Source organism: Conger conger, chromosome 17 (assembly GCF_963514075.1).
Source record: "Conger conger chromosome 17, fConCon1.1, whole genome shotgun sequence".
Lineage (NCBI taxonomy): Eukaryota > Metazoa > Chordata > Actinopteri > Anguilliformes > Congridae > Conger > Conger conger.
In genome coordinates, this window is record NC_083776.1 from 32,894,893 (window position 1) to 32,960,102 (window position 65,210).

A 65,210-nucleotide genomic window follows, 5' to 3' on the forward strand; every position below is an offset into this window, starting at 1 on the left:
TGAACTGCCAATTTGCTTTTATTTTAATATGGACGTGAAAGTTGAAGTCATGGTTGGCGTTGTGTTGTTAAAATACCATTCGTATGATCCGTACGTGTGATTGTGTAACTTCAGCTAAATGAGCAAGCAATGTAGTAAAGTTGTGAAGTCCACTGGTGAAATTTGCATGCCACTTGTATTCTTGTTTAAGACGAAGCATGTTCTTATCTAGCTAGTTAATTTTACTTCTAAATATCTACGTGTAGTGTAGACCTACGAGTTAGATCATTGGTAAAAGTACTGCAACCAACTAGGGTACCAAAATGTGGCCAATGCAGCAAAAATATAGATATGGAATAATAATAAGAATCATAATCTCCTAACTGTGTTGCCGGACACATTCTCTTTGATAGTCAGCTACGTTAACGATCTATGTCGAATCTAACATTTTCTGCTCGGTGTAGATAACTATCCTAGCTGACAACTGACTGGGATTATGCTTTTTCATCTCACAGGTGTTGGGAAGTCATCTCTTGTGCATCTGTTGTGTCAAAATCAAGTTCTGGGTAACCCGTCGTGGACAGTTGGCTGCTCAGTTGATGTGCGGGTAAGGACGGAAATGCCAGTCTGCAAGCCATATTAACGGTATCCTATTTCTTGTTTTGACCACTTGTAGTTCACACACGATCACTGTTTGCCAGGTCCATGACTACAAAGAGGGAACTCCAGACGAGAAGACATTCTACATTGAACTATGGGATGTTGGAGGATCTGTGGGTTGTGCCAGTAGCGTGAAAAGCACCAGATCAGTTTTCTACAACTCTGTCAATGGTAACGAGTAATAACCGTTATGAACACACTTCTGCAGGCAGCACAAGCGGGTTGCTATGTCATACGTGTCATTTTGTTTTTACAGGCATTATATTAATCCATGATCTGACAAACAAGAAATCCTCGCAGAATCTCTACCGCTGGTCATTAGAGGCGTTAAATAAAGACTCGTCACCTACAGGTGTTATCGTTACGAATGGGTATGTCTCTGAGAACATAAGCATTTACAATGTAGTCACGCATTGTGGGTTTTATTAAATAAACCAGCGCTACTCTTCAAAATCTCACAGCTTTGCTCCATTTCTTCCTACGGTCCCCAGTGACTACGACAGAGAGCAGTTTGCTGAAACATCCCTCCCCTTGCTTGTGATCGGAACCAAGTTTGACCAGATAGCAGACAACAAGCGCAATGACGTGCTGAAGAGAACCGCCTTCCTGTCCGAAGACTTTAATGCAGAGGAGATAAACCTGGTGCGTTCTTACGATTAAGTCTGTTCAGTTTTCCTGGTTAGGCATGACGCTTTCTCAGTTAAACCTGACCATTACTAATCCTGACACTTGACTTACACACACCACGTGACCTTGCAATGGGTGGACCAAACCGGGAATGCATACGAGATACACGTGCTGTATTTAATAAACGTTCCACTGGCATCCACACCAATCATCACTGTATCCGTTATAGCGCACATTCTAACACTGCCATTTTAAAACGCATATTTATTACAGTGGTTTTTTTCTTACCTTCCTCCAGGATTGCACAAACCCACGATACTTTGCAGCAGGCTCATCAAATGCAGTGAAGTTGAGCAGATTCTTTGACAAGGTGAGATTCGCTGACTCTGTAGCTACCCCCTGCTAAATTATGTAAATGTAAAATTGTATGCCTCCTGTAAAACAAGTCAGTTCTGACTGTACAAAACACACGTTCACTGTTCTTGGGAGTAAGTGGTGCTGTGATCACTCATATGAGTAGGACAGAGAATATTCTGAAATCGCACTGTTCTGGTATTGCTGGTACATGGTGTTTACACTGGTGATGGCCAAAGGTCCACTGTTGGTTTTCTTTCAGGTCGTAGAGAAGAGATACTTCACAAGGGATCCAAATCAGGTTAGCCACTTTCATCGCTGCTACGCTTTATAGTCGAAGTCCAGATTTAGATTCAGCAGCATGCGAGAAGGGAGTTGTGAACGGGTGTCTCCTCTCCACAGATGACTGCCTTCTCGGACAGGAAACGCTTCAACTTCAAGAGCCTTCACTATGACTGAGTGGTGTGCCAGGGGACAGGCACCCAGACACCTTCCCCACAGGAGCAGCCAAGCTGCCTCAGCTGGCAGATTGACCAATGACGACTCCCTTCCTGTACGCACCAAAGACAGACTCTAATCGGACACTAACCCCCTTCCCCCGCCCTCGGGGGCAATGAGACTCTGTCGCTCAACACAAATGTCTGGGATCACTGTGAGAAAGGAGCCTCCAGTGTAAACGCTGCACTGGGGAATGAGGGAATGGAGTCAGTGGCCTTTCTGCTGAACTCTGCTGCTGATTGGAGGAGTAGCCTTGGCGTGAGGGGAAGCCTTTGCACCACAGGGAGTTAAATCATACCCTGACCACATGTTTTAACCAATCAAATTGCTGTTTATCAGCTAATCTCAAACCAGGTAAAGATGAGGAGTTGGGTTTCCTTAAACCCCCTATAATGGGTGGAGCTACAAAGAGCTGTCAATTACTGACTTTAATCCAATCAAAGTCAGTAATTGTCAGCACCAAATATCATAAACGCAGTCGGGTTTGCTGCATCGTTTAAACGCGCAGCCTGTTGAATCTGTGTTTGTGGGTCAGAGGCGTTTGAACCAGTGGCCTTTCAGTCTCTCTTACAGGGGACAAAGTGAATGTGTGGGAGAGGGGTTTTGTACTTGATTTCTGTTGGCCTTGAGTTTTTTTTTTTTCTTCCAGGCATCATCGGGTCTATCTTACGGGCATTAGGCTAAAACACAGCCTTAGTTTTCTAAGCATTGCACTATCTCAGATGCATACTCATAAGTCCAGGACATTATACAAAATGTAGGTCTAGATCGTTATTTCATAAGAGGTGACTTTATACCAGTCCATATGTTTAATCAAAGTGAAACTTGAATGGAGCGCTGTAAACGGGCGGGCACTGTCTGTGCTATTGTGATTAATGGCATTGATTTGCTGGTACCTTCGTAACAAAGATTTATGAATAAATCTGTTTACTGTAGTATTGACTATCATCTTATCACTGCAACATTGTGCTGCTCTTATGTTAAGTGTCTATATTATTCCTATGCAGTACTGACAATGCCTCATTCCAAGTCCAGCTCAGAAATTTATCTCCAGCTGCATAGGAGATTCAAGTTTCAACTGAACACAGTACTGGTCCCACATTGATAAGTAGGTTTAAAGGCATCAGTGCTCTTGATATGAATCTTAAAAACTGGTAAAAATGGCAACTGACTTCTGTACTCATACATATCTTGAGGTTTACAAGATTAAAAACAAATAATTTAATTTCATTGGCAGGAAATGAATCTCCACAGATACATATAAGCAAAGTCAGAAGTTTTGGTTATCTTTGAAGTCCTCTGCACTCCCGGTTTCACTGAAGCCACAGATCACACAGGGCATCAGATCAGCGCTGTGTCCAATCAGACCTCCAGGAACATGCCAGCAACGGATCCTCATTGGCCGAGCACTGCGGTGGGTGGGGAAATGCCACTCTTGGGAACTCAGATTGGCTGCTGGCCCTACGCGTCAGCCTTCCTGGATTTAAGGAAGGGCTGGTGGAGGGTGTCGTGCAGCCTCCGAGCCTGAATGAGCGAGGCAGAAAGGAGAGGAGAGAAACGCATCACCGCCAGTCAGGCCTCTACATAGACATATACCCACTTTCACAGGCCGCTGCTACAGTCCCTGTATACAGGTTGCTGCTTCCTGGAGCTTTGATTTACGAGCCCCCTTCCCTAACCAGTAAGGCAGGTCTACACCAAGAACTATAACTAACGATAACTCGAGTGGAGAGTGGAGTCCACACCACAACTATAACACAACGACAGTGACAAACAATATTTTCAGGATAACTAAGGGATTTTTTCTAGCTGTATGAATGATAAAACGCAGACAGCCAATCAAAATCAATCTGAACTTACATTACATTACATTAATGGCATTTGGCAGATGCTCTTATCCAGAGCGACTTACAGTTGACTAAGCAGGAGACAGTCCTTCCCTGGAGCAATGCAGGGTTAAGGGCCTTGCTCAAGGGCGGATCTTATTGTGGCTACACTAGAAATTGAACCAGTGACCTTGCGGGTCCCACCCAACTTACAGGGTGTTTACATTCAAAATGGCATATGATGTAGCCGAGAGGCTATTTACAGAGCGTAATCTTTCATCAGTGAGGATGCTCACGTCGTTATCAATACAGCTATGGTGTGGATGGGGCTTTACACTACACTATTGCCTCATTACACTCTCACACTCACACTCACACTCACACTCACACTCACACTCACACTCTCACTCTCACTCTCACTCTCACTCTCACTCTCACTCTCACTCTCACTCACACTCACACTCTCACTCTCACTCTCACTCTCACTCTCACTCACACTCTCACTCTCACTCTCACTCTCACTCTCACTCTCACTCTCACTCTCACTCTCACTCTCACTCACACTCACACTCTCACTCTCACTCACTCACTCACACTCACACACACACCTTCTGTGGTCCAAGGCCAGGGCACAGTTCCAGCTCCTCTTTAGAGGCATTCATGATCCCTTCCATGGTCTGTTCAGAAAAAGCAAAAATGTTCATCTCACTGAAAATCGGCACATTACATGACATTACATTATGGCATTTGGCAGACACTCTTATCCAGAGCGACGTACAATTGCTGACAAACAAATCGACTCTAATAAATATGACTGTTGAAAGCAATCTGTCCAGAAAAAGTCTTACAGAAAACGTGGCGAGAAGGGTCATGGCATCGGTCTTGTTGACAGACTTGATAGTGGTCAGACAGTCAGTCACCTGCGTGAGTTGGGTCAGAAAATCAGAAGGAAGCACTGATCTATGCGTGTTGAAGATACATTCTAACACTGAAAAGGATAGGGAAAGACATTCACTCATGGCAGTCTGCCCAGGCCTCCCCAGGTGATAAAGGATGAGACAGTGAATGACCAGCAGGGGGGAGTGTTTTTACTCCATTCTCATCTGTCTCAGCAGAACACACGCGCTTCCCTGCCATCCGTACCTTGGAGAGGAAGTCCTTCTCCACGTGTTCCTTCAGCAGGTCGGCGGGCTTCTTCTCGTAGGACTTGTAGGTCTCCAGGTAACGGCCAGCCTCCTCTGGGCTGACGGGTGCAGCATACAACGTCATTACAGCGAGAGAGCAACCCAACAGCAGCCACCTGTCCTTAACGTAACCACACTCTCCCCACCCTCCTACCTCCAGGCCAGGATGAGGGTGCAGCACACAGCGTTATTACAGCGAGAGAGCAACCCAACAGCAGCCGCCTGTCCTTAACGTAACCACACTCTCCCCACCCTCCTACCTCCAGGCCAGGATGAGGGTGCAGCACACAACGTTATTACAGCGAGAGAGCAACCCAACAGCAGCCACCTGTCCTTAACGTAACCACACTCTCCCCACCCTCCTACCTCCAGGCCAGGATGAGGGTGCAGCACACAATGTTATTACAGCGAGAGAGCAACCCAACAGCAGCCGCCTGTCCTTAATGTAACCACACTCTCCCCACCCTCCTACCTCCAGGCCAGGATGAGGGTGCAGCACACAACGTTATTACAGCGAGAGAGCAACCCAACAGCAGCCGCCTGTCCTTAACGTAACCACACTCTCCCCACCCTCCTACCTCCAGGCCAGGATGAGGGTGCAGCACACAACGTTATTACAGCGAGAGAGCAACCCAACAGCAGCCACCTGTCCTTAACGTAACCACACTCTCCCCACCCTCCTACCTCCAGGCCAGGATGAGGGTGCAGCACACAACGTTATTACAGCGAGAGAGCAACCCAAGAGCAGCCGCCTGTCCTTAACGTAACCACACTCTCCCCACCCTCCTACCTCCAGGCCAGGATGAGGGTGCAGTCAGCCATGATGCAGATGCGGGCCAGCTCCTTCAGAGCGTGGTGGGGGTCTTTCTGGGGAGGTGTACAGAGGAGCGGGGTCAGTGCACTCATACAAAACTGAAACACTTAAACCACTGGAATGGAACAATCAATTTGTCAATACCAGATTAAGTACAGCGCCATTTACAAACAAGTCACACCACAGTGTTCACAGTCATCATTTAGCACTGTGATAGAATAGGCCATCAAAATCGAACTAATGAATGAACAGTGCTGATGTTTACAGAGGATACAAGTGATACTTTGACACTTTGACTACAGGAAACAGCAGGAAAGGGAAGTGGGATTCATTCATTTGTTTGATTTTGATGGATGAAAATGCTACTTGGACGACAGGAAGCAGGATCTCCTCCGTCTCTCACCACGTCCACCTGCAGCAGAACGATCCGCAGCATGAAGGACTGCCCCAGCAGTTTGAGACGCTCGTGGATGTAGTTTGGGTTCAGGCTGTGGTACCTCAGACTGCAGGTACAGGGGGACAGAGGGTCACACAGTCGCCTACGCAGGGGAAGAGCACCCGGATTCTGTGCCTTTGTGTGGGGTCACATCGGGACACGGGTCAAAGGACAAGGGCCGGTCTTAAGGACATATTTGATAATGAGACATTTCTGATGACAAATGTGCAAGAAATGTTACAAAGCAACTCTAGCTAAAATAAAATTGAAAGCTATAACCTAAAAAAAAAAATGTATTTATCATGAAGAGTACACTTCAACTGACGGCCAAAATAATAAAAGTGTGAAAGGGAACATCAACTCCCATAAATTCAGGAAGCTTTCCATTCTTCTAATACATCTCCATGGAAAATCCCCAGAATTTTGTAGCCCTATGGGAGATGCACACACAGTCTGCCATTCTCCTATTGGAAGGGGAATGTTACTGATCCACAGGACCTGAGGAACAGGGCGCAGGTGGTCTGTCCCAGGACGTAGTCCGGCACCACCTCTCCAAACTCCCACGGTACGCTCCTCACAAACTTCAGGATGGGGTTCCCTCTCTGAGGACCACAGTACGGCATGCGCGTACAGGAGATTAACCTTCAAACAAAATGGCTCCTGCAACCAGACCTTCTCAGATAGTCAGTCCATAGTACAGCTGACTTTCAACTCATATACGAATCCCCTCAAGTGGCTGTGGGTTCATTTGGTAGCCACGAAACATTTGGTACTGTCATACCATCTCTATCCCCAACTCTCCATCTGAATAAAGCTGGGAAAACGCAGGACAGTGTAAAATAGGCACTGACTCTCCTGCAGTATTGTGTGCCCTGTATGTTGTAAACATACTGGCTCTCTTCTGTACTTACATTTTTTACATTTACATTTTAGTCATTTGGCAGACGCTTTTAATCCAAAGCGACTTACAAGTGCATAAGCGACTTACAAGTACTTCTATGAATATTATTAATCGCTAACTCTCCTGTAGTACTGTGTGACCTGTAGGGTGTACAATAGAGTAAAACTTTCAGTGGCTCACAGGTGAGAGCATCAGAGGAATGCATGACTGGCATGACTGGCATTGAAGCTTGGCAGCTAGTTGCTAATTCTCACCTGTCTGGGACTAACAATGATGCTGCTCCCTGTCCCAAGCAGTTTGGGGGCGCTGTTGGGAGCAGCTTCTGACCTCTGACCTCCTCCTTGCTCCTCCTCTCCTCGTAAGACCCCCTCCAGAGGGGCCTGTGGTTCCGCCTCCTTGGTCTTCCCCTGGGGCTTTACTGGCTCTGTGGACCCCATGGGATCTCCTGAGCTTCCCCCTCGGGAATCTGGCTCCCTGTGTTCGTCTCTGGCTGCCTCTCCCCCCATGGCCGCCTCTTCCCCCATTGCCGCCCTCGGTAGGTCGCCTCTCTCAGGGAGACTGGTGGCTTGCTGGGGTGCCTGACGCTTGCTCTGGACAACAAACTCCGCGTAGGACAGCGGTTGGCCAACGGATGACGCTGCGTGCGCAGTGGACTCGCCTACTGACGGGTTTCCATCGCTGCTTTTAGAGGAAGGTTTAAACAAGGACTTCACCTGTACAAAGCGACACCAAAGGAAAAACATTTTGCTCCAAGTGCAGCATGTACAAACAGGAAGAATTACTGCCCGTCATCTGCAAGGGCCTGCAATAAACAGGTTCATTGATTGACAGAATTCGACTTGGTAAAGAAGATACTGCAGAAATAAACACTCAGCTCATAATAATCCTTTCAACAAACAGCTAGCTCATCATAACAGAGTAATTTACTTTGTACTCCAATAATTAGCAAGCTACACTTGTCTCGGATATTGTTTAATTAATTGTTGTCATAACTTGTTAGCTGACGTTACAGTCCAACACACTGTCAAAGTTAATAAAATAAAGGTTACAAACCGGACTTCTTTCTTTTGTGAAAACGGAATCGTCCAAATTGATATTAAACTTCTTTTTCTTCTCCATACTAACATTAGCGGCGAATTTCCGTTTAGCCACTAACAGTTAAACAATGAAACCTAACCGATTTGTTTTGGCTCCAAAATAAATGCAGCCATAGAAAATACACAGACCTTACCAACCGAGCACAGAGGTAATAGATCTTCTTCTTTTAGTTTTGTAACTGTATGGTAGCTAACTGTGCATACAGCGCCACCCACTGTGCAGGAGTGTGAGGCCGGTCACAGCCTACACCTACACTATTGTTACACTTCTAACACTAAAAAGAGCCTTACCCATCACTTCCTTTCCCTGTCTTCCAACTTAATATTTTATATATTCCCCATCACCGTCCAGTCTCTCTGACCATCACTAACAATTTCTCCATATCTACATCATACAACTCACAAAGCATCTGCACATGTCCCACTTTTCTGCTCCACTAAACACTCACACAGATCTGTTAAGCATGTAGTGCAGTCTGACCAAACCTCTACTCCAGGTTTTGGAAACATTCCCTAAGGCATTTACAGCCCATATCTCTCTCCCCAAGTCCGTATTCAGACACTTTTTATGTCAAATTTGTCCATCTGATTTCCCTTTTTTTCTTAAACTCCTTTCCCAACACTCCCCAGTTGCTATGACCGCCAGACGTCCTTATAAACTCCCTCTCAGTGTTGCCCAATATGCTTGCACAAGTTTATCCTGCTCAAATTGTGGATAATTTAAGTCAAATATATATGTTCCCAGTGGAGGGCGCTCATACCCTTTCATAGAAAAAAACTCACCCGCTGTATGAGCAAATACATTAGCAAAAGAAGAAGAAGGGAACGATGCTTCCTTGAGTAGAGTTTCTTACGGCTTAATAAAATTTTATTAAGTTGTAATTGTACTTGTCCAAGGGTGCGATGTATGAGTATAATACATAGCAAGTCGGTACGCTGCTTAGACAATGACATAATAGGAAATCACAGTTTACCATTTTTATAATACAGAAGTAGGCAAATATTGTTTCTGATTTAGTTTTTGTCAAAATTGTCTTACTTTTAAAATGATCCACAGTTATCAAGCTAAAAAAATGTTTGTATGATATTCTAATTTTATAGTATTGTTATTTATGCTTCCATGATACGCCATGCATTTGTGACAACCTTTATATGTTGATAATCACTTCACTTGTTTTCCACTGGTTTTTCCTAAAGTCAGAATAATTATTATTTTACTCAAAAAGGAGTGGCATGATTGTTGGTAAATGATGCGTATGGACCCACAATTCCAGAAAACAAGTGTAAAACTTGTGATAACGACTGGGAATGAAGTTGGTTAAAAGGTATAACCCAATATTAGATGATAAGTGTAAGCTTTATGTTTGCTCTAGAAAGAGAAATGGACTGCTGGATTTAAGAGGGGAACACAAACAATGGAAACATAGCAGGAACACAACCCGAGGGTAAAGTACCCATGTTACATCATCCAATCACTGATCAGAACCCCACATTCCAGCTGTGCTTTTTAGAGGTAGTGCCCTGCCACTCAAGCAATGCTTTTCTTTTCAAACAAAAATAAAATGTGTCAAAGCAAAGTAATATAGGATTAATATGTCACGATTACAGGATTATCAGATGTAAATGCCCTAGCGAATACAGAATGAGTGTCCACAAACTGCAGACATATTTCATTCATTATATTCACTGTATAATGCACTGCAATATTCACTGTTTGAAAACAAACATGAAATTAAACATGTTCCTTAAGGGGATTCAAGCCTGGGAATAAACTAAACACACAATTCTCCACTAGCAAACACACTGCTCTGAGACGGCATCCAGGGCTAAAGGATAGCTTACTGAGGAATTCATAAGCATGAAAAATACTGAAAATAAAACATTATCATGGGATGTATGGTTACAGTATTTATATAATGTATAACTGCCAAAACAGCGATGCTTTGTGACAATTAAAATAGATTTGTGAGGCTTTCAAAAAAGTTTTTACTAGTACTTTTCTCATGAACACACTTGTTAAAGGTCTACCCACATTTCAGGGATGTCAGTGCAAGAGTTCATAATAAGTAGTTTTTGAGTGTTTTCTTAAACAATTGAAACATTGTATATTTAACATAGCAGACAAAGCAATTCAAATAATTACCTTTGCAATGTGTTTACTAAAATTAAAGGCTGAATTATTTGTCCAATATATGCAGTCAGCTGCAAAGTATATCCAACAAGATGCACCAAAATAATATCAACTGAGAAGTGACTGGGGCTAGAAGTGTCTGAAAAGCCACATATCTCGTGTAGGCCCCTACTTGGCAAAAGAGTTTTGAACAATCACTGATAGAGATGAATCAGTGCACAGCAAAAAGTGTGCACATTTAGGAGAAACAGAAATAAAAATAGAACAAGAAAAAACAGGATGGTTCTGAAGGCTTGGTTTGACGCAGCTCTGGAATCCAGGCAGTGCTTGTCTTTTCAGTGGTGGCCTCTTTTACAGCGATGACACGTGCGATTGATTACGGATCACCCCGATAATCTGATCTGTGTCATAATCGGCTGCGCTGTGATCATGAGCTGGAACCTCCGCGACCTTTCAACCCCGTAAATGGAGAGAGTGGTCAGTTTGGGTCACAGCTCAAGTCCAGAGGTCGCGCCCAAGTCTGCCTCAGAACACAGACCCGCTTCGCTGTTCCTCTGCCGGACAGCTGGACCGCAGTGGACATCAGGGCGGGCAGTAAGGAGATCGGGTCAGAGTTCTGCACCTCAGGTTCATGTCCCAGGTGGGCGGTAACAGCATGACAGAACCAGCACTGTACCCCTATGAGACAGACATTATGCCATCAACACTGTCAGTCTATGAGATACTGCACTTCACTGACACAATGAGACAGATTATTTTCACATTAAGCCTCCCACAAATTCTATTCTATTTTATTTGGACTGTTAATTAATCCATAATGCTGCCTCATTTTAGCCTAAAGTCTTTCTCCTGGATTCAGTCATGATTAATATTATCTATATTGAATTAAATGCAGGTCTCCAAAAATATTGCACTAGACAGGTGGTACACTATAGTGAGCACTACTACCAATGGAGCCATGCATGCTCATAGTCCGTGCTTCGCTTCTGAAACCTAAAATACAATTCTTAATAATAATAATAATAATAATAATAATAATAGTAATAATAATAATAATAATAATAATAGTAATAGTAATAGTAATAGTAATAGTAATAATAATAATAATCATAATAATAATAATAATAATAATAGTAATAATAATAATAATAATAATAATAATAATAATGGATTTCATTTTTAAGCAGCCCCTTCTCACAATCGCAAAATTCTTTACAGTGAAGGGGGGAAACTTGGAAACCCATTTCAACCACCAGTAATGTGTAGCTCCACCTGAGTGATGCACAGCAGCCATTTTGAGTGAGTGAGGGAGGGTATCCCTCAGTCAGTTAATACTGGGAGAGGATTAGCTTGTACTGTGTTAACATTGCCTTTATCCCTATTTGTGGTCTTCTGTGTTTGAGTGTGGCTCTGTCCATGGCTGTTGGATTGGGGGGGGGGGGGTCTAAGGGGGAACCCATGGGGTACCCCAGGTGGGGCATGGGCAGGGGAGCGTGTTTGGGTGTGTACATGCCTGGGCACTCAGGCCTAACCGCCTCCTCTCTGCACCCCTGGTGTGAGCGGGCCCTGTCCCAGATGGGGAGCGGTGCTGGGGCGTCCCACAGGGGTCCCCCAGATGAGGGGTGCGTGTGCGGGCCACCATACCCCTCTCTACTGGGACATGTCGCCCATACAGAGGTGAACAGGATTAGTCACAGAGCTTAGCTTTTGGCTGGGACTTCATATGGCGCTATGCTACACTGCCACTGCTCAAAGGGCACAGAGCGCTAAAGGAAATCACTAACATCATCCAATCACACTGTCATTTCCTGACCGCCCCGCCCCCTTTGTTTTAAAGCGCCACCCCTCAACACCCCTCACCCACCCCCAAAACACTGTTTAAGCTCAGGATAAAAACACACCAAAATGTTCCTTATTAGAAAATGTTAAACACCTTAAATGTATCTGAATAAACTACTACTGGCAAAAATGTATTCATTTATAAAATAGTGTTTAGTATTTTGAAAACATTGAAAGTACATATGCAAAGTAGCCATCTATAAATAAATAAATATTCAGAATAAAATAACTTTAATATAAAATTAAACACTGATGTCATTTCAGTTCATCTAGCTTACGGTCAGTGCAGAACATATACTTGTTATTGTTGCATAAATGCATTACTAGGTCATTTCCATACTGAACTAATGTAAAATGTGTCATATTCAAGTGACGTACAGCTTAGGAATATTACTGTGTTCGTATTGAATGAATATACAGATGTGCGTAATGACAGGATTTAGACTTGCTATAGATATAAACCTGTAATTGCACTGGCCAAGGGGCTCTGGTTAACCTAATTTTGAAATAAAGTTCCATTTTAAATGTGGTACAGATTTATTAAAAGGCTTAGGTTGAGTAATCCTTTTTGAAGAGCTTTTTGGACTTTGGGCATGCTTTATAAAAACATTCTCTCATATAAGTAAGTAAAAGACATGCAGAGGTTAATTGTCTTCATATTTTGTATCAGGAAATCTGAAACATCATTTTAAATTTCCATGTGCTCATGGTTCTAAAATGCCATGTATCATGTCATGAGAACTTTGAAATTATTCAACTGACTGCCATGTTGTTCAACAGCGCCTCCTGTGGTAGAGCAGGGGCCTGCAGTCTCTCTGCATCAGCTGTGCAATGGTGGCTCAGCCAGTGGATCACAGGAGTATGAAGCTCCAACACAATGAGAACATACACAAAGCAGGCTTCATGTCTACCCCATCCCTTCCAAAAAATAATTTACTTCAGTCCAGAGCACTACTAACGGTTTATCAAGCATATGGTATGCTCTGCTGCAGGTTTGGCTACTATGCATTAATTGTACACTTTCATCATTGTAATGCGTAAGGAGAAACACTGTCGACAGTATGTGTAGCAGAATGTCCTGGGAGAGGCCAGAGTTCAGACCAGGGACTTTATTTACTTCCTCCCCATACGTAGCGCTCTCTAGAGGGGCTTTGTATCGGTCACGTCCCCCCTCTCTCCCAGTCCAGGGGCTAGGCAAACAGGACCTCAGGGCCCAGCCAATTTGTCCGGACAAATCTGGCGCGAGTGCGGAGCTCAGCGGAACAAGCGCTAAGTGTTTGTGTGCCAAGCCTTTCTCCCCTCGTGAGCGGCCGGCTCTCCCCAAGTCCAGCCCTTCACTCGCGCTTTTGTCTGACACGCCGGGTAAAAAAAACTTGGACCTGGTGTTGGGACCTGGACCAGGGGGACGTTAGCGGGATTTTCTCCCTCTCACTCGCCCTCTCTATCTTTATTCTTTATCTCTCCACACACAATCGCATAATGGGGGTGTCCCATTGTCAGAATAATACAAAATGCACTGAAAAATGCAATTCATTCACTTACTTTTATTTTTTTTTTTCCCCCCCGACTAATTTTCCCAGCTCGGAGCTGAATTGATTCCGGGGTGGCCCCACAATAGGCCGAGACCCCAGTGTATTAGTATAAGTGCCTCAGACAATCTGAGGCCGGGCTGGGCTGGGTGTGGAGCGGGCCTCCCTGGCATGCTGATCAGAGGATTAGGCTGGGCCGTGGAGGCGGGTCAAGTGCGCAGCAGAAAGGGGAAAGGCATGCGGGCGAAAGATACCGGCCCACGCCACATTTTCTGATTTCCCAACCACTTGTGCCGATTTTCAGCAACAACGCTGCCGCATGTCGAGGGCTAGCCGGCCGTCTGCTTTAGCCGCTTTTACACATTTCCTTTGTGGGTTCGCTGAAAAGAGAGGGCTCTGGTCCAGTTCAGATTAAATATCTCAACGTTGCTGACAGGACTTTGCTTGACAGGTAGGCCGGGGTTATCACTTTTAGTATGTTTCATTTCCATAACTTTATCGTCCAAATTAACTTATTTGTTGGGTGCAAGGCTTGAAACAATGGGGCTTTATACGTTCAAAGCATGTCAAGGACTTACAATACAGTCCTGCTTTTTGTTTATAGTACCACCTTAAAGAAATACAGGGAACAATATATCTTGACAATTGATTTTTAGCCGTTCCACTGTACTCAAAAAGCATTTCTAGAGATTGAGAAGCAGGAGCTTACAATGTGTATGGTGTGGTTGTCAGGGACTGGAGTTTTGAAAATGAGTCCTCTTTTGCTAATAATTTTCTTCACCATTACCCCAATATAGCCTACTATTTATTCAATGAACAGTCACTCTTCCACTCCACAGACATCTCCAGCTATTACATCTGATTTTAATCTGCATAGGCCATACACACACACACACACACACACACACACGCATCCTTGAGCTCCTCTCTCAGGCAAGGCATTAGCGTAGAGAGTAGAAGCAGCTGGTCAGTGTGAGAGGCTGAAGAGTGTGGGTGGAGGATTCTGGGTAGAAAATGGGGTTTTGGATAGAGGCTATGGTTCGCAGTGGAGAGTGTGGTTCTGGGTGGGGAGTGGGGTTCTGGGTGGAGGGCATTGTTCTCAGTGGGTAATGGGTAGAGAGTGGGTGTTGGGTAGAGAGCATTGAGTGGACAGTGTGGTTCTGGATGGACAGTGGGGTTATGGATGAAGGGTGGGGTTCAGGGTGGAGGGTTCTGGATGGACAGTGGGGTTATGGATGAAGGGAGGGGTTCAGGGTGGAGGGTTCTAGATGGACCGTGGGGTTATGGATGAAGGGTGGGGTTCAGGGTGGAGGGTTCTGGATGGAGGGGTGGGGTTATGGATGAAGGGTGGGGTTCAGGGTGGAGGGTTCTGGATGGAGATTGTGGCTCTGGGCAAAGGGCATGGTTTACAGTGGAGAGAGCAGTTATGGGTAGAGAGTGTTTTTTTGTGTGGAGAGTGTCGACAATGTGGTTTTGGGTGGACAATGTGGTTCTGGCTATAGAATGTGGTTCTGGTTAGAGAATGTGGTTCTGGGTAGAGATTGTGGTTCTGGTTGGAGAGTGTGGTTTTGGGTAGTGAATGGTGCTGGTTGGAGAGTATGGTTTTGGGTAGAGAATGTGGTTTTGGGTAGAGAGTGTGGTTTTGGCTAGAGAATGTGGTTCTGGGTAGAGATTGTGGTTCTGGTTGGAGAGTGTGGTTTTGGGTAGTGAATGGTTCTGGTTGGAGAGTGTGGTTTTGGGTAGTGAATGGTTCTGGTTGGAGAGTGTGGTTTTGGGTCGTAAATGGTTCTGGTTGTGGTGTGTTGGGTTGATAGCGGGGTTCTGGGCGTAGAGTGGCTTTCTGCATGAAGAGTGGGGTTCTTGGCAGAGGAAGTGTGCCTTATCTGCAATGCCCGTGTACCCAAACATCGACCCCGGCGCCCCCCCATGGCAGGGGGTCTCGTTAGCCCCAGCATGGGGTCCCAGTGTAGAGCCGTGGTGTTGGTGAGCGGGCACAGCGAGAGGGCTTTGTCACAGGCGCACAGGGGGTGGGGGTACACACAGACACTGGACACCAGGCGAGTGACATGCAGAATCGGGCCCAATATGTGAGCAAGGTGGCTGAAAGCCGCAGGCAGGAGAAGACAGAACAAGGGCACAATATGGAGCTTAATTCACAACAGAGCCCCTCTTTTAAAGCAGAGAGAAGCCCAGCAATTAGCCCCAGAGAAAGGGACAGGCATAGAAAGAAACAGAAAGGGGAATGGAGTTTGTGAATTTGCGCTGTTAAATGGTGCCGGTCATTAGCATATGGCTGTGTAGGTTGGGTTATTCATCCCGTGCTGAATGCGTGTTGCCTCACTACCATGACTTCCCTTCTCCCTTCGCTCTCCACCCTTCCTTTTCAGCCATAATCCCCCCTTTCCTCCCTCCCTCCCTCTCTCTCTCCTTCCCCCTTTTTAATTTCTTTTACATTTCTTCTCTGTTCCTTTTTGCCTTTTCCTGCCACATGGCTGAAAGGAGTCGGTGAGGCTGGGGTATCACAATCCGCCCGTATCCCTGACTCTCCCGGGTTCTGTACCTTTGGGGATATTAGACCTGTCAGCAATCACCCTATCAAACAACTAGGCTCAAATCACAGCTGATATCACAACTAATATCACAACTCACATCACAACTAATATCACTGACCACACCTGATATCACAGCATATCTGATATCACAGTTCACAGCTTTCGGAGGCCCTTGGCAAAATGATCTTTAGAGGCCCCCATGTGAGTTATGTGCTACATAGGCATGAGGGGTTTGGGGACCTCTCCAGACAGATCGCCTGTATCGCCCATGCCTAGTACCGGCTATGACTCTTGGTATCACAGCTGATATTCTATCATTCTCTGTGATAGAGCAGCATTTCTGCCCCAGAATCTCTGGATGTGGCTCAGTGTGTTTTACTTGAAAACATATATGCACTGTACACATATTCAATTAAGGAGTGCCCCTCTGGGCACCTACACAGAGTACAATTATGAAAAATAATATGACCTTTAATACAGAAAAAAAGATCGCCATGTTTTAACAGGACCTTGGGGGTCACTCAGGGCCCAGATATTGTGCCAAAAAAGAACCAATAAAAGCCTGAGTAAAGAGACCACAGAAGATCAGGGCAGTGGTACAGTTGCCCCCTGGGAAGTGTCACATGACCCTGGCGGTGTAGGCTGAGAGGCAAGGTGAGGTCAGGGGAAGGCCTTAATGCTGAAGAGCCACTCCGCCCCACCTCTGCGCCCACATGTCCGCACTGAGTGGTCAGTCTGGGGGTCAAAGTTCACATCCATCTGTGGCTTAAAGAGGCACCCCCATCTGTCAGGGTGACTCTGGCTGAAGGTCAGGGTCGTGGCAGCCGGCCAATGGGTGAAGGTGTGTGACTCGGCGTAACTGAGGGTACCCCACCCTCACACCCTGCAATCAAACCACTGAGTCTGTCTTCAGTTACTTTGTGTTATGTTGAAGTGATGGGGTAGATATTGTGGTACTGTAGGTTTGCATGACATCAGTTAAACTATAAGTTCATTAATAAATAGAAAAAAATTGCCTTATGAAAACCTCCTCAGCATGTAACTGAATTTCCTTCCAGGCAATATACAATTGAATATTAAGCCCAGTCAACCAAAGCGCTTTTCCAAATGTATTGTTTTGGGAACAAACCAATACATTCAAATACAATTGAATATAAAGAGGGGTGATGAAGTTATTTTCATTTCCTACAAATACCCGTATGTTTAAATATTTACTGTTTAATGTGATTTCTGTTACTTTAAACCTCAGAATGTGTACATACATACATCTTTTCTTTACTCTTCAGGTGAACACGCAGTCTGATTTAGCGGTCTCTCGGGAGTCGTATGCTCAGGAGGGCATGTCAACACAGTCCGAGTCTAAACACCCCGCACCCCGCGGCAGTATCACACAAACTCAAGCTTGCCTCTGGCCTGCGTTCGTGAGACTGCACGCAGAGAGAAAAGTACTGTACTCCCCGGTTTCTTTCTGTTTTTTGACATAACTTTTAAACTCTGGCTGGGACAACCACCTGCTGCAGGGAGCGGGCATTTGGCCCACACCCCGGCACTCAGCCCCCTTTCTCCACACCCCAGGCCCCGGGGTGCCTCTGAATATGCCAGTCAGGGAAACAAAACCGCCGCTGACATCCGCACAATGACCCTCAGCCCGGATCCATTGGCTTTCCTCCTCTCCATCACGTCTGCGGAGGTAGGGTAGACCTGCGCATTCGCACATGCTCGCATTGTTCGCCAAACAGGAAGCTCTCCGACCGTCTGTGCACCTGTTGGTCGCCCCCCTGTCTTTTCTAACGTTCTGGGATTCTGTGGAAATGCGTGTTATGTATCACTTTTAATCATTGTAATTTTGAAGCTTTAACAAGGGTATACTAATACATTTGGAAATGGTTAAGTAATAATGCTTATTTTATGCATCTTTCCAACCCAAACTCAAAAGAAATTGGAGGGGGTTGGTGTCACTGGAAATATACACTCATATATACACTTATTTTTTAGACGTATAGGTCTAAAAAAACTTTTTTTTAGATCTTTAGACTTCTACTGCAGTAGCTTATCCACTTAGAGGTTTGACACATTGTGTGTTCATAGATGCTCTTCTGCATACCACTGTTGTATCACCAATGTCACCTTCCTGTCAGCTTTGACCAATCTGGCCCTTCTCCTCTTACCTCTCTCATTAAAAGTCACGTTTATGCATTTAGTTGCTGCCACATGATTGGCTGATTAAATATTCACAATAACAATTTAATGTACAAGTCTTCCTAGCACTTAGGTATTTATTACACTTCATTTTTTAGACTTCTACTGCTGTAGCCTATCCACTATGATGTGTTGTGTGTTCAGAGATGCTCTTCTGCATACCACTGTTGTAATGTGTGGTTATTTGCGTTACTGTCACCTTCCTGTCAGCTTTGACAAGTCTGGCCCTTCTCCTCTGACGTCTCTCATTAACAAGGCCTAACAAGGCGGATTAATTGTTCAGTTACTGTATGGAGAATTGCTTATGTCATTAAAATAAAACATAAGTTATAGTCAATTTGTTTTTTAAATGTATTGATAATGATGTATCATACATCTATTTAATAGTACATACTAAATATGTGTTGTTTATTTGTTTAATGTTTGAACAATGTACATAGTTACATGGGGGAACTCTGCTCTAAAATGTTATTATTTCAGAATGTCTTTCTATTCATTCTAAGTAGCAATTTACTGTCTATGCTGCAACATCCCCAGTTCCTTCTCTCTTTCACTCTAAATCTACTTTCTGTCCTTCACTCTCAACTTACTGTCTCTCCTCTATGCTAAAGCTACTCTCTCCTTCACTCTAAAACTACTGTCTGTCTTTACGCTAAAGCTACTCACTCTCCTTCACTCTGAAACTATTCTTTCTTTACTATAAAGCCACTATCTCTCCTTCACTCTAAAACTATTCTGTCTTTACTATAAAGCTACTCTCGCTCCTTAAATACCAAAAACTACTCTCTCTCCTTTACTTACTACTCTGTCCCTTTACTATAAAGCTACTCTCTCCTTAAATATCCAAAACTACTCTCTCCTTCAATCTAAAACTACTCTCTTCTTCATTACTTCTTTCAAAACATTTTTCTTTCCTTTCTCCTCTTTCCTCCCTTTACTTCCCAATTCCCCTCTTCCCTTTCTCCACCCCTCTCTCTTCCCTCCTCTTCTCTCCTTCACTCCAAGTTAAGGCTCATCTTCTTGCTCTCTCATCCGCTCCTCCTTCCCAGAAACGCGGCTCTCCTAGCCTCCTTCTCGCTGAGCTGTGACAGCCCCCCCCCCCCCCTGCCCCGGCCTGTCACAGCAGCACAATGTCAGGCCATTAGTATGTTAATAAGGCCTGAGGGTGACAGGTGGCCTGCTAGACAGCTCAATTAAGCTGCTCATTAAAGGAAGGCTAACGAAGCAGCCTGAACAGCAAAGCTCAGAAACAATGTGATGTCAGAGGCAACAAATTGGTGGGGAGTGTGAGTGTGTGTGTGTGTGTGTGTGTGTGAGAGGGAGGGGGGGGGGCTTTAGGAGAGGGGGTGTCACTCTAAACAGCAAGAGGGAAAAAAAACAAAAAGTAAAATGACAGGACATTGACGGACATCGCTAATAAGGGAGGCTGTTGGTTTTTGCTCCTGTCAAAAGAAAGAGAAGGGGGCAAAAAAAGAAGTGACTCAAACTTGCCCTCTCCATCCATCTGATGATTGGGTTGACCACAGAGTAACACTGAAAACACACTTAATTGCTACTGCTCAAATAACACACCGCAGAATATTTAACTGTACGTCCAAACACAATATGAAAATAAACAAAACAACTGACAGCAGAACAGGAAGATTTGAGACCCCAGGATAGCAGAGGTCATAGGTCAAAGACTTCTTCTCTGGGCCAAGGATGGAAGCGTGGAATCACTGCACCAGCAGAAGTGTGTGTACGGTATGAAACAACCTGCGCAACCCGAACAACTCAACCAGCGGCAGTGAACGTGTGTACATTTCACATAAATATCAATAGCCTGGGCTGCATTTACTTGTTTGTATCTTCTTTCGATCGCCTTCACAATGCCCCGGCATTGTACCGCAAGTGACTAAAGTTGCGTTAGAGGGCCGCGTCGGGCGCAGAAGCGTATCAATGGCGCTTTTAATCAGAGGCCGCTCGCTCTAGCGTGAAATCGAGCGGTTCGAGACGCCGCCGCTGTTTTCCGAGCAACATGTCGCACCGCGTCCGCTAATGGGAGTTTAAGGAATCCAACAAATGGGGTTGCGTGTGCAAAAAAAAAATGAAAAAAAGCGCAGAAAGAAAACATGCTCGCGTTATTCTTTGAAAGCTGTGGCAAAGCTGTCCACCTCATGAATATGGTAATCCGGGGGCCGAAGGGAAAAAAAGGCTTCATTAATTAATAAGTACAATGCTTCCTTATCGGCGCGGTTCTGATCGGGCGGACAAAGCGGGGCTGCCCCCGCGCGGGGTCACATGGGCTCGGGGAGAGCTGCACTGCAGCACCTCAGCTTTGAGAAAGTAGCCTTTTATTCTCCCGGAGAAAAACTCTCATATTCCTCCGGAAAGTTGGTGGGCAAGGGATGTGGACAGGGTTAGCGCTACGCCGCGGAAATGCTAATGAACAGCGCGGGGTCCTGCCTAGCACAGCACTGCGACCGCTAAGCTCTGCTGGCTGATGATAGGCAACAACCTGCTAATGATGATATTCAAACAAATCACCTTCTTTGCAGGAGCGATGTGCAATTTATTTTGAGTACTCATATTGCAATTCTACGGTAAATACGTTTTTTGTCCATGGTTCTCATTTTGCAAACAATGATCTGTTCTTCAAAACATTTATTATCCGTAAAGCGCATGCTCTGTATGAGCTGTGTCACAAGAATGAATAAGGCTAATGGGCTGTCACAAAAATGTAAATATTGCGTAAAAACACTTCTTATAGAGTGTGTTTTACTCTGCAGTAACTTCTGTTTTAATGTTGGACTAGCTTAATCTGTTGAATTAGCACTGAGCCGGTTACCATGCAGAAAGGCGTAATGTAACGGGAGTGCTTCGCAGTCAGCGGGGACAGTTTGATGGTCCAAATGTGGCCCAGCTTTGGAGGCTGTCGGGGGCCTCATCCTGCTAAAGCACTGGTGCACAGTGTAGACCTCCTCTAGTCTGGTATCCAATGACAGGTAGTCTCATTGCACACGGGTAACTTGAGGCTAACCACCTGTTCCAGTTTCCATCAGAGCCTCAGTCTGCAAGCAACATGTCACATATTTTTAGCATAGTTGCTTACTTCTCCCAGAATCTCGAATGATTTCATTGTCCATAGTAAATGTACGTACGGTCAGCTGCAGACTGCATGGCCTCCGTCGCAGGACTGCAGACTGCGTCTCACTCAGTCAGGTCCGCTGCAGTGGGGGGCAGGAAATGGACGCTGTCCGTTTGCTTTGTTAACAAGTTTCACTTTCCCCTACAGTCCCCTGGCCTGAGCTGAACCCAGCCTGACCCCACAGCGCCTCTGCTCTTCTGAAGAAGAGTGCCAAAGCAGCTCAGAGTTCCTGGAAAGCAAAAAAAAAGGGATTGCGACTATCGGATTCACACTAATAGTTCCCGTAACGCAGAGGGTCCTAAAAGGAGAGGTCCCGGATCCTGACGAACAGAAAGAGCGAGGGCCAGACGCCCCCCTCCCCGCCCCAGGCTGTTCATACCTCCTCCTCTTCTCTCCAGGCCACGGCGTCTTTCTGCTCGAGTAATCACAGATCATTACGCAGCAGGCGATCTGCAGGTTGGCCTGCTCACATTATTCAGCTAATTGGTGGCATGAGGGAGACGGCAATAAAACCACAAACCGGGGCTGGGGGGGCAGGCGTGGGGGGCGGGGGCAGTCATGACACATTTCTGTGGATGAAGTGAAGAAGAGGAATGGTAATCGCGTGGAGTAATTACGCCAGGCCTGAAACGGGCCTCGTCATTACCGCTGAAGTAAAGTTTCATTTTGGTTTTCGTGTCACAGCGGTGTAACTGATGGGTGTCTGACTGTGAGCTGTACTGCTCTGCACTCCACTCTGACCAGTCACAGTCCAGTCACACTGCAGTCCAGTCACAGTCCAGTCACGGCCCAGTCACAGTCCAGTCACGGCCCAGTCACGGCCCAGTCACAGCCCGGCCACACTACAGTCCAGTCACACTACAGTACAGTCACAGTCCAGTCCAGTCCAAGCTTAGCAAGTCACAGTTCAGTCCAGTCAGAGTAAGTGTAACACAGTACACTGAAGAGCAATAACCGCTGTACATGGCTACCTGATCACTGTCACACAGTGCACTGAAATTTCATCTAATTGTAACATTTGACACTAAAAATGTTATCTATTTTCCAAGGGATCCCCTGAAGCACATACTATGGTTTGCAGACACATTCGGTTCATTACACATGTCCAGAGAATTTACATTTATTTAACAAAAAAAACCTACATTTATTGCCTCCTTGTTACTTAATATCTTTTTAATGTGTATTCCACATTTAGCGGCACAAATAGCCAATTAGGTATGGCTTTATCAGTGGCATTTGCATGTTCATGTGTCAATCATTGGTTTATCAGTCAGTTCTAATGGGCATTCTGACCTTTACAGACAAATTGAGAAAGAAATAAACACAGTTCTGTACGGTAGCCCTTATTATAAGCAGGGTAAGGTGGTTCTTCTGACCTCTTCCTGTTCACGAGATGATCAAAGATTTCCATCGCACCAGTAAACTAGCAAATGGGCAAAGTCAAATGAAGAAGACGCAATATTATCACACACACCCTAACAATGGAAGAATTCATGTAGTAGAGTAAAGGCAAATTATAGCGAAAATGTATGTACAAAATTACAGTTAGGTGTGTGTGTGAGAGTGTGTGTGTGTCACTTCTTGTTAGAAAGTTAGAAAAAATTGAAATTCCTGAATTGTAAAAATGTTCAGTTCTGTGTGAAACTATCAAATACTGGTGCTGGCTGACAGGACCAGGAAATGTTCCAAGCGCATTAGACTGCACCCATAAAATCACAGCAAAAACGGGTGGGCTACAGGCAGTGTGCTTAAGCTGCTGACTGATTCTCATGTTAACCTGTTCCAACTCTGCTTTCCCTCCCAACCATTCAACAGGCCCATGTATCCAAATCAACCCCCAACCCTCCCTAACACCCCGATTTATTCACAAAAACACATTACATCTTAATCCTCTTTGCCAGGCGGAGAATGCAGCCCTGAAAGGCTGGATTTACTGCTTACATGAGCCTGTGAGGGGACAGAAACACAACGCAGGGGACCCCCAAATCCAACGCAGGGGACCCCCAAATCCAACCCTACAAACTACTAACAGACAGCACGAATCTCATTTTTTTGAGGATACTAAAATCTACTGTGCACAATGCAGCTGGTGGATAAAAATCAAACCTGCATGTTGATGTATGCACTGGTGGTTTGTATGTGGTGGTTTGTATGTAAAATTGTAGTTAGGGCCAGTTGGATTGTAATGGCTTCGGACGATGAACTGAGATCACACACAGTACCTTTATCACAGTTCTTTGACAGGAGGAGACACAAGTTTACTCTGGAATGATAAAAAGCACCTTACTGCGTATATCAGAAATAGAGGCAAGTCTTCTTAACCACCCCCTCCCCACTCACATGCATGAATTCATGCACACACATATGCACGCACACACACACACACACACATGCACACACAGGCGCATGCAAATGCACACACATGCACACACACACATACACATATGCACACACACATGCACAGACACGCACAAATACACACATGCATACGCACACACACCCACACACACATGCACACACACACACCCTAGTCCTCTCTCTCAGTAAGTCTATCCTTGGCAGAACACTTCAGGCTGAAAGGCAAAACAGGACCAGAAATACACACAGGCTCCATACAGGGCAGGGCTCACAAAGGGAATATGATTCACACAAAACAAGTTCTACCAACATCCTTTAAAATCACACCAGCGAAATAAACACATTTCTGCACCGCAGTACAGAAATCCTTCACTGAGGTGATCTGCTATTGGCTCTCCCTGGATAGAAAGAGTGGGCCAATTAGAGGCTCACAAAGTGAGCATCAAACCCCAATTCAACCCCAGACTTCTTTCTGCGTACAGCGCCCCAGATTTATACAATATGGATAATGTCTGTGGACAGGCCAATGGTGGGGGAGGGGGCATTGTGACCGCAGTGTGGGCTGTGGGCATCAGCAGGGGCTCTCTGTGGTATGGGGGGGGGGGGGGGCAGGGTGGAGGGGAGGGGGGGCACGGTGCCCCTAAAACCCATTTCCCCCTCTCTGCTTCCGGATCTTTCTCTTTGGCTACTCCTAACCCTCAATACTACAGCCTGACCAACCGTTAACACTGCTGCGCTCCAGTAACAGAACTGGAGGGCACCGAACGAGGAACAGACCAGGTCTTCTCCTGCGAATCACCTGAACCGTCCATCTACCCTTGCCCACAGCCGGGAGCGGACTGAGGAGACGGGAGACGTTCGAAGAAAGAAAATGAGAAAAGCGGGGAGGAGGATGAGAAAGGAGCACAGGGCAAAAGGGAAGAGGTGGCAGAGGAAACGGATGAAAGCAGAGCGGGACCATACAAGGCACGGACAAAGAGACGTGACAAAGAGGGCGAGAGATACGGCATACCAGAGCCTGGTTATTAGTCGCGACGGGAGAGGGCCCTCTGGCTGATGATGATGGAGAGAAACAATGGCGGAGCCGGCAGAATGGGAGCCAGCGGAGACCGCGGGTCCTGTCTGCTTTCTGAGCCCAGCTTCCACGGCCCGGCCCGCTGATCACGCGCTGATTGATGGGGTCATCTCCGGGGCTTCCTCAAACTCAGGGTGCCTCCGAGAGGTCACAGCAGGGTCACCCGCGGGTCAGCCAGGGAACGGATGAAAAATGCAGAGACTTACATGCTTCCTGTCCTCTCCTGAGGCCTTTCTATTAATCTGACCCCTTCTTCAACTAAGTCAGAGGCGAACCTGTCCTCTCATTTGAATAACAAAACTTAGGGTAAGGAATGTGTTGTTATATCTGACAGATTTAGCTACGTGTTCCTTAGATTTGTCATTAAACTTTATCTGAATCGTTTTAACAAGCGAGAGAGAATTTCAGTTGTTTTAACTTTGCACACAAACCCAAAAAGCTATATAAAACATTGACGCATTCGTGTTAAACGCTAAAGCGTTCGAAGGCAGCGGAACTGCAGTTATTTTTCTGATGTTGTTTTTCTGTTGACAGGAACAGTTTTTTTCCTGTTTGTTTTTTTTTTGTTGCGGCGCGCCTGTTAGCTGGAGCTCTGCCAGTCCTCCAACTCCACTGCCGGAGAGAGTGCAGCTTCAGTAGGGTGGGCGTGAAGGTAACCTTTCCAACACACTGACACAAGCTCTCCAAACAGGCGGTAATTACCCTACGTTAGCGCTGCCAGTTCCTGGCTGTGGCGGCGGCCGTCCCCACCACCTCATTACGGCAGTTTAACACTCCTCCATCACCTCATTACCACCTGCCTGTTAAACGGCGCTCGTTCTGCCCGATGCTTATGGTATAATTGGGAGCTGGATGCTAACGGGGAACTGGCACGGGCGGTCCGTGTGATGTCACTGCCGCGACGCAGGGCTGCTCGGAGCGACGGTGCGTCGGGGGTGCGGGAAGCGGGGCTGGGCCTCAGCCCAAAATCCTCTCCGTTAGGTTATCAGGCACAGCTGAGGTGCGTTGTAAGAGCGCTGCCTCCGGAAGGTTCTGTTTCTTTCCTTCAACATCCGTTAATGGTGTGGTAGTGCAGGGGGCGACTTCATAGGGGTTAGTCACTGCACTGTGGGGTTTCCCTGGAGACCCCTCACCACTCACTGACCCGCCAGTCACCCAGCCAGACTGGCCCAAAACAGCGACGTTCCAGCAAAAGGCCTGTTGTGGTTCCAGGAAGTGTGAAGGCATTTCCTGTTCGGCTGCTGGAGGGAGGCTCCAGTCTCTGTGCAGAGGCAGCATCTGCAAAGAGGCCAGGGTGAAGCAGGGGGTGAAGCCTGTCACCTGTCACTCATCCTACAGCTGAGCCCAGTGCCGGTACCCATGTTACGCAGAGTCACGGAGGGCTGCCCCTGTCCCACACACACACACACACATACTCAAACACACACACATATACTCACACACACACACACACACACACGCACGCACACACACACACACACACACACACACGCACACACACACGCATACACACAAACACACACACACACACACCCACACACACACACCCCGCAGGCCCACCTGCCTCCAGCTCAGTGTGTGAGCCTCTGGGTGCAGACTCTGAGCCCTGCCCCTGCTGCTTTATTTCAGCTTCACTTACTGAGGAACAGACCCCCCCTCAGCACACACACACACACACCACACACATACACACATACACACACATACACACCACATACATATACACACACATACACCACACACATATACACATACACACACACACACACACACACACACACATACACACCACATACATATACACAGCAACATACGCCATACATACACCATACACACAAACATACACCACACACACACACACATACACACCACATACATATACACAGCAACATACGCCATACATACACCATACACACAAACATACACCACACACACACATATACACACCACATACATATACACAGCAACATACGCCATACATACACCATACACACAAACATACACCACACACATACACACACATACACACATACACACAGCAACATACACCATGCACACACATACACACATACACCATACACACAAACATACTCACAGCAACAGATACCATACACACAAACATACTCACAGCAACAGACACCATACACACATACACACAGCATACACATACATATACATACACACCACACACATACACACAGCATAAACACCACACACAGCAACATACACCATACACATATACACACACCATACACACATATATACACATACACACAGCAACATACACCATACACACATACACACACACCACACACAGCAACATACACCATACGCACAGCATACACACCACACACATACACACAGCAACATAGACCATACACACATACACCACACACGTAGACACACAGCAACATACACCATACACACATACACAGCACACACATAGCAACAAACACATACAAATATAGCAACAAAAACATTCACCACACACAAACTCATACACACACACACACCCACACAGAGGGACAAACACACGCGCTAACATGCACAGTAACAAATACACACAGAGTAACAAGCACAGGCACAAAATACAAATACAAACACAGATACACACACAGAAACTCACTCACCCACTCAAAATAATGAACTGTTAAATACTCACTCAGACACATGCACACACACAGGCACACACATACACAAACACACACTCACTCAGACACACACGCACACACACAACTGTTTCTTCATAATACAAATCTTGTTTGATCTGGCAGCACAGGCAGGCAGGACTGGTGGCATGCATACTCTCTCTCTCCCTCCCTCTCTCTCTCTCCCTCTCTCCCTCCCTCTCTCTCTCTCTCTCTCTCAAGGTGAATGTCAGTAAAGTGAGCCAAACTGAGCAGATGGGATGAATGGAGAGGGAGAAAGAGAGACAGAGTAAGATCAGAATAAGAGCCTGTGGAGAGAGAATACTGAAGAGGGAGAGTAAAGAGGAGAGAAGGGGAGCTGAGCGCCGGGCGTCCTCCCGGCCCAAACTCGCCTCCAAACCACACGACCAAACCACGTCCAGAGAAATGAAACGCTCGTTAACCTCCGAGCTGATTGGCAGAGAAACAGAGACACGCTCTGCGCTCTACTGTCTTTGTGGGGTCCTCTTCAAGGTGCTCCAGGAGTCGAGAACAGCCCCTCTGAAAACACAAACCACACCCTCCAAGCTGAGAGGCCCCGGCCGTTAGGGCCCCTGCGAAGAGAAGAGGAATGGGGAAGCGATGGCCAGGCAGTAAATTACAGTTTTCACGGCAGAGACAGGTTATTTATTTATGTCATTGTCCCGGGCGATGCTGGCGGGAGGGGCAGCTTTAGGGTGGGGGGGGGGGTAGAGGGAGACATCTTAGGTGGTCAGCATTGACCCCCTCTGACCCTGTATCCTCTCCCTCATTCTCTCCATTTGCACACGTCTTGTTGGAAGACCCCAGAGGCCTCCCTGGTAATTAAGGAGAGGTTTACCCCCCCCCCCACCCACCCACCCCCCAGTGCTGTAAATATACCCCCTCTCTCACCCTCCCCAGACTCACACACATACCCCTGCCCATGATACAAGCCCTGTTCACCTCCTGCCTTTTCTCTCCGTTTCTCTCCCTCTCTTTTTACGGCCACCCTCCGTTTTGTGTGCCTGTCACCATACATCAATCTTCCCATTAGCCTCCCGTGTTAACCACTGGGAGCCACACCCCCCGCCCACGCCTCCCCACACCCCCTCACCCACTGACTTTCTCTCTGCGCCTCCTTAACAATTTCGCCATCCCTTCTTCTTTAACCCCTCCGTCCGTTCTCCCCGTCCCGCGCCCAGCGGGGCTCTTGGGAACGCAGCCGCGCACACACACACACACACACACACACACACACACCGGTGACACAGGGTCGGTCAGGGAGAGGCACGACGTAAGGGGCAGTAAGGAGATGGTGACTCGAAGCCTGCGCTGGGAGCAGTTAGGTATGGGCGGTCGGGGGGTTTGGGGGCGAATTCTGGGTGGTATAGCGGTTTTGAGGGGGACACAATGCCCCCAGTGTTCCGACAGGCACACAGACCCTTGTTTTACAACAGGGGAGGGGACAGCTTCAATGCGCTGATGATGTGAACCACTCTGGGCCGATTCACCCCGACAAACAGCTCATCGGTACCCCCTACCCGGCGCGCTAAAGAGAGAACAGCCAGGAGCCGCGCACAACAAAACCGGCTCATCTGAAGGGTGGACGACCAGGGAAAGAAAAGAAAATGTTGTCTTGTTCCCTCCACAAGTCCCACTTCCCTCCTCGCCAACCCCCCCTCCTCCCTCCCTCCCTCCCTCGCTCCCTCCTCACACACAGCTATTCTTCCTCCACGTCGAGCCCCCCCCTCGAGGTCCTGAGCTGGTGTTACTTTAATTCAATCAGTCTGCTCTTTTTGTGTCTTCCCCTTGTCTTTCTGAGTGATCCAACACTCAACCGGATTTACAGGAATCTCAACCACTTCAGGACATAACCGATACCAGCGCCTATCAAGGGAGAAGCTATTTCTGCCCATTCCTTTGCAGTTAATCAATATCCTTAGCTTATCTTAACAGTATTTAACACCAATTAGAATAGGCTGTAGCTTTAGGACTTTGGTTTCTCAAATCTGACTCATAGCTTCCGTGAGGTTTGTTTTACAACACCACACAAGCAATTACATGCACACAATGATATTATTTGCTCCTGCCTCACTGCATAAGTACGTTTGCCAGTGTTTCTGGATCAGTGTCATCGTGTAAGTGACATCATCAGTGTGCGACGTAATGGTAGTGCACCATGGCGAGTGTGAGTGCCTTAGCATGATGCAGTGAGTTTGTCTAAGTAATTCAAGGTGAGAGTTTTAGTGCACTAGTGTTAGGTAGCAAGTGACTGAAAGCGTCTCACTGTGAGAGCATGTACTAGCGTGAGAGTTGAGTGTGATAGCGTGACACTGTACCTGTGTTTGGCTGAGTGTGTCTTGTACGCTAGTGTAGCGCAGTACCAGCCTGCAGCTGAATGTGAATCGGTGCGTTAGAGTATCAGTGTGCGGTTAAGTGTGCCATGGTGCGTTAGCATAGCACAGTACCAGTGTACAGTGGAGTGTGTCTCAGTGCATTAGCATAGCCTAGTACCAGCATGCAGCTGAGTGTGTCTTGGTGTGTCAGTGTAGCATAGTACTAATATGCAGTTCAGTGTGTCTCGATGCATTAGCGTAGCATAGTACCAGAGTGCGTCTCTCTGCTTTAGCATAGCATAGTACCAGCATTAGGTTGACTGTATCTCGATACATTAGCATAGCGTAGTACCAGCGTGAGGTTGAGTGTGCCTCAGTGTTTTAGCATAGCGTAGTACCAGCGTGAGGTTGGGTGTGTCTCGGTGTGTTAGCGTAGCATAGTACCAACATGCAGCTGAGTGTCAGGGCATTAGCATAGCATAGTACCAGCATGTGGCTGAGTGTCAGGGCATTAGCGTAGCAGAGTACCAGCATGTGGCTGAGTATCAGAGCATTAGAGTAGCATAGCACCAGCGTGTGACTGAGTGTTGGGGCACTAGCGTAGTGTAGCACCAGCGTGCGGCTGAGTGTCGGGGCAGGGTGATAAAGCCAGCAGCTCTCCACGGTCGCTGAAGAGGTCTCATTGTCCTGCGGAACATGTGTGCTGAAGATGGCACCCTCCGGCCCTCTACACAACAGCACTCATCTCCACAGCCTTTGTGTGCCTCCGCTCCCCTGAGTACGGAGCCAGGGAGAGAGGGAGAGAGAAAGAGAGAAAGAGAGGCAGAGGGATATTCCTTTGGCAGGCTAAGGGTCCGAAGACAATAGCATTGTTTGCATCCACTTACAGCCTGGAAGGTGACCACGAGGGCACTCACTGGAAGCTGCAAATCACCGCGCGGAGACAAGAAGAAGCAACCTGTTGCTGAAGGAATGCGGTGGGGAGGGGCCCCCCCTCGTTAGGTGAGTGGAGAGCACTGCAGTCTCACACACCCCTCTCTCTCTCTGACGCTAATTGCTTTAGATCTGCTGGAGCCGCGCACTGCCGGGAGCAGCTGGGTCCATATTGGCATGCACTCCACTGGCCGTTCAGGTTTTAGAACCCGGCGCTAAAATCCTGGCGGCCCTCCGTCCCCCCCTGTCCCTGCTGCACCCACCCCCAACCTCCCCGTTCAACTCCGATCTAGGACTACGATGACCTGCTGTCCATATGCGCTCCTGAATCTGCAACATACTCTTGCGTTTGCCTCTAAAACTGTCTCAGACCTGTGTGTGAATTAGTTAACTTTATTCATCGAGCACTAGCCTGGTTACATCCACTCGCTCGTACCCTGTTATTGGCAAACGCCGCTTGGCTAAATGTCTAATTGTGAGTGCGTGTGTAGCATGGTTGGCTCGGCTAGTTCGCTAGTAAGCATGGTGAAGTGCAGTGAAAGCGAAGGCTGGTAGCAGGTTATCGCGACAACACTCCCCGATGATGTAACCCTCAAATTCAAAAGAACGTTGTTGCCCTTGGCTAGAGGCGAGTTCGTCTTTAGCTGACTGGTAACGCGTTCGTTCAACAAATAATTTGGACAAGTGAGAGGCCGGGGTTCAAATCCCACCTCAAATCTCACCTGTTGCACGTGTGATCCCACCAATCGCACGGTGGCTATCTATGACCCGCCGCCGTCGCGTCCGACGTGCCTCCTTGTGTCCAGACGCCGCGGGCGGGGCGGGGCGGGGCGGGGCGGGGGGGGCTTTCTCCGCTCCTCGTAAACCTCAGGCGCTTTGAGGCGCGGGGTCAGCGGAGGTCGGAGAGGAGCGCTCGGCTCCCGCCCGGGGAAGGAAGGCCGCGAGACCGAACAAAGCGCCAGCAGCCCGGGGGGGGGGGCGATGAGGCAGACAGAAAGACGGACGCGGGGACGCATTCATCGCCCGAGGCGGGCCGGGGGGGGGGGGGGGGGGGCCCGGGAATAAGCCGAGGCGCTCAGACGCCCCCCCGTGACCTCGTAGGATCAGAGAACAGGTTGTCGAAACATTTGTAACATTTGCCAAAAGCAAATCCCAGCCCGCCCATTGAAAAGGAGATGAAATCCCCCCCCCCCTCCCCAAGAAAAAAACCCCGGCCCTCCTCTCCCCCTGACAGTGTGCCCCCGCCGGCCCCGGCCCCCAGAAATACCCCCCAGCCCAACCCCTCACAACCTCCACCAAATCCCCTTTCTCTCTTACCAACCAGATGGGTCCCCCAGAATAATAGCTAAACCCCAATGAGTTCCATTCAATTTGTCGCCCTGTTCTAAAGAAGCTTGTAAGCTTTCCATTTGCACTGGTGTTATAGTAGCGATGGGAGGCTCTTCTGTGTTAGGACTTAATTACCTCCTAATAGCTGTTGTAGGGATAAAGCCTTATACATGGATCCCCCCCCCTCCCCTTACCCCTTACCCCCCACCCCACACACCCCCATCCCAACCCCCCCCCCCCACACACACAGAACCGTGCTTCCCTAAAAGACACAAATATATTTCTCAGGGTTCGGTGGGGGCTAATCTTCTCATGAATAGTAGGCCTGAGGTGAGGTAATACAGGGGTATTTACCTGCCCCCTCCTACCCCCACCGCCCTCCCTAGGGACTGCCCTCTCCCCCCCCCCCCCACATCCCCACTTCCTTTCAACATTTTTCTCTTTTGTTTTGTTTTAATTTCACTTCATGTTGATCCAAGTTGAGAAAATCAGGCGAGCAGCAGAAGTGGCCTTGGTTTATCCTGATTCATTCGGCTTCTGTTGGCCAGATCCTGGGGGGGGCACAGCCAGAGGAGCCCCCAGGAACAAGTGAGGGTTTTTTTCCCCCTTTTTCTTTCCCATCTTATTTTGAAGGCAGATTAGGGGGATTAAGCATGGTCCACATATGCTCCTCCTCAGTATTGGCATTCAACACGACACTAACCCAACTGAGAGAGAACAGCATCAACCCAACTGAGAGAGAGAGAGAGAGAGAGAGAGAGAGAGAGAGAGAGAGAGAGAACAGCATCAACCCAACTTAGAGAGAGAGAGCGAGAGAGAGAACAGCATCAACTCAACTGAGAGAGTGAAAGAGAGATAGAGAGAAGGAGAGCTGCATCAGTCCAACTGAGAGAGAGAGAGAGAGAGAGAGAGAGAGAGAGCCAGCAATATTGACTTGGGTGAATAACGTGAACCCAACTGAGAGAGAGCGTCAACCTGAGAGAGTAACGCTAACCCAACTGAGACCAATCCATCAGAAGAGGGAAAAAAACACCAGCCTAAGTGAGAGACAACCAAAGAGAGCAAAACCAACCCAACTAAGAAGAACTAGAAAGACACAAACAGAACATGCTAACTGAAGAGGTGGGGACAGCAAGAGGGAACAACAGTGGATCAGGTACTGAGAGAGAGAGAGAGAGAGAGAGGGAGAGAGAAAGAAAGGTGCAGCAGGCGGCAGAGAGAGATTAGAGAGAGTGAGCATAAAGGAGTCACCCAAAAGTGTTAATGATTATTTCTAAAATTAATAAACAGGGTACATTGGTCAATCTTTTTTAGAAATATCACTGGAATGCACAAGCAAAACAATTTTCAGACAAAAAAAAATGTGTGGTAATTTTATTAGCTCCTGGAACAGGTGACTTTCTTTTCTGAAGGCTGATATTGGATGTCTTCAATCATCATCATCATCATCATCATGACCCTCAAGTTCATTATCTGCAAAGAAAAAATGCCCCAGACAAAGCGCTCCCACCCATTTAAGAATATGTAGCAGTGCTATATGTCCCGCACCAGCCCCCCCCCCCCATGCTGCAGTCAGAGGAGAGGCAGCTTGTGGGAGCAGACGGTGGGATTAGGAGGGCAATAAGTGGCCAGGGGACACAGAGATGGTCAGAGGCACCCAGTCCATCTCTGGGACAGTGAGAGATGAACAGAAACAGACCAGCACAACCAAGCATAAACCATCAGAACCATAGACCATCAGAACCATGAACCATCAGAACCATGAACCCTCACAACCACAAACCATCAGAACCACAAACCATCAGAACCATAAACCATCAGAACCATAAACCATCAGAACCATGAACCCTCACAACCACAAACCATCAGAACCATGAGCCCTCATAAGCACGGAAATACACTTTGGTGAGTAGGGACACTGACACTGACTTGTGATAAGATGTCCAATAAAAACATATAGAAGTTGTTTTCACTGAAACATGCTTTTGTCATTTAAGACACTTGTATGATGGCAAAAAAATGAAGACTTCCAGAGGTTATTGTGGAAAATCTGGCTGCTTTAATTTTAGCAATCAGATTAAAGCTTTGTTTTGACCATAAAGGGCTTTGGATGCATTTTTCTTTTCTTCTAAAACATCTTTCCCAGGAACATCAATGTGTTCCGTGGAGAGTAGCAGGGGCAGAGATAATAGAATCCACATGAAGGACAGGTTGGTTTCTACTGGATCAATTAATCGCCTCAGGAAAATTAGCCGTAAGGTGGCAAAAGCTTTGCAATCAAGCACTTGGCCCGCAGTATGCAGGAGAAAACATTCTCCATTAAAAATTATTCAACGCAATGTACTGATGTTTGTGCGCCAGTGCTAACTGCAGAGTAATTACAGACAAACAGGGTGAAGTAAATGTGATAATTCTCCTTGCATTCTGGCGTTCTGTTTTTGCACCGGATCTGTGAAATGAAAGCATGTACCAGCTCTGAGCAGTACCCAGGCCTTTCACCTGTTTGATGAGAAACTTCTGAGCATCGTTTCACTGGAGTGTCACTGGAGTGAGGCAAAGGGCAAGTTTCTAAGGGCAGTAAGTTTCCAAGGGCAACAATGACAGGTTATCCGGGGAAGGAGCTGCCTCTCAGTGAAGCTATACAGCATGTGATCAGAAATAAATTACAGTACATCATCGCATTCTTTTTTTAAGTTTTTATAGTAATCAAAATTTGGCATCTAGAGTCCTAATTTTGAAGGTCCAATTTGCACACTATGTACATGTGTGCTCATACACGGCTCGGCTGTTTTCCTCTGAAACCCGCGCCCGCCAGCCATGGGGTCTTTTCACACCACAGCAGTAAGCATAGTAGGGGCGGAGGAGGCCCATTCACACCTGAGTGCAGAGAGCCAGCCAGGGCCGCCCGGACGGCCAGCGGGAGTCACTGGAGCTGCGAGCACCGCAGTGTCCCTGCGGACTGCATGCCTCCCGCCTCCAGCATCCCCATCAGGAGCCGCGCCGACGGGGCTGTCTGCAGTCGACCCCGCCTCGGGGTCGGGTCCGATCCGGGTCCGATCCGGGACCGCGCGCTCGCTCCTGCGCTGTGACATCATCGCCGTTCGGCCGATGCTATCATCCTGAGCGACGCAACATAAAGACAAGCGCACGAGGCAGGAATGAACGTGCGGCGCTATGCTAGAGGGGCATCATCTGAGACTACAGGCAGCATCGTGCGGGGATCAGAATGGCTACCGTAGCGCAGTACTGGCTGTGCCAGTGCCCGCTGTTGCCGGGAGGACAGTGACGCGCGCTGGCCTCAGAGGGGCTCAGGGAGGCCATGACGCAGGCTGTGTGAAATCCCCTCAGGTAGGCCGGCCGCTTCTGCAGCACCTGATGAAGAGCAGCTGGAACAGGGCGGCTGAAGAGGCCACCGCAGCTGTGGGAACAGATTAAAGCTGTTCACAACCGTTTCAAACGGGATGACAGCTATTAAAGAGAATCGTCAGGCTCCGTGGTTTTTTTTCATGTGTGGGAACCTGTTATCCAGCAAGACTCTTTAAATTGATTTGTTGTAAAGTGCTTGAGTTTCTGTGCTGTGTTTCCCTCATAAAATGATTGCTTTAGACTTAGTCTTTAGCTCATAATGGATTATTTTAGGAAAATTATCCTAAATCTGCACTGCTGCTCTAAGGTGCTTTATGCTTTATACGAAAGGCAGTATTGTATGCATTCCCAATACCTGGCATAGAAGTCATGCCACATAGATCTGACTTGTTTACAATAAACTGGTATCACATTATACAAACACAAATCTATGTGATTATTCCTATCCTTGGAAGATCTCCATAGGCAATAGCTGTAAATGTAGACATCTCAGTGCATGTGCACATTGATCTGAATGATTAAAAGTAAATTCATATTCTTTCCCTCTCTAACTTGAGCCATATACTTGGTTTAAATACAATGGCCTCTGTAGGAGCAACTCTTGCAAATATTCTCCCTGTTGCATTTCCTGACATTTAAAATAATGATACATAGAAATAAAGCCAAACATTCGCCGGGGTCTCCTTTAATGTCCTAATATTTTAAGCCTAACCCGCGAGGCATTTATTACCATTTGTTACGCTAACAAGTGAGATTATGAGAATCTCTAATGAAGGCATCGCGCTCAACTGAACGCAGTGATTAAAATGGCACTTTTCACAGTGGCGCAGTTCATCCGTTCTCATTACCATAATCTTATTCAGCGCGAGTAAACAAGCAAACAGACGGGTAGACACGGGAGGAGAAAACAATTAAACAACACACACACACCGAGCGAAAGGGCCGTGGAACAGGGAGAAACAATGAAAGTATGCTAATAACCTTGATTTTGTGACATGTTCTGCCGAGCTCCCCCGCGTTCGCGGGAACCGCATTGTGTCTCACCGGTGGGAATATGGACGGCTTGCGAATCCGCTGTCTTCGCGCTCAGACGAAGCGAAGTAAAGCAGGTCATCTGGTGCACGGTTGTGCGCCAAGTAACTCACCTTAGCAGCTATGTGAAGCTCACTCTAAGCAAAGGGGGGTGTCAGGGACTAGGCCATGCATGCACTAATATGAGTACTAAAACGATCCAGTGGATAATTGCACTTTGCATGTAGTAGGCTAGCCTGCAGGAGTTATGGCAACACAGCAAGTCAACACCTAGATTTCGGAATGTTCCTGATTTCTATCATTACACAGTGATCTCTGTATAGTATTCGCTGAACATGTACAAGACATGTATATGACCATAATAAAATATGAGGGGGGGGGGGGTTAAATAACAGGACTGCCAAATACAACATGATAATATGTAGCACGCGTGGGTGCATGTCCCCTGTCCATGCACTGTAGAATATATTGTTTGGGTTTTTTTGAAAATGAGCAAAGGACCAGCATGAAAACAGATGGCAGTAAAAAGTCAAAGGTCAGAGAAAGCAATGGGTCTGTAGAAAGGACAATAGTGAGGAACGGCACAGTTCTGCCCCTGCTGGAGAATGAGAGACAACAAACTGTTACACACAAGCCAGCTATTTTACACCTCACACAAGCCACAACATATCTGCCCTGTTTTATGACGTGATGTGTCAAAGAACATATGCCACACTGTCTAAATTTGGATAGCAGTCTTCCATAATATTCTCCCATGAATGGTCTAATGTATGTTTCCAGCATTTATTTTTCTTCTTTAACTTAACTTTAACTTTCATTCATAATTCCTGTTTCCCTCCAGAAAGAGTTTTATGGAGTTCAGTGTTGGCATCTGAGGTAACATATTTCGTGTGAGGCAGAGGAGCGATGCTGACTGCATATATCAGCGGATCCTTGGCACAGATTGTGCACCTGCACTTTTCTACACAATTAACACAACGGCTGAAAAACATAATCTATACGATGTATGATATAGGCAGGAAAAAAGTAATGTACACAACAGATGGCATAGGCAGGCTACTTTTCATATTCATCCCATTAAATATGATGGGAAGTGCAGTTCATATGATGGTAATAGTTTTAGTGATAGACTAATATGTTGTCATATTATACATTACATATTTATGCCTAAAAGGTTAAGCAAAGATAGCTTGGTACCCAGTGAAATCTTTCATGTTAATTCAGCCATAACATGATGTTTGAGTTCAAGATTTATAGGCTACTAAAAATAAACACTATTTGAACAATAGTTTTAAAACTTTTTAAAACTGTACAGTACATCCACACATAATAATAATAAATAATATTTTTTAAAGAAATGTATGATGTTGCCAGCAATTATCATTCTGTTGTTATTTTTGTTTCTTCTGAATAATAGTACTAATAATAATAATAATAATAATAATAATTATTATTATTATTATTATTATTATTATTATTATCATCATCATCATCATCATTTTTATTGTTATTATTATTAGCAGTAGCTGGAAATGGTAGCGGGTTGCAGCCATATGACAACGTTATTACATCAGCGGCGCAGTTGGGCAACCGTTTCCAAAATGATTCAGTCACAGACCAGTGATAATTGAGTGGAATAATTGTTTATAGCATTTGAGTAACAGCAAACAATTTATGTTCTCTTTAACGTCCACCTGTCCTTCACAGCCTCGCTGATAGGCCGAGCAGTGGGCTACTGTGACTGCAGCCTTCACTAATTGAAATGTTACGGATCATAACCGTTAAAGAACAATTTTGCACGCTTCGTTTATTAACGTTTTAAACACACTTTAACGGCTGAATTAAGGGACAACGCCGTCAGCTGTTAGACGCAGGAGGGGTCGCCGGGTTAAAACAATAAGCGCAGCGTTAACTAAACCTGCAATCAGTGCATTAACTAGACGCGCGCTGTGTGTGTGTGCCGGGGACAGAAAACGTGCGCGGAACATATTGCGCCAGGAAGCACCACATTTTCTGCAGCCTATACCTAATCTTCTTCAACAGATCTTCAAATTGCAATAATTAGTTTCGGAGCAGAGAAGAGGCGGGTATTCTCAGACACTGTTCCCGTTTTAGTAGCCCAAACTAATGCATTTAGAAATTTAGATTATAGATTGCATATTGCATTGGATTGTTCACCAATTAATTAAGCGAACATTTTTTTCCATATTTTCAATTATTAATCCCTACTTGTTAACGTAATGTCACGCTTACGCAGACAAATTACGTTAAAATTTTGAATTGTAGTAGCCGGAACAGATGCCGTGGAGTCTGTAGTGAGGACGCTCTCTGAATTTTACACACGAGCGCGTTTCGTTTAGTGCAGCCGCTCCAACTTTTGCCTCCAAAGTCTTTGGCGGGGGGGTGGTTTGATAATTTGTCATATAAATCAGACCCATGACATTTCTCCGTTTTGGGATATTGATTGCGTGCGCGACTGTTCCTAAATCAGTACATGTTTAACAACGATTTTTATTTTTTCATTTAAATTTGTTAATTTAAGTTTATAAATCAAAAGAAGCTCCGCCAGCATGCATTGCTAAATATGGGCTGGGTAGCATGTCGAAAACCTGCTTTTAGGTGGCAGTTTTCCGTCTTTTTCGAACATATTCTACTGCTGGAGTGTGTCTGATTTAATTGAGCCTCTGTTTCTTTGTAATGACATCAGATTTGGAGACCCCTCACCACCCCTCCACGCTCCCCCTACCCTACTCGTTAGCAGGAAGCTTATTGGTCCCTTGCTGGCAGTATGAAAGACAATAACAATTTCCCTCAGACTTGCCCCCTCATTGTCGAGCCCGCTATAAAAACCTGTCGCCATGCCCAAGGTTGCAATAGGCCGTCAGTACTGATTTGGAATAACAAGGCGAGTTGTGAGTGACACTTTCTTTGCTCTGTGCTGCGCTCTCGCTCTCGGTAAGTTCGGCGTGGCTTTGACGCATGAGTAAATTGCTTGTTTCTTTGTTTGATTATGTATACCAAATAACTGATTTCTATATTTTTTAATTTATTGTATTATCACTTTTAATTCATTGTCTCTGGCACATTTCCCGTTTTTATTCTATAACAAGAATACGCCGAATAAAGTATTAGTTCGTAAAGAGAAGTATTTGTTGGTTTATGAATTATATGAAGTTATAATATGTGGAATATGCATGCAATAAACCACGAGATAATAAACAAATTATGGAATAAATAACAACAACAGCGAGCATATTTTACAATAAACTATATCTGTTTTCCAATAGGACAAGTTGTGTACATTGAACTGAAGACCATGGACTCCGATACCAGTCGTGTGTCCAGCAGGCCGTCTTCACCAGAGGTGGAAGATATTTTTATGTCTACAGTTAGAAAGACAGGCGGCTTCTCTGGCGCTGTCTCCTCCACGCAAAGCGACTCTCCACCGGAGCTGAGCGCCGACCTGCGGAGTCTTTCCAGCAACGATGAGGACGCGCTCACGCTGAAAATGCTTTCAAAGAAGGACAGAAAGCTTCTATCAGAGACCGAACTTCAATCGATGAGGTTGAAGATCAACAGTCGGGAGAGGAAGAGGATGCACGATCTTAACATCGCAATGGACGGGTTACGAGAAGTGATGCCCTACGCTCACGGTCCTTCGGTGCGCAAGCTCTCCAAAATTGCCACTCTCCTCCTGGCGAGAAACTATATTTTGATGCTCAGCAACTCTCTGGAAGAGATGAAGCGGCTGGTCAGTGAAATCTACGGAGGCGGTCACCACGGCGGGTTCCACCCATCAGCTTGTGGGACTCTGTCGCACACTGGTCCTTTGCCCGGCCACCCCGCCGTTTCCCACGCATCTCACCCGGTTCACCACCCGCTCCTACCGCCAGCAGTCTCGACCGCGTCTCTTTCTGCGCCCGGCATTTCGGCCGTCACCTCGGTCAGACCTCACCACGGACTGCTGAAAGCGCCCTCCGCGACCGCGGGTCCACTGGGCAGTAGTTTCCAGCACTGGGGCGCGGGGATGCCCTGTCCGTGCAGTATGTGCCAGGTGCCTCCCCCACACGTCCCCGGCATGAGCGCAGTCAGCATCCCCAGGCTCACCGCTGACTCCAAATAGCTCCAAAAACTTTATTGTAAACGAGAGAAAGAAGGGAAAAACGAACTGTCTTGTGTCACTTTGTTCGAGTGATACCTCCGATGTAGAACTTTCTAACAATTTAGCTCGTTTAGTCTGGTTTTTTTTGTTCAATTATTATGTAATGTCAAGGGAAACGAAACTGTATTGTTTTATATATTTTATTATATATATTTTTCAATTTCGATGACCTTATGCAACGTCAAACATGGAATATTTAGCCCCACTGAATCACTGCATCAACCACTTTAATAATCTATTAGACTGCGTGCGCATTTTACTGTTTGATGTACTCACTTGTTTGTAAGTTCCTTTGTGCATATTTCATCTATTGATAGAACCTCATAAGGTGCGGGTAACAATTTTAAAAAGTGATATTAAATATTCTAGTTGGATTCGATTGTGCTTAACGACTGGTAATACAAAAAATGAAGAAGAAAAAAAAACTCCTTAATAACACGATTGAAAGGGTCATGTCTACTGTGTAAATATTTAGAGCCAGAATTCTGCTTATATAGTATGGGAGAGGGAGATTACCTAGATCGGCCTCTTTTCATGTGTTTCTGGTCATCTTTTCAATCTTTTATCTTAGTTATGCTTCTCAACTCACTGATGTCACGCTAGCCGTATCGCAAGTGTTCTGCACATTCTGTCCCGTGTCTGCCCAAGTTCCCCCGAATGTTTATTTAATGTCTTCCGTGCTAATCCTCAGCCCTTGCCTGGCCGGAGCCTACCCCCTCTTATATCTGATAGTGTTTTCCACAAGCATGCTACTGTCACTGCCCGACGCAAAGAATGATCGCCTCTTTATTTTTGTATAAAAGTGTTAAATGATATTTATTTACTTATTTCGCTGGACTTTTAAATGAATGAGTGATATGCTGGGATTTTAAATGTAAATAAAAAAGCTAACTAATAGTCGAAGATTTGTTTCTTACTGGTTATTGAATTGTCGTCTTTTACGCACACGGGCCTATACCTCATAACAAAGTTTTAAGAAGGATAACAAGTGTGGACGAGTGGTATAAATTGAAATTCCGTGCAGTTCCAAGACAGCGATATTCAAGCGTTCATTTTCTTGAAAACAAGTCAGGGCACTTTTTAAATTAATATCCCAATGAAGTTTATTTTAAACTGGAAAGGTCTTTGAATTATACCTACATACAGGGTTTTAAAGCTGCAGCACACATACTAGTTTCATTATTATTATGATGATTATGACGATGATGATGATGATGATGATGATGATTATTATTATTATTATTATTATTATTATTATTATTATTATTATTATTATTATTATTATTCTCAGTTCCAGTCCCAAAACAAAGTTAATAATGTATTCACTGTTTTATACGCCGTGTAATTTTTCAACCTTTGAAAAAAAGATTCGTTCGTTTTTAACAGTTTTCACATTTTCTATTACTAATTCCGCTACAAATAGCAGGCGAAACGAACCATCATTGAATATTTAGGTTAATATACCTTATATATTAGGATATTGGGATATATATCATTGTACATAGCGTGTGTGCGCGTATGGATGTGGATTAGGTGTTAGGTGTTAGTTGTGTTAGCGACAACTAATTGATCACATTATTATTTTTATTTTGGAGGTTCTAGTTGGTTCAGCAATCTAATAACACCAATCTATTTCACAGTTCATGCATATCTTACACCTGAACACGGACACAGAAACTGTCCAGAATATTTTTACCAATTTATTTTAAGTTTAAATACTAAGACATAGGTCTATAATTTAGACTTGCTAGATGTTTCCTTTACCATGGCATCGACAGATTTTGGTGTTCGCTGATTAGCGTTGAGGTGAATAAATGTTTAATTAAACGATTGCTGCTTTACTGTTGTGATAAGTGTCTGAAACACTTGAACACTAAAATGGAACGTATACTTTAGGACAGAAATTGATTGGAGATAGTAGCTACATGACCAACACTCATGAATTTTGCCACCAGTCAAATTACTGCCAATGAGTTTGAATAGGTTTTCGCGCGAGTAGGATACATTGTTATTCACTTGTAAACTAAAAACAATGACAGAATCTAATTCTGTGCACAGATTAGTGCCACCATAGCTTCTAAACAGAGTGTGTTCATATAGGGATTTTGGCCTGAAGACGCTCCCAAAAACCTTAATAGCGGGCGCATCTTATATAATCACAAAGAATAAGAAAGCAGTTGCACTTTAAATACAATACCGTCAAATATGAGAAAATACATTGATTTTCAATTATTCCTATGGCAACAACTACATTAAGAATTTGATAAATTCTTAAATGCGTTCCCATTCTATTATGTGTATTTATTTGTTCATTCAAAGTTTTATCGTATTTGTTATTTTTTAACTTCATGAAAGCTATTATTTATTAAAGCCGAGGACAGTCTTCAAAATACTTTTCTTTTTTTTTTTACAAAATCCATCAGTGAAAATATATTTAATCTTATAGCCTACTTGAATCGTATTGAATCTAATGTGTCTGTAATGTAGAATCAAAGAAGAACATGTTATACAACGTGATAGTGTAGCCTACCCGCTGTTTGCCTTCTACAAAACAATTAGGATCCGTTTTTAGGTGTTCAAACAGATCTCCATTCTTAAAAAAAAAAAAGAAAAAAAATTGCCAGTCAATCTAAAAAAAATAATACAGCGAATATAGGCATAGATACATTTGACATAATTAGCCTGACTAATGAACTATGAAGTTAAATAGCCAAGGTTAAAAAAAAGTTTTAAAACGGAATCAGAATTTAACATACAAATAAATAAACAAACAAGCAAATACATAAATAGCTAAATAGTACACGTGTATCTAAAAAGAACTGTTAAGCTATTTAGTGGCTCACACTGCAAAATAACCAAAGGCAGAAGTCCGCCCGCAGATAAAGACAGTCTTTAATTTCAGTGGTGGTCGATTGATCTCAACTGCCGTTAACGCACATTACGGATTGTGCTCCGAGGCTGCATAAACTACAGTGTAAAGGTGCAGTTCCGTCCTTTGATGCTGAAAGGGATGACAAGTTCAATTAAAAATATGTTTGCCGATTATTCGTTTCGTTTAATATTATATAACTGCATTTAGTCCTTGCTTGTTCATTGGAAACAGTTTAGACTAATTGATTAGTGTGGCAACTCAGTCGGCAAACCCGGACGAGGGTTCACTGAGTCTGGGGGGGGGGGGGGGGGGGGTACTACTCCACACTAATAATTCAGTCAATTGTACAGAGTAAAACATAAACATGTAAATAAGGTAAATAAATAAAATTACGTCCACAATAAAAAATAGCATTCATCTAAATTTCAAGGCAACGTAAAATGTTAGACAAAATTGTGGACGAAAATAACAGCGGGCAGTGTTCAGCATATGTCGAATACAACACAGACCGCGGAAATCTGTTAGAAAGTCAGTAAAATATAGAAAATATAAATATAGTAAAATATAGAATTTTGTCATCAATACACTGTCGCAGCCAAATAATTCTGATACAATTACACAAAAACACAGACCAACGATTTACACAAATATAGCTACAAAAACTTATTTTTTCTACACAAAATGCAATGCAGTTTCTTATTTTATTCTGTGAAGTATTTAATTTTACAACGCATCCATATTGGTCAACTCTCACAACGTAGTGTAGCCTGCCTTGTGTTTGATTATGAAGGTCAAATTTGGATAAAAAAATTAGAGGAATATAAGAAACAAGTAGGTCACGAGTCAAATGTTATTATCAAGAACTGAAATTACTGAAATAATTTAAGAAATCCAAAGTCTGGGTGTATTTATCAATTTTCATCCATGCAACTATTCGTATACGTAAGTGCCACCTGCCATGAACATCCTTCTTCAACGCACGCACGTACTCTCTCTCTCTCTCTCTCTCTCTCTCTCTCTCTCTCTCTCAGACACACAGGCGCACACACATACAGTCACTACAATATTAATGCATGACAATATTTGTGATAATTAATGCCTAGGCAAGACATGGTGGCACTGTCAAGTCAGTTATTTAAAATGAATATGCAATACAGCAGACTGCATAGAGTTGATATTATCTTTTAAACGTACCTTCAGTATCACAAATAATAGTAATTAGAAAAAGGCCAACAATTCATCTCTCCCGTCTCAACAAATTGGAGTGCAGATCCATCTCTATTTATTTTCAAATTTTCTAAATTGGAACAAACTCTAAATTGTGGAGTGGAAGAATAGGGTGCTAGGTTTTTGGTTAGTGCCTGGGAGATTTAGCAAGGCAGTGAGCATTGAATATTCATTTAAAAAGCTCCCACTATGCACAGAAATAGTATGGAATAAACATAGAATTATGATCTTGTTCCAAACTCTTCAATCAACATAGTCCAGTCTAAAACTTGAACAGCACACTCATCGTGGATCTCAAGTACATACAAAGCAACCTGCAATTGAGAAAGGTATGGCTGCCAAAAGGTGGGAAGACTATGTCTCTACGGGTCACATGAGGTGGAGAGAGAGGGAGAGAGAGGGGGGGGAGAGAGGGAGAGATGACACAGGGATACAGTGTACTGGATTGAAACAGTGAATTTCTCCTGTATGGTGGCAAACATTTGGCAATCAGAAAACAAAACTAATAACAATTCCCTGCGTTACACAATTAGATTAAGGAGAATTGGTGTGCAGGATTAGTGACAGGAGCACGCAGGTGGGTGTATCTGTCTAAGGCTTTAGAAAATGCCCCTTAGTGTCCACCGGGGACCATAATTAGCACCCTGACATCTGGAGTGAGTCAGAGAGAGCACGGGAGGAAGAAAGAGAGATGGAGAGACGGAGAAAAGGAGAGGGGGAGAGGGAGTGAGAAAAGAAGAGACAGAAATAGAGGAAGGGAGAGAGAGAGGGAGGGAGGGAAAAGGTGGAGATGTCTGGGGCTGTGTTTCTTCATGGGTTGTTTTGAAGTCTCAGGCCCTTGCATCCCCAGGCCTTGTGGTTCCCAGATCCCCCCAGAGAGCAGAGTTCATTCTCAGTAACAGGTGGGAGAGTGAGAGGGGCACATAATCCATTGTATAAATGGGGTAATGAACAGGAAGCTAGAGAAATAGCACCGTAGAATGCTACACACATACACATATTGTGTGTATGTATGTATATATACAGTACTGTGCAGAAGTTTTAGGCAGGTCTGAAAAAATGCTGTAAAATAAGAATGCTTTCAAGAATAGAAATGTTAATAGTTTATTTTTATCAATTAACAAAATGCATGAACAGAAGAAGTGAATGAACAGAAGAAAAATCTAAATCAAATCAATATTTGGTGTGACCACCCTTTGCCCTCAAAACAGCATTGATTCTTCTTGTTATACTTGGACACAAGGAACTCAGCAGGTAGGTTGTTTCAAACATGTTGGAGAACTAGCCACAGTTATTCTGTGGATTTAGGCAGCCTCAAATGCTTCTGTCTCTTCATGTAATCCCAGATTGTTGGACATCTTCCGAAGTAAGCATGATGTGTCTTTCATTTGCTGCACTAAGTTTCCTTGGCTGACCACTGCATCTACGGTCCTCAACGTTGCCCGTTTCTTTGTGCTTCTTCAACAGAGCTTGGACAGCACATCTGGAAACCCCTGTTTGCATTGAAATTTCTTCCTGGGAGAGACCTTGCTGATGCAGTGTAACTACCTTGTGTCTTGTTGCTGTGCTCAGTCTTGCCATGGTGTATGACTTCTGATATACCATACAGACACACTTAAACATGCAATGGGCAAACGCATATGCAAGCACAATCAAAAGTGCGGATGCCCTGTCTCTTGACGTAGTCATGGTTTTTTAGTAATTACTATAATCTCCTCTCTGTGAATTAGGCCAACATGCCGGCCGGTTTAGGGTGAGGGGAACCACAAGGTAAAATGGCAATCTGACACCCAGCTGGGCTGGACTAGCAATGCCTTCTGTTCATCTGCATATATCTGCTGAATCAGTTCATCCTTCTTTCTCGTCATAGAGTTGTCACGTCGCAAAAGTACAACATTTCAGTCTAATTCGCTCTCCCCTCAATCTAGCTCATCAGGTCTCAGTCTCCACAGCCACTTCTGAAAATGAATTAAGGGGCATGACCCAGCATGACTGCAATGGATGACCGGTGCTGTGATATAGAAAGGGACATTTCCGTAACCAATCAAAACCTTCTGCAGTTGAGGAGCGGAGAGGACAGAAGGAATGCAGGCGCTGAGTATCGGATGAGTCGAGACAAACCTGTGGTCATATCTTTCGAAGCACCCCTTCCTACATGCACACACACACACATACACACACACACACATCTGCAGTTTTATGTCAGCAAGGGCTCTGAACGTGAGCAGGTTTAACCGCACTAGTGTATACACCCATTCAGGGGCTTACCACAGCCAACGCTCCAGCAGCAGGATTCACTGAGAATCACTGGCCACCCCAGCTCCTCCCCTGACCTGTGATTGACAGCCGGCGTGTTAACGGCAGCACATCTGGAGCTCTGCAGCGCGTCTGCTGCAGCAGCCGTGGCCGGGCTCTCCCGCGCGCACCGCGCTGAAAACCGCGCCGGGCTGGGCGCCGTTTGGCTCGGAATTAGAGAGATCCTCCGCTCCCGAAGCCGCATTCAGCTGTTGACAACTGAATATTCATGGCGTGTCTTTAGGGGGGGGGGGACGCCAGCCTGACACCCAACTTACAGCAGCCTCCCAAACACAGCACAGATGTAGGCCCATTCACGCAGACGCTCCATGTTGTGTTAGCTAAAGAGATTACGGGTAAAGACCTGAAGAAATGCATCAAAGGTAATGGTAAACACAAACGGGGACAGCAAAAAAAAAAAGTAAAAGAACACACATGAAGGAGTGTGATTGTAGCAGCTTCGCACAAAGGAGCCGGTCTTCATTCGGAGATGCTCTGATGTGTTGGGGGCCTGGGAGATCCCCCAAAGGACAGTAAGGCCAGATCTGAGGGTGCTCTCCCTGAGGAATAAGCCGAATAATCAGTGCCCTCACTCACTTCATTTCCCATTGTCTCAGTGGATACAGTGCTGGTCATGCCTGCATTATTTATACGTAATAGTAATTGTGATAACATGCTGAAGCGTTGCAAAATGGCTGATGTTAGGTTATGAGGGCGTTTTCTAACTTTCGGCATTAGTAGTTAATAACTTGTAGCAGCCCATTGTTTTTCCTTTCTTTGCCAGAGTGGATTATGGGGAACAGAGAATGACCAAGCTGAATTGAAAGCAGGCATATTGTAATCTGCTGTGATTGACACCGAAATCATCTTAAAGGAGCTTCATTGATAGTGTATGCGTGAAGGGTCATGCAATTCAGTTCATTGCTTCTCTGTGACACTAAAGCAGCGAGCAGTCCCTGTATTCAACCAAAGCCACCGGGAGAGCGATCATACTAGTTTATGAATATTAGATTATTCTGAGCTCTGCGATTATTATTACTCGCCAAAAACTAAAACATTATGAAAAAAGTGTAGAAGCCCAGGGTGGCCATGTCGTGTAATGGTCCGTCGGACAAGGGGGAGGGACCCAGGGAACTGTCCGGCAAACTAAGCGAAGGAACCTTCTGGAAGGGTGGATCAATGTGCTTATGAAGGAACACAGAGAGAAGGGGGAGGAAGAGAGAGGGGGAGACAGAGAGGGAAAGAGGGAGAGACAGAGAGAGGATGAGAGTGAAAGGATCTCTATTGAGTGTTTTCTGTGGATGAATCCTCAGCAAAGCTGCTTTTCAGAAAGGGGGGGGGGGGGGTAATCCGGTGCAGCAAGCGGACCTTTGGATATTCATGGGTGGGTTAGCGTTAGTGGCGGGCTAATGAAAGAGGGTGCGCTGAAGATGGGATTTAACTTCAAAGTGATCCTGGGAGTTTATCAACTGGGTATCAATGGCACAGCGAGAGGCAGAGCGGCTTCCACGCAGCGCGATGGGGGAGCGGGCCGAGGGGGCGGGGAGCGTCCTCCGCTCTCCGCACACCACTGAATAAAGAGCCAATCATCTGTCCCCCCTCTCAGGGGAAGTGACCAGATGAGTTGCCCCAAAAACACCCCCCCGACCCACTTCATCTGTGTTTGTGTGTGAGAGAGACCGTGTGCGTGTGTGGGACAGAGTACACATACATCAATATACATGCACATACATACACACACACACACACACACACACACACACACAATCACATAGACAAGACAAGACAAGATTTTCAATTTGATTCAGATAGGGTGGCTGACTTGGTAATTCAAAAATGTTCCAGTTTTTGGCTTTGAAAAACTCCTTTGTTGCTTTAGCAATGTTTTGGATCATGTCTTGCTGTAGGGTGAAGCACCATCCAATGAGTTTGGAGCCATTTGCAGTTACACTATCAAAAAAGACAAGTGAGCCAGTACTTGTGGCAGCTATACATAACAATCTCACCACCGTGTTTCACAGATGAGGGGGGCGATTTAGGTGGAATTTATTTTTGGCCTTTGCACTTTGCTCTTGCCATCACTCGGATGCAAGTGAATCTTAGTCTCTTTTATCCACAATACCCTTTTCCAGAACTCTGCAGGTACTTAACAATCTTTAACCTGGCCATCCTGTTTTTCCAGTTAACTAGTGGTTTGCATCTTAGAATGTAGCCTCTGTGGTTCTGCTGTCTTCTGCTGACAGCAGTCCCTGACAGATCCACACCTGCCTCCTGAAGACTGTCGGACAGGTGTTTGGAGGCCTTTCACATTATTATGTGAATTCTTTGGTTATCAACTATACTACAGAGGACTTTCATGGCCTACCAGACCCTTTGATTACTGAGTTCACCAGTGCTCCCGTTCTTGATGATGTTCCAAACAGTTGATTTTGGTAAGCCTACAATTTCACCTATTTCTTGGCTTTCTTGAACAGAGTTCCTTGAATTCCATTAGCTCTGGTCATCTTGTTGACATATGCCAAAAACATATTCCAAAGGCAACCAAAAGCTTAGAATCAAGACAAGATCCCTGCACTAAGGCAATTGAACACCAAACATTATGGTGCCCTGAAATTCAGCTGAGATTCTGCACTTTAACCACATGTGAATTGCTTGATTCCAAATCTAAAATTATTGAGCACAGACCCAAATAAATAATTGTCTTTGTGCAAACGGATCTCACTGTACATACATATATTTGTGTGAGTTTGTGTGTGTGTTGATGGTGCTGCTGTAAACGGGGGCTGAATCTTACATCTCAGATCTGGGTGGTATGGGACTCAGAGGGGCTGCAGTCGCCCCACCCCTCGGCCCAAAAACAGACAGTGATAGATCTGCTACTTCCCAGTAGCATCAGCCGTGGGCCGGACTTCACAGTCAAGGCCTGGGGTGTGTGTTTAGGGTCTGGGGCTCTGAGGGGGCTGAGGAGGGGGGTGTGTGTGTTGGGGGGGGGGGAGAACAGGGATACAAATGGGACATAGGCTATGATGGATGAGGACACACACCCCAAACAGGAGAACTGAATAACTACTGACTGCAAAGGAAAGTGAGATAGACACTTGCTAATTGTGGATGTTCCCTATGACAATACAACACGTCCCACTGTCAAGGTTGTTGTCAGGAAGTGTGGGGAGGGGCGGTGAGGGGGGAGATTTGACAGCAAGACAGGACCAAATGCCAAAAGTACGGCCATCATTTTGCGTTCAGTGAAATACCTTGTTAGGATGTGATTGATTTAGCCTATAGTGCAAACGGGGATTAGGGGGGCCGGCCCGTTACAGGAGACAGACCCAACTCGCAGCTGATGTAGGATTGATTCTCCTGAGTTTGTCAGGACGTCTCCAACAAGTGAAGATAAATGGCGTAATGAATCTGCCCGGAGACACAGGCACACAAGGGCAGCAGTGAAAGGAGGAGAGGGAAGCCCCATCCACGCCTCATCCATCTTAACCCCGCGAACCGTCCTCAAATGACAGCTGCACCTCAGCCTGCACCCCCAACCTGCTCCTGAGCCCCTCGCCGCGTGAGACCACCTTTAACGACACCGCGTTAAAGGTGTTCCCACGGACACATCCGGCCCACCTGCACCCACAAACACACTCACGCTGCGTGGTCGCACTCTCAAATTCCATCTGCCCTCCAAGTCTAACTTCTGCTTTCGAATTCTGCAATTCAAATTGTACGGGCTAAAATTTCAGTACCTTTAAGATAAAGAACGATACAGCTTAAGGATGAACTCGTACAGTATAAGGCAGTGTGTGTGCATGCGTGTGCATGTTTGCATGTGTAAGTGTGTGCATGTAGGATGGGATAATCACAGAGGAGGAGTATAGTGTGCTAAGTTCGTGGCAGCAGAGACTGGGCGCAGTGAGTTAGAGTGGGTGCAGAGCTGTCTCCATTGAGTAGGTGAAGTGTGAGGAGCCTGCCCCCCCTGGCACCCAGTTTGCATGGGGGCCCATTGACCCCGTCCCCAGGGATAATCCCTCTGTGTGCCAGCACAGTGCCGAGGGGGTCCCATTATCACCCCCATCTCCCCCCCACACACTCCCCTCCCAACTCACACTGCAGGCCCTGACACAGGGAGGCTTTAGCCTCTTATATCCATCAAACAATCCAGCAACATTTGTCACTAAGGCTGTTGGAATCACTACAGCCAGACATTCAGAGATGCAGAGAACATGGAGCAGTTCTACAATCTGGAACTTCAATCGTGTTCTTTCATCAGGAACATAGGCAGTTCAATCGCCATTTGTAATTATCTTCAAATAACAATTGAAATCAGTTCAGCAATGGATGCAATGGATGCATTCAAGGGCAGCACTAACTGATTGCAACCATAGAAATGGCCATGGTTAACCCGTCACCATCATAAGGATTCAGATGCCAAAACAGTGAGGGTAGAACCTGCCCATGGGAATGACTTCTGTTCCTAGGCCAGGAATTCAGAGCAAAAGCGACTGCAATCTCTTTGGATGAAGAGAAAAACACCATAGACATCAGATACATTTTTATTGCGAAAGAAAAATTGAACCTATTAAAATCACCACAACATCTTATTTTCACTAAATGGCATGTTATGTGCCTGATTACATTTTATTTTTGGGTGCCGCTGTTAGCTAGTGTTCAACCTAGGATGATTCAAAGTAACCTAGGCCCAGCTGTATGGCACAGTGTAAATAGGGTGGGTGATGATTTCAGTAGAGAGGGTGGTGTGAGATCCCCTCTCACACCAAACATCCGCTCAGTGTTCGGGACCATTTTTAGGTAACAGTGGCACCACGGACTGCGCTGTAAAACCATATGGAACACCATCCCGTCCTGCAATCTGATACGGCCCTAACTCTGCCCCCGTGCCACACAATTGAATCAGGACAGAGTGGGGATTTGGGCCCAGGGCATCTGGGGAGGGGCGTGCCCAGGCTGGAGAGGGCCAGAGAGCAGAGGTATAATCGCATTTGGGGGGTGCGCTGAGAGGTGTGGAGATGCTCGGCCCTGCTCTGGAGAAGGGCTCTGTGCGACGGCAGCTGTCAGGGGACGCCCTCCGGCCTCCTGGCCTGAGCAGCCCAGCCAATCACAACACACCTGGAGCTGGGAGGAGGGCTCAGAACACAGTGCTGCCAGTGTGGTTATGTAGTGTGCTCAGTGTACTGTATTTCACACCCTTCAAACACGTCAAATTGCACTCTTGCTCGCATTTGGTCAATAGCTCATGAAATGCACAAAGAAAAGTGGTAAACATACAGTAGATATCTGCGAAGAATTAGAACTGCCCTCATCATTTTTTACCAGTTTTAGACTGGAATTAGCATCCTAAACTAGCTTTAGACCAGCCTTATCATTCTAAACTAGCTTTAGACTGGACATATTAGTATGAACCAGCTTTAGACGAGACTTATTATTTAGAACAAGCTTTAAACAGGTTTTACAGCAGTAAACCAGCTTTAGACCGAACATATTATTTGTGTCGGGCATTAAAAATTGACGCGGGTTCATTTCCGCAAGGTGCATCATATAACTGACTCGCCGCGCGAGAGTGCGTCATGTGACACCATGCATTGAGCCTCCGTACCGAGTGTGTGTTGAAACGGATCTCAAGCTGTAAACGGGTGTGACAAAGCTAGTGTGCACAGAAACCGCACGGGGGGTCTCATCCGGCTTTTAACAAAACGCCCACGAGGTCACCCCCCCCCCCCCTCCCTCCCCGAACCACAATACGGGCCTGACGGCGCCTCTCTCAGGCAGCGGCCCCCCCAAGGACGCTGGGAAGGATAATGGTCATCCTTCAGCGATTGGTTCCACCTTATTAACAGCTTGTAATCTTCTCATCTCGTGCGAGGAAACTGACTGTCATCTCTCAAAGGCCGAATTACAGGCGTTTGAGGCACAAACGAGAGAGCCGTTTCTCTCGCCTTTAACCCTTTAACTCGCCTGTTACATTTGTATTGTTTCCGTAGCACCTGCCGCCTCGGGAGAATATAGACGTTTGCATCTGTTAATTTCTCATTAGTTTGTTTATGCACATTTTAAACAGAAAATGTCTTTGGGCAATATTGCCTCAAGGTGTCTGGTCAAGGACTAGCAGTTGGTCAGATTTTATGCCCATTGTATATAAGACAATTGTGTGGAAAAGGCTATGTTTATGAATATTGAAAACAGTACAACAGCCTGCTTTGGTTACCAATTTACTTTTGACCTTACAAAGAACGGAGGCCTCTTGAGACAAAGTTTTAGACATTTACACCACTGATCTTTGCAGAAGTGACTTATTGTAATTTTCCAAGAAGCAGAGCCCTTGACTTTCCATACTTGAGACAATAAATTAAAACGTAATAAATTAAATGTCTTGCAGTTACCATAGATACACAATACTGTCTTCGAGACAACTAGAAACCGATATTATTTCTATATTTAAACAGTAATAATATTATTTATTATAAAATATAGTATATACTGTAAGTGATATTTGAACAGGCTCAATGAGGTGAATTGACCCATTCTCATAACTGCTTGTGGGCATATAATTCCCAGCTGCCGGTCATGATTCCAGCCTTAATTCCTCTGCTTCTCTGCCAAACTGCAGCAGTTTCCTGGATCTACACGTCACTTTGTATAGAATGCCAAACAGCACAGGATGTGTGCAGTTACTTGTTTAATTTTGGGTTAGGTTTCTAAATATTAGAAAAGTCTTAGAAAAGAGATAATAAATTGTGCAAGGGGGTTCATTTCTGTTGTTGTTTTTTTTTGTTTTCTGATTGGCTAGACATTTGAGTTTGTTACTTAGTTTTAATTAATGCCTAGGCTTTTCATTTTTTTGGTCAGAGTCTTGGGACTCAGTTCTGTTTTTTATTGATTTATTTTTACCATGATAAGAGTTAGAGACGGGACTGGTGCCAGTGCATCTCTAATCTCTAGCAGATACAGTACCAGCAAGTTTGCAACCAGGGAACTACAGAAATCTTCACTCACACTCTGATAATTCTCTGCAAAAACCATGAGTGCACTGGCCACTGGGCTCCAGTAATAAGCATGTCAACATGTTTCTTATTCTTTTATTTATTGTTATGTGCATTTGTCCAACTAATGTGTAAAATAAAGATTAATTTTGGTTTGACTGTGTTTGTGTTGTGTACAGTTTGAATGTCACGGTCTTGGTTCACTATCCACGCAATAATTAAATTTAATACTAAAATGAATACTTAAAATGTATTATTTCTTCTGCCGGTCCCATTAAAACAGGTGTTATAATAAAATAAAATTTTCTCAAATGGATGCATTTCTTATAAACAGATAATAGTTAACTTAGAGACTGCATGGACTCTCAGTCCAGACAGAAAGTATATCCATAACTTGGTTTTGCAGAGAGCACAAGTCCTGGGTATCTGATTATTGGTTTGCTGAAGAATGTTTTGTATTTCAACAGATTCTTCTAAATTCCTAACACTAGCAACAAGAAACGAGCAAAACAGTGAGATGCTCACAAGACAAATAAGAAATAAACAAATGGAATCCACATCTCGTAAACTGTTTGAGAGCTCATTCTCTTCTCTTCTTGAATAACCTGAGACTTCACAGAGTAGATCCAGATCAAGTGTATGAAAGACACTGCAGAGAACTCAAACTAAGATGATTTCATGTCTTGGTTCAGTCTGATGGTGATCTCATTTGGTCACAGAGGTGTGCTTTTGGGGGACTATTCACGTCTAAGGAAAATGAAAATTGACAGGTGTGGGTCTTTGCATCAGGACCGTGACCGAGGCCAGACCTGACTGAGATGGAACCCAAGATGGATGGACTGGAGTCGGAGGCGGATGGATTTTGAGAGGATGAATGTGCAATTCCAGAGAAAACTGCAGACCCCCCCCTGCCCCTACACACACCAGCCCTTTCTGCCTCGTGGTGAAGCATCAATGCTGCTGATCTAAGGTGGGAGGGAGGGAGGAAGCCAGGAGCAGACTAAAGAGAGCTGGATCTCACTATTCCTTCTGAGAAAGATCTTTATAACACCAAGCCTACAAACTGGTCCCAGTGTTTCTTTTTTTTTTGGAGGGGGGGTGGGGGGTGGTGGGGTTTCTTTTAGAAAGGGCTGTTACCCTGACTTTTATGTGGACTCTGAGTTTCCTCTTTAACCTCTCTCCTCCCTGCCCTCCCCCACCCCCCACCAGTGCAGGTGTCCCTTTTACTCACATACACAGCCGCGCAACCATAGACAAGCAAACACCATCACCGCCTTTTTTTTAAAGGGGACCCCCCCTCCCCCCCCCCGGCCCCCATCCCCCATCCCCCTTCCTCCCCCCGCCCAGTACGCCCTCGCCCCCGTTCTCACTAATCTATCACGGACGGGCCCTTTGAGTGTGGGACAGGAGCTGGAAGCGGGACGCGGCGCGCACACACATCCTGGCCCCAGCACGGCCGCGTCCGCGCTCTGTTCCCCGGCAGCTGCCAGGCCATCCGGCCGGCCTTTCACCGCGGCCCCTTTCCTGTCCCATTCAGCGCCGGGCGCGCCCCCGCCGCCCGACCGCACCGGCCCGCTGGCAGGGCCCAGGCCCGCTCCGCCCGGCTTTGTGCCGCAACTTTTCTCTCGGAGCGGGAAAAAAAGAGGAAAAAAGATTTCTCCTTCATCCTGCCCAGCTTTCACCGCGAAACACTTTGCTTTCTGTATTCGACGGCCCTCCCCCCCTGTCCCCGTCTTTCTCCGAGAAAGAGAGGGAGAGCTCAGAGGAGCCGGTGACACTGAGGCCCGATTCCAGGTCCATTTTCCTCTTGTTAATGTTTGTAAATGGAACATCTGAGTTTGAGGTTTTTTTTCCCCTTCTCTGAGCAAAGCCACCGGCCTCTCCGCCGCCCCCAGCCGTCTCTGCGGTCTCACTGATCTAAATGATTTTTAACTGACATTTTTAAATCTCACCCTTTAAGAATGCAGTTAACCCAACAAAAGTTTTCCACAAAAAAAGTATACTTGCCAGTCTTAATTTTCCTCAACCTATTGACTGCCCTCAATAACCAACGGTGGTGCCTCAATTAGAACAGAAATGTGGCAAGTGAAGATCTGTTGATTTTAAGGGAATATCATGAAGGGAGATTTACTTGTGTGTGGTCATTCTTTTTCTGCTGGTAACTGGATTTTGACAATAGCTTTCCACATTCAAGGCTCTCTGTTTGCGAGGTAACATTTTGACAATCCTTTCCCTTAAAAGCCCTCAGTCTTTTCTTTGACACTGAGATCTGCAGTTCATCTGCTGTTTGGCTCTTGGGAAGGTAAGTCTTATGGAATTATAAACAGCAGACTAGCAGATGGACATTTTATGATGTTACTTAGGTATCATATATCATCATGGATATTAATATTGTGTATATCTGCTTTTCCTGGACACGCAGAGTGGAGGTACTATAGTTCCTGCAGGCATGAGTTCATTAACCCAGATGAACATTTTAACATGAATGGTAAAATGTTAAAAGCTGAGAAAGTTCATTCATCTGTCTCCAATCGGAGAGCACCTGCTCAGAAAAAGATATTGATCCCCGGATGTTCATGATGGCTTGATCGGCTGTCACTACATCTCCATTCAGCTAGTTTACCCTCTGGAGGCACACAACCCCCTCCCCTTCAGGCTCCAACCACACCCCCAAACAAACTGGCCACATGGATCCCAAATACTCCAGAGCCCTGTCTCTCAGAGCAGAAAGGCTTGGAATGAACTTTAATTTGGGGGAGGTAATGGAGTACTTTTACAACTTAAAGAATCTCTGAAGCATATTTTATTTTTTCATGCCGAACGTTTGACTCGTTGTCTTTGCCTTGGACCAGATACTAGAATCCATCAGTAGCAGGTCGATTACAGGTAGATGTATTTTAAAGGTGTCTATAAGAGGAAGTGTGGACATTCAACGCAAACTACTGCAGGAATCGGACCAAAAAGGGAGGACTCTATGGAAGATCCATTACAAAGGCCCTCTCGCAGGTGTGTGTGTGTATTCACGTGTCCGTGTGTACGTGTGCCGGGGTTGGGCAGATCTGGGACCTGGGGAGGAGCTTTCACCTTAAATATCTCAGCTAAGATCCATCTGGGGAGAACCGCCACGTTCCTCCCTCCCCGGGTCTCCTAACAGCACAGAGCCAGCCACCTCGTCACATCAAAGCCCGGAAGACTGGAACCAGGAACAAAAGAAGAATTCATATCCACACTGTAGATACCTCTTTGTGTGACTGTTTCTTTTCTGTTTTTCTTTCTCTCACAGAAGTCGACTTTGCAAAGTGCTGCTGCAATTTTAAAAATTAAAGGACCTGTTGGACACTCACTCGGAGCAGCTGTGGGAAGATGGCACTCAGTCACTTTGGGAAAGCATCAGCTCTTTGCTAACTTATCTGAAGGAACATCAGCCGGCACCTTGGCTACCCACAGTCCTTTGCTCCAAGCCATCCTGGCGTGGTGCGTTCGCTGCGTGCGTGGCCCTGCGCAAACCTGCCTCGAACGTTCCCAGACAGACTCCTTGCAGAACTGGCCATGAGCAGCCAGATCGTACCAAGCGTCGGGGACTCCAGTCTCCTCCCCCCTCGACAGGACCCGAGCCGGGGGGAGCTGGAGGGGCCAGGGGAGGAGGAGGGGTACGAGGGCTACCCCCAGCACGGGGGCGGCAGGGGGCCGCTGAGGCCCGGGGGGAAGCCCCAGCGGGAGCTGAGCCCCACGGAGCAGCAGGAGCTGAGGAGGAAGATCAACACGCGGGAGAGGAGGAGGATGCAGGACCTGAACGTGGCCATGGACGCGCTGCGGGAGGTGATGGTGCCGTACTCCTCCCCCGGAGCCCAGAGCCACGCCCACGCGGCCCCGCCCGGCCGCAGGCTCTCCAAGATCTCCACGCTCATCCTGGCGCGCAACTACATCCTGCTGCTGAGCTCGTCCCTGCAGGAGATGCGCAGACTGCTGGGGGAGGTGAGCGTGGGCGTGGGGGCCACAGTAGGGGCCACAGTGGGGGCCACGCCCGCCCCCAGGCTGCTGCTCACGGGGAGCTGGCCCTTCTTCACGCCCAGCCAGCTCCTCCTGGCCTCCGACTCCCTGCTCGCCCCCAGCAAGTGCCCCCTGCTGCCCGGCCCGGCCGAGGAGCCCCTGCTGCCCCCCCTCCACTGGGGCTCCACGGGGGCGGCCCCCGGAGGCCAGCTCTGCTCCTGCGGGGTCTGCAGGCTCCCCCGCTTCAGCCACAGCGGCCCTGTACCCCGCTTCCCCAAATAACGGCACCGTCCCCCCCCGCACGGGGGCTTCTCGCTCGGACTCTGTACCGACCCGTTCCTCGCGGGCTATGTGGTTCCTTCACCCTCCATTACACTAACCGCTTTTGGACATTTTTAGTTGAAGATAAATAGGCTGTTTTCATTTCAGCAAGAGCTGTAGTAAAGTTCTGAAGGTGAGTCCACGCTTTGAGAATGAATACAATAACACAAGTAGAGGTTATTATGGCTCCATGAGGGAAATGCAAATATGTATGTTTGTATATTCATAATGTAAGGGCCCCAAAAATGAACAATAACAATTTTACCATCAAGGATCTGCAAACTGGGCACGCTAATTAGCACTGAGTCTGTCCTCAGTTCTAATGTGACACACAGGTATAAGACAGTATGCTCACACTTCAGCATAATGTAAATCTCGATATGAAAGCATTATTTGTGCTACAAAGGTTAGATGTTGATTTGAGGCAGTGCATACAGTATTTTGCACATTTGGAGATTCTATGAAAAATGTCTTAAAGAATGCGGGTGACATGATTTATAGTTTATAGTTGACTTTATACATATAGTATAGTAAAATCTACCCTAATGTAATATTAACATTAAATTATTCACTGAAACCAATATTATTGATGTCACTGAGGTATTTTTTTCTGAATAAATGCAATTGTAAAATTCTGCAACTATGTTCCTAGAGTAAACACTTGAACTACACAAACATGTGTGAAAGTGTATATGTAATGTATGTGTGAAGTTGTGTGACAGTGCGACAGTGTGTGTGTGTGACTGTACGTGTGCGACAGCGTGTGTGTGTGTGTGTGTGTGTGATTGAGTCTGTGACAGTGTGTGCGCGCGAGTGTGTGAATGGCTGTTTGGCCGGTTGTTTGTGAGGATGGATATAATTACTCATGTACTTCCTGACCAAGTGGAGAAGCTGTAGAAAATCTAACATAGTGAAACAGTCCTTTTTTTTTTATTTAGTGCTTTCGCCCCATCCTGCCGTCCATTCATGCCCCGGCCAGGAAAAGATGAAGCCCTGTGTGTGTAATTACACCCCTGGCCTAAAAAGCCATTCTTCTCTGTTCTTCACAATCTTTAATCAAATTCTTAATGTTTCTCTCTGCGCTAAAGGGCTCGCTGTTCTCATTACCCGCACTTCACAATACGTTCAAACGCCCAGAAAATGTGTCCCTGTGAATGGGCTCACGGCAGGAACTCTTACCCCCGCCCGACGGGGAAAAAACCCGGCGCATCAGGTCCGAGGAGGAAAGCTGCGGCAATCAGACCCTCGGAAAGAACTGCATGAATAATAATAATAATAAAATACTCAAAATAATTGCTATCTTGGAATAAGGGGATTACAAGGCTAGACATGTGAAAGGCAGGCCCGGCCATAAAGGAGAGAATATGTTGCCTATCGGTGGGGACAAAGAGAGAGGTGCGCGTTATTAAGTGAGATTAGGCTTAATGGGCTTGATTTTCTTACAAGGAAGGAGAGGGAGGGAGGGAGAGAGGGGGTGCGCGTTAGATTCAGACCGAAAGATCAAAGCGAAGGCTGGGCTTAAACCCCACAGATTTAATTTACATATAGCTGCTTTATGTGTCTTTACATCTCAAAAGGATTACCTTTCACATTTTTGTATTTTTTTTCCCCCTTCTTCTGCTACCTATCCCTCCCTCTCCACCCTGCCCATCTCCACTCCTCTCCGGGTTACTCACACCACAGCTCTCCCCCCTCTCCCTCTCTCGCTCACACTTTCACGCCGCGGTTTGTGGGGGGCATTGTCAGGGAGACGCAGGGGTCTGGTCAGTTGTGTGGCGACCGAACCTCCCTCTTTGTGTCCTCGCATTAACTCATCCCTCTTTCATCCCTGCGGTTCAATGGGCCGAAGGGGTGGGGTGGGAGAGGGGGGTCTCGGAAAACGCGCTCGCACACACACACACACACACACACACACACACACACATCACACATATGCAATTACACACACTTACTTGCTTATAATCACCAGAAATAAGTTGGAGAAAATAAAAATGTACTTTTCGTTGCATGAGTGAATACTGTAGTTGTGATACTGTAACACACCCGGTAAATGTCTCTGTGAACAGGGTGGGGTGGAGAACAGTGAGGCAATGCTCTCACGCTGTGGGGTCCGGTGTGTACACGGGGAAGACGATAGCACCTGTAGCCGGGTGGGTCACATGACCTCCAGCAGGAAAATACCACTGCAGCTTATCACAACACCCATAACGACGCCTGTCTGGGGAAACACAGCCAGCAGCCCTAGAGGGGTGTGCAGAAATGTCACCATCTGTATCTGCACTCAGACGTGGGCGTAGGGCTTAGACCGCAAGTTGAGTACACCAGAGAAAATGCCGGTTCTCTAGTCTAACGTATCAAACTCCTGATTTAGTATTGGCATACTGTATAACGAATCACATATCACGATTGCATACATTTTTAAGTGCTGATTTATAAACAACACAAACCTAGATGTTCTAAAAGTCCAATATATACAAGCGACAACTAGATTTTACAGACCTTTTCAAATGAATGTTCAGGAGTAATAGATATGGCAAAATGATTATGTTGCAATTGTCAGAAAAACAACTGTACCTATCCAAGCTACAATAAATGAGAAATACAATCCTTATAACTTCTATAATTATGTGAATCATGTTCGTGGCTTAATCTCCCAATTCCCACCTCTTACTAGTCTTTCTTGTGTAGCTAATTACTTTGTATTGTTACAGTATGCTTTATGGTTTTAGCTAGCTATATGCATGCTTGCCACAGGGAGTTGGGGGGGGGGGGGGGGGTGTATCTATAATTTCCCAACTGGGTTGGAAACCACGCATACTGTATAACCCACACAAGGCACATACAAATACATATACACAGCCAATATATAACTAAATAAACTATATATATATATATATATATATATATATATATATATATATATATTACCTAGACATGGATCTATAACTGACACAGGCCTTACAACTAAATTGAATTTGATTTTTTTAAGTGTAGAAATAAAGGTGGAAGAGCTACAATGTCCTTGGCCAGAACTGCTTTCCTTTGTTTTGTTTAGAATATATCCAGAGATGCTGTAGCTTAAAGAAAAGAAAAGGTGTCCATTGACCAAGAGAGATTACCACTTTTGTCTCTCTACTGAATCGTCTTTTTTGAGAAATTTCTGGTCTCTTGAACTCTTGGTACTAACAGGTTTTCCCAGTAAGGGGCAGAAGGCTGTTCTCATAACCGGCTGACATGGGACTGGGCTGCCAATGGCTTTTCTTCACACGTTTAATGCTTCCCCAGTGCATTCCGTATGGCCTGATCCCATTCACAGCCCAGGGAAGTTAAATTGCCCACCATTAAATTGTAATTGTGGAACATCTCTCCTACCTCGTGAGAGAATAGGATGAGCAAGAGGAGGACATAAGCGTCTTTTCAGGCCTGCCTGCATGCACATTCATATGGGTACAAACACACACACACACACACACACACACACACAAAAACATACAAACACACCACAAACACACACACACACACACACCAAAAAAACATACACACACACACACCACAAAAACACACACACACACACACACCACAAAAACATACACACACACACACACGCGAAAACATACACACACATACGCACAAACACACACACACGCACACACACACACAAACATACAAACACACCACAAAAACATACACACACACACACACACCACAAAAACATACACACACACACACCACAAAAACACACACACACACACACACACACACACACACACAAAAACATACACACACACACACACACGCAAAAACATACACACACACACACACGCACAAACACACACAACGCAAAAACATACAAACACACCACAAAAACATACACACACACACACACACACACCACAAAAACAAACACACACACACACACAAACACACACACACGCAAAAACATACAAACACACCACAAAAACATACAAACACACACACCACAAAAACATACACACACGCACAAACACACACACACGCAAAAACATACAAACACACCACAAAAACATACAAACACACACATACCACAAAAACATACAAACACACACACACACACAAACAAACACACACACGCAAACATACAAACACACCACAAAAACATACAAGCACACACCACAAAAACATAAACACACACACACCACAAAAACATACAAACACACACACACACCACAAAAACATACAAACACACAAACACATATACTTCCATAAATATACGAACACACCACGTCTATGCAAAAACACGTGCATACACACACAGACCTGTATACTGTGCAATACAGAAGCACACCACATGCGCATATATATGCAAAAATATACTGGGAGAGGTACACTCAAACTTCATCACATTACTGATAGCACTGGCCATCCTCCTTTTACTGTCAAAACACTGAAACAGGGAGAAGCTCGCCCCACTGAGGAGTGGATCTGCCCTCTCTCCCAGCCCATAGGACCCTCACAGTTCAACGTGGGGAGTCCCAAGGGGTAGGAAGTACTGAGCTATAAATTTCACCGTCTGTATGAGAGCGAGAGGCGGTCAGGACCCCCATTCACTTTCCCTGACTCACCGTCCCGCCCCTCCCGTTATTCAGCCCCGAAAAACAGCAGTCTCCTGTACACCCCTCCCCACTCTCCCTGCCTCCCACCCCGGCTGGTTCAGACCCCGCTCTGCCCCCACGTTCCCATGCTCCCGTCTTCACGCACCGAGGTGCGGAGAGGCTCACAGGCCGGAGGCTGTAGGCGCTCCTCTGGCCTTCTCCTGGGTCTCCGGGCAGGGGGCTGATCGCTCCTCTGGCCTTCTCCTGGGTCTCCGGGCACGGGGCTGATCAGGAGGCATGTGCTTTGCGGTCTGCTTGTTTCCAGGAGAAATCTGCAAAAATCAAACAAAATTTTTTAGCCTATTCACGTTTTTGGATCTTTTAGAGACATCTGCGTTGGTAGGTGGTAATTACAGCAAAACTGCACACTGCAAATCCCTTGTACCCTTTCAAATATCAACGGTGTCGGTTGTGTTGTGGCGCAATTTAATAGCCACAAAAAATAAGACCCACAGAACTGCTCGCATACAGTTCTGTGATAATACCAATGCCTCCTCTATCAGAATGAGCCCAACTTATAATGACATTACTGTAGCTAGGGAATGATGTTTAAAGTTTTGATTGGCTAGTACGTACAGGTCTGCCAACTTTTGACTACTATAAGGCATGAAATTCAGATATCGCAATACAAATCAGCGACAGACAAGTGACATTGTTAGAAATGAGACCAAAACATTAACTTCCCATACACACATACCCATAACTAGATTTGTAGATAGCTAGCAATGCGCTACGAAAGCGCTACTAAACAATGTGGTCAGTCTGCATCAATCGGTATATGTAATTCGCTTCTTTAGAACTCCTCCAGAGATCTAAACAATATCCAATTTTAATTATTGCTCTGTTCGACCAAAGATCACTTTCTGTTTTGGCAGACTTCAGATGGTTGCTTTGGTTTACACATTTTAGTTGCCTGAGCCAAGGTTGAAGGATCCGGGGAGTATTTCACAAAGTTGGATTCGTGAGTTAACCGGATAACTGCTTTGAGTAAAACCCAGAACAGCTAATTTTACTTCGGTCCATGATCCAGATTTGGAGGGTTCTGGTTTACTCTGCAGTTATCCAGCTTACTCAGTAATCCTGCTTTGTGAGACAGGGCACTGGGAATAATTACGCCCCCCCTCCTTCAAATGCTTCTGGCAAGATAAGTACAGACCATCATTTGGGTGCCACAATGTCCATACCCTGGGACTGGAAATGGGCCAATATGAACCCTACCCTAGGACCCTGAAACACTTTGAACTCTCCCCTGGGGTCTAACGCACACTGCTCCCTACCCCAGTACCCTAAAACACTCTGAACTCTACCCTGGGGTCAGACACACACTGCTCCCTACCCCAAGACCCCAAAACACTCTGCTCCCTTCCCTGGGGTCAGACACACACTGCTCCCTACCCCAAGACCCTAAAACACTCTGCTCCCTTCCCTGGGGTGGAACACACACTGCACACTTCAGAGCGGACTCTCGAAGTCGAGAGGCTCCCTGCCCAACCCCACTATCTGGCCTTGTCATCGCCGCTTCACCCAGAGAGAAGAGCAAACAGCCTCTCCGAGATTACCATTGTTGAGGGGACACAGGCAAACACACACAAACACACACACACACAGGTCCCCGTGACGGACAGCGGAGCTGGAGCAGAGTGTCTGTGAGTATCCAGGCCCCCACCCTCCCCCTCGGTGACAGAGTGGCAGTGACCCCGCAGACCTCTGTTTGGCCTTTGAACACTGCCCCCCCAGAGACAGGAATGCCAGTTAACACATCACAGACCCCCCCGCCGCCCTCCTCTTGCTGTATCCTGCGCTGCTTAGACGTGGGCCTGACAGGAACCGGCCCGCACTCTCCTCTGTTTGGGCTCTCCTTTCTTCCTCCTTTTAGCTTAATTGAGTTGT

General features: G+C 45.9%; 4 protein-coding genes across 4 annotated transcripts in view; 3 read left to right on the forward strand and 1 right to left on the reverse strand.

The window, feature by feature from the left end:
- Positions 1-3,053, forward strand: part of rabl3 (RAB, member of RAS oncogene family-like 3) — a 3,178-nt gene extending 125 nt beyond the window's left edge. The window contains exons 2-8 of the mRNA XM_061226139.1: positions 495-586; positions 681-810; positions 896-1,010; positions 1,131-1,281; positions 1,565-1,636; positions 1,883-1,921; positions 2,023-3,053. Of these exons, the coding sequence (XP_061082123.1) occupies positions 495-586; positions 681-810; positions 896-1,010; positions 1,131-1,281; positions 1,565-1,636; positions 1,883-1,921; positions 2,023-2,079 (656 nt within the window). The 3' untranslated portion in view covers positions 2,080-3,053. The remainder of the gene's footprint in view (positions 1-494; positions 587-680; positions 811-895; positions 1,011-1,130; positions 1,282-1,564; positions 1,637-1,882; positions 1,922-2,022) is intronic.
- A 262-nt stretch (positions 3,054-3,315) lies between these two features.
- ercc1 (excision repair cross-complementation group 1) lies at positions 3,316-9,054 on the reverse strand. Its single transcript, XM_061226138.1, has 9 exons — positions 8,333-9,054; positions 7,534-7,992; positions 6,877-6,980; positions 6,346-6,445; positions 5,919-5,995; positions 5,088-5,187; positions 4,793-4,864; positions 4,553-4,621; positions 3,316-3,642 (listed from the first exon to the last, which is right to left on the reverse strand). Exons 1-9 carry the CDS (start codon positions 8,396-8,398, stop codon positions 3,580-3,582), a joined length of 1,110 nt encoding a protein of 369 aa, XP_061082122.1. The 5' UTR covers positions 8,399-9,054; the 3' UTR covers positions 3,316-3,579.
- A 29,897-nt stretch (positions 9,055-38,951) lies between these two features.
- olig2 (oligodendrocyte lineage transcription factor 2) lies at positions 38,952-41,895 on the forward strand. The gene is made up of 2 exons (XM_061226895.1): positions 38,952-39,785; positions 40,118-41,895. The coding sequence occupies exon 2, from the start codon at positions 40,147-40,149 to the stop codon at positions 40,951-40,953; it is 807 nt and encodes a 268-aa protein (XP_061082879.1). The 5' UTR covers positions 38,952-39,785; positions 40,118-40,146; the 3' UTR covers positions 40,954-41,895.
- Positions 41,896-57,143: 15,248 nt separating this feature from the next.
- Positions 57,144-59,364, forward strand: olig1 (oligodendrocyte transcription factor 1). The gene is made up of 2 exons (XM_061227138.1): positions 57,144-57,384; positions 57,662-59,364. Exon 2 carries the CDS (start codon positions 57,928-57,930, stop codon positions 58,648-58,650), a length of 723 nt encoding a protein of 240 aa, XP_061083122.1. The 5' UTR covers positions 57,144-57,384; positions 57,662-57,927; the 3' UTR covers positions 58,651-59,364.
- Positions 59,365-65,210: the final 5,846 nt, after the last annotated feature.

Excerpts from the sequence above, each read along its gene's own strand:
- ercc1 (XM_061226138.1), bottom strand. The coding sequence starts at position 8,398 with ATGGAGAAGAAAAAGAAGTTTAATATCAATTTGGACGATTCCGTTTTC. Across the intron at positions 6,981-7,533 it reads TCATTGTTAGTCCCAGACAG|AGAGGGAACCCCATCCTGAA; the intron begins GTGAGAATTAGC and ends TGTGGTCCTCAG. Across the intron at positions 4,865-5,087 it reads AGAAGGACTTCCTCTCCAAG|GTGACTGACTGTCTGACCAC; the intron begins GTACGGATGGCA and ends CAACTCACGCAG.
- olig2 (XM_061226895.1), top strand. The coding sequence starts at position 40,147 with ATGGACTCCGATACCAGTCGTGTGTCCAGCAGGCCGTCTTCACCAGAG.
- olig1 (XM_061227138.1), top strand. The coding sequence starts at position 57,928 with ATGAGCAGCCAGATCGTACCAAGCGTCGGGGACTCCAGTCTCCTCCCC.